Genomic DNA, 53,838 nt, shown 5'->3' with positions numbered 1-53,838 from the left:
CATTGAATTTTACATCGTATCCAATGTCGACCACCTTCATTAATACACTTTCTCTGGTTATATGGAAAGGGGTTTGAGGACCACATTGTTCAAATGCAACCCACTATTCGCAAAGAAGATGTGTGGATTAAACATGAAGCTGAATTCCTCGAGTGGTTTAGGTTGAAAGTGAGTATGATACGCATTTGACATCAACACGTTTTCTTACTTTGTTTCTATAACTTCACGACTAATATCAATTTCTTTATATAATTATGCCATATAGGCCTTAGGTTTTTTTTTTTTTTTTGGGGGGGGGGGATATAGGCCATTTCGTTATTTTTTGGGGAATATAGGCCTGAAATTGGTATTATATTGTTACATGTTGGCCTTATCTATTTTTTGAAGGAACATAGGCCATTACTTATTCATATAGACCTAACTTAGTTTTAAAGTTAAGCTTATAAAACTATTACTAACTAATTACTATTACTATTAACTTGAACATTATTATTGTATGTATTGTTCGAAGTTGGACTTTTTAATTATTAATATTATTATCTATATGAATTATGCATTTTAGTTTTATTTTATATTAATTTTGAAATTAAATCACATGATAACAGGTTATAGGTTCAGGTTAGGATGGCATCGATAATGCAAATTGTAATTATTTGAAATTGCATTATAATAATAAATTGCCCTGTTGCAATTCTATGAGGAATTGCGACCATTTATCTAACCTGTCGCAGATCCCATGTTTTTGTGACCGTCAGGGCCTGTCACAGATCACAGGAATTTGCGACCGTCTTAGGCGGTCGTAATTTACTGAAAATTGCGACCGTCAGAGCATGTCGCAGATCCCATGTTTTTGCGACCGTTAGGGCCTGTCGCAGATCACAGGAATTTGTGACCGTCACAGGCGATCGTAATTTACAGAAAATTGCGACCGTCAATGCCTGTCGCAGATCCCCGAGTTTTGCGATCGTCTTAGCCGGTCGTAATATTCAGCAATTGCGACCGCTTTGCCTGTCGTAAATAACAAATTACGCCAGTTTAAAAAACGATCGTTGAAAATACGAAAAACGGTCGCAATTTGATCTGCGACCGTCAAGTGGCCGCAATTTTTTTTTTGCGACCATTAAAATTACGACCGCGCAGTTGCGACCGGTGACGGTCGCAATTGTGAATAGCGACCGTTTTCCTAAAAAATTGCGACCGGTGCTGGCGGTCGCAATTCACTGGTTTTTTTTGTAGTGAACCGACAAAGTATAAAACATATTCCTACGTCTCAATATTCAGCTTAAACTTTTGGTTAGTTGGTTCTCTAACGTGGTATCAAGAGCCAACATGACACAATGGTCATGGGTTTGAATCTCATTCACCCTTTACTTTCAAGTGAAATAGACCCATCAGTTTAACCTTTTGGTTGATGTTTGTTGGGTTGGAAACAAATAGTTAGTAAAAAGACATTTTCTTTGACCATAGTGTGAAGGTGGGTGAAGGTAATGTGCCATGTAGGATTTTTTTTTTTGATGCAAAGCCAGGAGCAAGAAATTAGATTAAAATAAAGTCAAGAGAGTACAAAAGTTAGGGAGGTTTATCCTCCAATAATACATCATGAGCATAGTTTGGAGGGTCAACTAAGATTACAATCAAAATGCCCCTATCCGGGGACTTTCTACAGAATTTTGTTAGATGGTTAGCCACTTTGTTAGAACTCCTGCCTTCATGATATAGCTTTGCTGAACGAAGCCTCTCAAGTCGGTCCTTGCAAGATTTGAGAATGTACAAATTAGGATCCTTTGCTACCATTGCTCCAAGAATCTGTTCCACCACTTGTTTCGAATCTGATGAGATTTCTAGCCTGTGCCACCCTTTCTCAATTGAAATTTTTAGCCCAACTGAGATTGCTAACATCTCTCCCATCATGGCAGATTTGATTTGACACTTTTTCTAAAAACCCAGCACCCACGAACCTGAAAAATCACGAAACACACCTACTATACCAGCCATTCGCCTTCAGATGTGAAGGAGACATCATAATTAAGCTTAAAGTTGGGTTGCAAGGGAGGTAGCCAACAAGAGACAGAAGAAGGAGAGGTGGAAATACCCAAGGATATCCTTAAAGAGGTGTGAAATTCTCAAGCTAAAGCTTGGGCCTCTCTAAGGGCTTGATCTCGAGATTGATTTGATTGGTTAAAGATACAATCATTTCGATTGAGCCAGAGTTTCCAAAGAATGAAAGAGAAAGAATTTTGCCAAGGAAAGACAATATCATCAGTAGTCCGAGGTATACGGGTTAGGTTGGAGAAAAGCCAACCATGAAAAGGGAGGGAGAAGAAGGAGGGTGGCATTTGAAGCAATTCCCATATTCTTTTACCTTGGTTACAATCTTTGAGAATATGGATTGAATTCTCAGGCACATTGTGGCAGTGAGCACAAGCATCAGATGGTGCGATTAATCTTTTACAGAGGGTTACCTTATGAGGTAATCTGTTTAAAAAACAAAGCCAAATGAAAAATCTGATTTTAGGGGTTGTCTTAACATCCCAAATCCAATCTAAATTCCTGCACACTCCATTATCTTTTTTAAAAATATTCAAAGATTTTTTAAAATCGAACTTTCCTTTAGAAGTTAGAGTTGAAAAAATAAAGTCTTGACAATCATGGTTATAGTCAGGGATAGGGACACTTCTACAAGAATTGATAATCTCTTCGGGGAAAACAAAAGACAACTTGGAGAAATCCCAAACACCATTAGAGATGCAGTCCTCGAGCATAATATCTTCTTCCTCTCTTTGAAGGGGACCATGGATAAGGTTTCTAAGAGCACCTGCCCCCACCCAATTGTTAGACCAGGAAAAAATATCAACCCAATTACCCACACCCCATTGAATACAAGCCTTAAAGACATCCCAAACCTTCCCCATGTTTTTTCACAAATGAGAACCAAAAGACGAGAAAGCTCGAAAAAGGTTATTTGGCTTGGAGTACTTATCCTTAAGAATCTGAACAACTAGATTACCTTCTTGGTTCAACATCCTCCACCAAAGCTTCAGCAAATGGGCTTTATTTAAGGCTTTAAAGTGCCTAATACCCAACCCCCCATTCTCTCTAGGTCTAGCAATGTTATCCCAACCTACCAGATGAAGACCTTTTGAATTATCACCCTTCCCCCATAAAAACTTTTCCAAGGGGCTATTAAGATGATTCAACACAGACATGGGAAGGAGCATACATTGCATATAGTAATTGGGAAGAGTATAAAGAGTGGCAGATACTAGACATAACCTACCAGCCTTGGAGAGCATTGAAGATTTCCAAAGATCAAGTTTTTTAAGGATTTTTTCAGAAATGAACTTAACTTTATTCTTGGAAGGTCTACCGCTCGAAATTGGGAAATCTAGATAGGGACTAAGATCATCAGTCTCTCTAAACCCCATAGCATCACAAAAGAGATTCCTATCATTTTGAGAAGTATTCCTAGAAATCAAGACTCTACTCTTTTGAACACTAATAGATTGACCAGAGAAAGCACAAAAGGTATCAAGGGTGTCTTTTAGAGAGAGAATATTTTCAAGAGAGGTCTCCCCAAAGAGAAGGATATCATCTGCAAAAAGGAGGTGGGAAATGGGAACTTGCTTCCTCCCTACACAAAAAGGAGACCAAGTCTTTCTCTCCACCTCACCAAAAATTAACTGAGAAAGAATTTCCATACAAATGATGAACACATAGGGAGAGAGGGGGTCACCTTGACGAATACCCCTAGAGGGATTAAAATCCTCGGTAGGAATACCATTCATAAGAATAGAAGTAGTGACAGAAGAAACACAAGCTAAGACATGATAAGCTCAATTGAAAAGGGATCTAAACCAAAGAAGACTAAGGCATTTCTCAAGAAAATCCACTCAATCTTATCATAAGCTTTCTCCAAGTCAAGTTTAAGGATGAACCAACCCTTCTTCCCTTCCCTTTCTTTTCATGGAATGCAAAATTTCATTCACCACAATTACATTTGTCTCAGTTCCCCTCCTAGGGAGGAAGCTATTTTGGTTGGGGGAAATTCTATAGGGAAGGAAACCATGAAGTCTATTGGCAATGATCTTAGTCACAATCTTGTACAAAGTGTTACATTGACTGGTAGGTCTAAACTAAGTGATTGAGTAAGGGTCAGACACTTTAGGGATAATGTCTATCAGGGTTCCATTGATGTCAGCAGGGATAACTTTCTCTTCAAAAAAATTTCTAATAAAGGAAGTAAGATCTAAGCTAATGGTGTCCCAAAACTTTTTGTAGAAAAAAGGATGATACCCATCTGGCCCCGGGGCCTTGAAGGATCCCATTTTACAAATAACCCCCCAAATCTGATGAAGATCAGGGATATGGACAATGGATATTAGGGAAGAATGCTCAGGAAAAGGGAGGGGGAAGCATCCACCTCAGGGGGACTGACAAAAGAGGAAGAGAACAAATCAGAGAAATAGTTTTTTATATGGCTTCAAAGAAGGATAGGCTCAGAGATTTAGGCACCAACCTCCGCAAACAAAGAAATAATTCTATATCTATTTATCTTGATAAGGACTGATTTATGAAAATAAAAAGTATTCTTATCCCCTTCCACAATCCAATTATCTCTAGACTTCATCATCCAAAACAACTCTTCTTGTTGAAGAATCTCCAAGAGTTCATCTTGCAGATTCCTCTCCAAGTAAAAAAGATAACTTGAAAAACCATTTGATCCTTAGGATTTTTTTTAATACCCTCTAATCTCGCTATGAGGCGAGCCTTTTTCTTAAAAAGATTTCCAAACACATTTTTATCCCAAAACACACAAGCAGGGGTTAAGTCATTCAACTTGTAGAAATTTTTTTTTATTACTTTTACACCACTTAACCTCTGCATCCTTTGCAGAATTTTGAAGCATCTTGCATTTGAATGGCTGCAAGAAATTACCAATCCAAATTGCCGATGGAGAAGGTTTGGAGAGGTTAATTTGAATGAGAAGTCTTGCGAACCGAACTCTATCCCTATCTAACATCTTCACATCAATTTCAACCAGTTTCCCTAAAGCATTGCCAATGCCCATCAAAATTTCTTTTTCATAGAACTCAATTGGTAGCTCCGGCAATGTAACCCATAGCACATCAGAGTCAACTATCACGTGAGAGGGTCTAAAACTAGGTTCCCACAATTTCAGAAACAGAGGGAAACCCCTAATTTTCCAAGGACCACGCTCAAGATCAGAGTATCTTGGAGATCTTCCTGACATGAAAACTTCAGAATAAAAAAAAAACCTTTTCCCAGAAGATGAATCTCCCATCTCGAACAATGAATAAAGGCTTTCTTCTGGAGCTCTTTCAAGAAAGAGAAAGAGAACGATTTACCAATGACTTTCCCAATTAAAGAAAATTTCCAAGAAGAGCAGAGAGAGGCACACCGATCAACATCAAGCAGCAAGAAAACTTGGCTATCCGCAACAAAGTCAGGAGGGGGAGCGGAGGCGACAAGGGAGCGGAATGAGACAGGGGAAAAAACAAAGGCGGCGGAGGACGGAAGGAGAGAAGATAGAGCGGATTTAAAGAATTTGGGGTGCAATGACGGCGGCGGCGAGCTCCCGGAAGATTAATGCTGATAGGGACGACCGAATTACCTGCAGGATCGAGGGGGAGGGGGGAGACATTTTTTATCTTTCAAATACAAGACTGCTATGTAGGAATTTGATAAGCTATTGTGGCTTACTGGCTTTCACGTATGTGTAACTTTAATTCTTTTTACTCCAGAGTTAGTTCCTTATTAAAGAGGGCAAGGAAACTTTAATGCAAACTACTAATAATCATATAAAATTACTATGTGAAGTTAGTGGGGAACTCACTTTATTATTTTGAGGTCAAACGCCATCAACTACATATGCTTGGGAGTAGGGGGATTCCCTTACCTCCTCCTCTCTACTCTCAAGCATCAACCTGTATAGCTGGGCTGACTTTTTCTATAAAAAGTGCCGGCTCAGTAGGGTATTTCATTTTATCTAAAAATAATAATATATAAAAATACAAGTAACGTAGGAAATATAGTGTTTAATCTGATTTTAATTGGACAAGCTCACGACCAAAAGTAGAAATTAAATTCCTAGATTTAGGATCAAAGCGAATCTCCTTGGGTCCATTGTCCATTTTATTTGTTTAGATTAGATCAATTTTTAACTACTTAAATATGGATATACTATTTCATGTGTAAACTTTATTTTTCATTTTGTTCTTAGTGAAAAACAACTACTCTACTCCATATAAGATGATCCAAATTTTAGTTAGAGCAATTCACACGTCATAATAATGGTGTAATTCATGCCTCGTATTTTGTCTGTCGGAATCTTCTATTTTTATGCACGCCCTCAAAGGCTCAAGGACCTTTTTTATTTTTTATAATACTTTTATTTTTATTTTTTATGTTGCAGTCAAAGTATGAATTGATCAACAATCAATTTATATATTATTATTGTTGATGTCAAAAACTACTAAAATATCTTACTACCATAAACAACGAGAGGTTAAGACTCAAGAGTTCTACTTTAATTTGTATTTATATATGCCTTAATCATAAACATTGAAATATATATATTATGCTCATATAATTAAGTTATACAATTAAGAAGAGGAAATACTATTTATCAACTTTTAACTAGCCCACTTTATACGATTGGGAATTATTTCATCAGAAAGACTTGCTAAAATGGTCCAAATTTTAAAGGTAATTAGTCTATTGACCCGTTCGATACACGGGTTGTTCTTATGTTATTTTTCTTAAAAAGCGTCGGTTTTGTTGTGGAATTTAGTTAAGTATATATACATAGATATTGTGAGGTACGAAATGACAATATGACATATTGGTTTGAGTTATTTTTTTTAGGAGATGAATAGACTATTTTATATTTTTATTGTTAATGTAATGTGCACTAATTAATTTAACTTTAAGTTATTATATTGAAAATGAAATACTTAACTTTCTTACTTAAATTTTGTAAGTTTTGGAATGCATAAAGATTAAAGATTTGAACATTATCTATATATTTTGTTTTATATCAAAAAGAGAATATAAATATATGAGTGATTATGGTGACATGTGACTTAGTATAGATTTGTTGTTTGTGTTTTTAAATACTAAAGTATATATATAGATATCGATAGATAAAGATTTTATACATGTATTCATAGTAAGAATATTTTTAACAATAAAATTAAACAGAAGTAAAACATGGCAATATGGCACACCACCTGTTCATTTCAGCTTAATTTCAATTCAGTTCAGTTCCTAATTTCCTTCTCTCATACACAATTCAATTCACTTCAGCTCAGTTTAATTTAGTTAAAGTTCAACAAATCAGAACATGCCAAGTCATCAATTCATCATAGAGAATGCATCCGATAGAGGAGGCATTCCGTACTTGAATGATGTTCATCTTGGAAATTTGACAGACTCAAGTGTTAGTTAACCAATCCACAACTCTATTCCTTTCCCTATTTACACATGCGTTAAGGTTACATCACAATCATTACTTTTTTTTTTCTTTCATCATTCGGCACTTGTGCTATAATGCTGTTGTGCATAATGTGAATACAATTTCCCATATGGTTCTCAGTCCAAAATTGCAGCTTCATTATCTATTAGTGCTAGGAGCTTACGAGTCAATTGTTATTGAATTTTTAGTGCTCCACCAAATTTCAATTGTTATTGCATTAATTTTATTTATTTTTTTTAATTCTTTTTTAATGCTTATAAATGGTCCAAACTTTTATCTTCTCCTATATGGAGCTAATGGAGGTATGGATAGCTTGGACTTTTTCTTTTTTGTTTTCTTGATAAGAAGCATAGACTCATTTTCAGTATTCTATTGATGATGTTCACTCAATTACTGAATTACATGCCAATTTATATGTCTATGTGATATCACACATTTTTATCATAAATAAATTTTGTACCCTTGTAGTTATAAGTGTAAAAACTGATCTTACTCTAAACAAGTCTATCTAACCTGATCTAGTACTTGATATACATACATGCCTATATGGACAAAATAATTTAGCATGACTCATGTCAGAAATGCCAACTCGAATAACTCGACATGTGATCTGAATTGACACCTTTATATCATACTTCAAACTTTAGAATCACAAGCTATTTTGAAGTATCATATGTTGATTAATAAACAGCTTTAGTAGTGGAAGTATAACATAACATACATCATTTAAAACTTTTTTTTTTTTTAATTTTTGTGCTAAGTATTAATGTATGCTCCATATTAGGTTATTATGGAATAAAGCTTTATCTGCTAAAGCTCACTAATATTAGACAAATTTTATCAACCAAAAATGGAACTAAACAAAATATAAAATATAAAATACAAAATAAAAACAGTCGAGTCCAACAAATAGATGATGAATTTGAGGTAGCCGACTAGCCCGTATAACACTAGATTAGGCAGTCACTCTCATTATCGACTCAATCCAAGTGTTAGATTTTATATTTTAGTAGACTAACAAGTATGAGTTATATATTTGTGATGATGCGTGAACATCGTGGCACCATATATGTTGGGGTTGGTACATAATTTAATAGTTCCTTGCTTAATTGCAAAGAATTTCCTAAAAAGTCACCGTCCATAAAAAAAACTATAAAAGTATTCCATATCTCTCAATTTACTTCTATGATTTCTTTTACCGTTGTTTCAATTTTACCTTGTATTCTTTTTCTGACTTTTCCTTCATCTTAGTCACCGTTTATATAAAAAAAACTGTAAAAGTATTGCAATAGAAATGTGTTAGTATCAAGCAATTAGAAATGTGCTAATTTATGTGGAAGAAGTAATATTTATATAAGTAGTAGTGTGTGGCCCGGGCATTGCATTGTGTTACTACTTTAAAATAGAATGTTAATTAAAAAAGCGGCCGGATCTAAATGAAATAAACTTCCACTGTCTTGAAATTGTTGAACCTATTCTCTTTATTAATTTTTTATAGGCTACATATTTATTTTATTTAATCCATTGTTATGCTTACTTAAAGATATACTACTATTGGCTAAGATGGTAGTATTGTAATCAGCACATAAACAATTTTAGGGACGCTTTTTAATATATAAATTATAGTTTTAGGGTCTGTTCTCATACGTTGAATTCAGTTCTATTCACCTCAATTCAGTTCCTAATTTCCTTCTCTTATAAAATATTCATTTCAATTCAGTTTAGTTCAGCTCAGTTCTGCTGAGCTCAGCCAACGAGAACAAGCCCTAAATGTATATATTCTTTCCTAAAAAAAAAGAAAAAAAAATTGTTTATATTCTTGATCAATTATCCGATCCGTATATTAATTTTTTTTAATTGAAAGCTAGTTTCAAGCAATGTCTTAATAATACACTATAATTTTTGTAATAAAGTTACAAAAATATAAAGAGTGAATTTTTCTCAATAACACTAGATTCACTTACAAACCAGAATAGGACACATAAAGGTGGATGATTAAAAAGTGGAGTGGTTAATTGATGGTTTTGGTGATGATGGCAAAACTAACATACTTTTAGGACATGTATTATTAATTAGGACGTACATCACACATGATATTATGTAGCTTGTATATGACATAAGCACGCATGAAATATTACTTTGAATAATATAACAAAGATTAGGTGGACCTTCACATTTATACACTTCCTCAGTAACCTCCTATTCATCATTCTCATAATCAAATTAATTAAGCAAGATTATTGTGTAATTAGTACTCGTAATACTAATAATGGAAAACCAAGTTTGTATAGGAGATTCAAGAAGAGAGCTTCTTTCACCTTTGCCAGACGTAGAATCAGTGATTACAACTGAGTTCAACGATGATGAGTTTCCATCATGGAGACTAAGTATAAGCGAGTTTCAACTTCCCAAACAATCTCATCCTTCCTTTCATCCCTTACTATGTCTTAATCCTACTCGTTGTAAGTCTCTTTCCTTTTTAAATTTCACACGATTTGGTTTTATTAGCTTTTTGTACATGTGTTTTATAATTTCAATATGTATGTATAGGGATGACACTCGAACATAGTGAATTAGTTTATATGTATCTTGAATCTAATAAGTTCTAACTCGGATTCACTAATCATTTTATTGCACTCATTATGGTTCATTCCCTTTGTTTAACCTATTTTTGTAAATTGTGGCATATAAGCATGATCCACACCTTAACTATGTGCAGTGTTTCTCGCTTAATTACTTTCAGGCCTTGATTGACGCTTTGTACAATATTTCATGACCCTCAGTCCCTCACCTTAAGCTTTGTGCAAATAAATTCATACTCTTCGCTTGTGCCCATAAGATATCTTATCCAATTTCGTATCATTTTGACTTATTATCACTTTGAAGGATTTTATTATTCTCTTATTTCTAACTACACCCAATAAAAATAAGGAAAAGAAAACTATGCCGTTGTATTAGTATCAGTAAAGATTCATATATAGATCCATCAAGTAAAAAAAAAAAAAAAAAAAAAAACATAGATTGAGTAAACAATGGTATATATTGTTCTATTTGATAGGAAGTGTACTGTATTCTTATAAACTTATACTTACATATAGCCATCTATCAAAGATCTACACACCTATCAAATTTCTTACTCAATCCATTATTGAACTATACTCAAAGCTGGATGGTTTAAAAATAACCCTAGCAAAAATTAACCCGATTTCACTAGAAAACTAATTATATGATTTGCTAGAGTTGATCATTATTTCACAATTAAAAAAAAAAGGAAATAGACCTAATATGATCAAAATTAATTTAACATACCAAAATCAATATGACCCAATCAAATAATTAAGAATAATAATTAATAAACGAATTTAATCCTAAAGACCAATTCATTATCACTTCTATTTAGTTTTGTCAAAAAAAAAATATAAAGTCCACAAGTTATTGATGAATAGAAAACTACATTGGAACTTTCCTTGCCAACAGCAAGGATCATGCACATTACTACATTAGTAGTCATTGGTGCATTGTTGCTGCTATTGTTTATTTGCGTTATTAACTTATTATTCTTCACACTTCATTGGTGAATTAGTTTTTAAATTTGTTTCCAGCCAATGGCTAGCAAGTTAGCAAGAATTGCCATTACATAAATTGTGCCACAAACACCAAATTAAAAAAAAAATGCTAGAACAAGTAAATATTTCTTAAATTAGCACCAATTTACTCATACAAGCTCACAACGTACAAACATACGGATAAATCAATATTCTTAGTTAAATTTTAGGAAATTTTGTATTGATACAATTTGTAGGATCGAATTCTAGAACAAACAAAGAAGAATTTGGAAGAAAAATATTCAAGAGATTTGCAGAATTTAGAGAGAAAACTAGGAGATTTTGTGTTTGATTTTTGTAGAATGAATTCTTACAACTTATTACAGCAGCAAATCTATTTATATAGTTGTAATACAAGGAAGAGGAAAATATCTAGAAGCTACTAAACACAGCAGCTGAGAAGAACTTTGTTATAACAAACTTGCTGACTGTACCAATCAGTTATAACAGAATTTGGGCACTGCTAATGTACTCTGATGTGACTGACTGTAACATGGGGGTTGATGTGACTCACTGCAGCTTCCTTCAAGTCATTATCAGTATGTTTAACATCCCCCTCAAACTTGGGATGGTATCAATCATACCAAGTTTGGAAATAAGGAACTCATGCTATGCTGAAGGTAGTATTTTAGTAAACATATCAGCAAGTTGATGGCCTGTAGGTAAATAGCTCAACTGGATCAAACCTTCAAGGACCTTGTCTCTAGTGAAGTGACAGTCAATTTCTATATGTTTTGTCCTCTCATGAAAGACAGGGTTCTTAGCTATGTATATAGAACTCTGATTGTCACAATGAAGTGTGACAGGTTTAAGCTTATCTAAACCCAACTCCTCGAGCAGATTAACTAGCCAAGTAACCTCACTAGCTGTTGAAGCTAAAGCCCTATATTCAACTTCACTGGAAGATTTGGATACAGTTCCTTGCTTCTTAGACTTCCAGCTGATTAGAGAAGACCCTATCATCACATAACCAGATATAGATCTTCTGCTATCAAGACAAGAACCCCAATCAGAGTCAGAATAGGCTTGTAGAACAGGTTCAGCAGAACCTTTAAGTAGTTTTTCTTTACCAGCAGTACAAGCAACATATCTAAGAGCATGATAGAGAGCTTGCAAGTGAGAAGAGTCAGATGCTGCACTGTATAAGAAAGATCAGGTCTTGTATGAGTCAAAAATTAAGTTTGCCCACCATTCTTCTATAATACTCAGGTTCAGCTAACAAATCAGCATCTTCAGCTGTCAGCTTTAAATTTAGAGGCAAGGGTGTCACAACAGGCTTGAAATCACTGAAACCAGAATATTTGAGAAGTTCCTTAGTGAACTTTTTCTGAGTCATTGAGATTCCACAATCAAGATATCCAATCTTAATTCCCAAAAAATAGTGTAACTGCCCCAAATCCTTGATTGTGAAGGTCTTATGCAAATGATCCTTAAGAGACTGTATGTCATGAACATCATTACTAGTAATGATGATGTCATCCACATAGACAGCAGCCAAGACCAAAGAATCACCAGATTTTTTAAGGAACAGACTACTATCATACTGAGACTGTTGGTAACCAAGTGTTCTAAGCTCTGCAAGTAGCTTAGAAAACCAATGTCTAGAGGCTTGCTTGAGGTCATATAGAGATTTCTAGAGTAAACAAACCTTGTTTTCTGGATTAGGAATGCTTGCAGGAACTTGCATATAAACAATCTCATCCAAGTCGCCATGCAAGAAGGCATTGTTGACATCCAATTGAAATAAAGTCCAAGACTTAGAAGCTGCTAAGGAAAGTAAACACCTGACTGTAGCAAGCTTGATTACAGGTGAAAAAGTTTCCTGATAATCAATCCCATGCTTCTGATTATACCTTTTAGCTACTAATCTTGCCTTGAACCTCTCAACAGTCCCATCTGCTTTTAATTTGATCTTATATACCCATTTACACCCAATTGCTTTCTTTCCCTTTGGTAAGTCAACTAAAACCCAAGTCTGATTAGAATGCAGTGCTGCAATTTCGTCCTTGTCCATAGCCTTTACCCAAGAAGGATCACAAGAAGCCTCATTATAACAAGTTGGTTCAGCTATATTGTCCAAAGAACAAATGAAAGCTTTATGTTCAAATGGCAAATTCTCAAATATAACCATGTTGCACCAATGTTGAGATTCAAGAGCTGTGTGTTTCTGATTTGGTTTAGAATGTGGAACAAATTCTTTATGGTGTTTTGGTGGGTTGATAGGTCGAGTAGATCTCCTAAGAGTAGGATGATCATCAGATTCAGAAATATTCTGAACTGGTGCAGGAACAGGACATATAGTGTTTAGGCTCTTTTGTGGTGTTGAATTTTAAGTGTTTGGGATATTTTGTGGTGTTGGCTGACTGGCTGTAAAATATTGGGAATATCATCATCAAAGTGAGTTGGAACAGGTGATGATAAAGGTAAACAAATCTAAAAAGGGGGATTAGAGACAGTAGAATTTGGATCAGAAACAGTATAGGGAAAATTCTTTTCATAGAAAATTACATTCCTAGTAACATGAATTTTACCACTAGTAAGATCTAGAACCCTATAGCCTTTTTGTGATGCTGGATAACCTAGAAAAACACAGGGGTTTGCTCTTAAATCAAATTTGGATATGCCTTGTTTGATGGTAGACATATAACACAAGCAGCCAAACACTATATAAGGTGATCAATGACAGGTTTTTTATTGAAAAATTTCTCAAAAGGAGAAACATAACCAAGGCATTGTAAGGGCATTCTATTGATTAGGTGAGCTGCTATCAACACACACTCTCCCCAAAATCTTGCAGGAACCTTAGACTGAAAGTAGAGAGCCCTAGCTGTCTCTAAGAGATGTTTATGCTTCCTCTCAACTACCCCATTTTGTACGTTGAGGGGATTCTGTACAGCTAGACTGATGAAAAATGCCTTCCCTAGCATAGAATTTCTTCATTTCACCATCAAATAATTTTAGAGCATTATCAGTTCTGATATTCTTTATTTTGGCCCCAAATTGATTACCAATGAACATTGCAAAATCACATAAGACTTGGATAACATCTGATCTATTTTTAAGCAAGAAAATCCAAGTAAATCTTGTAAAATCATACACTATTGTCAGAAAAATATTACAACCATTATGAGTGGTTACCTTATTTGGTCCCCATGCATCTAAGTGTAGCAACTCAAAAGCCTTAGATGTTTTAATGGAACTATGACCAAAAGAAAATATGTGTTGCCTAGAAAAATGACAAATCTTAAAAGTACAAGATACTAAATAATCCTTAGTATCTAGATCAGGTATGACTTTATTCAAATGAGCTATTGGCATATGACCTCATCTTAGATGCCATAGCTTGACATTATTAATAGAGCTAGAATCTAGGGCTGATTCTTGAGGATAATGAACTGCAGCACAACTTGACTCTTGGCAATCTTGAAATAAAGACCTCTCCAAGCAATATAGACCATCTTTTAATCTACCAAGCAGCAGTGGCTTGGTCAGAGTAGGGCCTTGAATATAACATTCATCATGAGAAAAATAAGCCACACAATTCATATCTTTACACAATTTTGGAATTGAAATCATATTGAATTGAAAGCCTGACACATGCATCACATCTTGTAGCACAAGTTTATCACCAAACCTAATTGTTCCTTTGTTCTGAACACTCAGTTTTCTTCAATCAGGTATAGTAATATTACTAACAGAATTATTCAAGCTATGATAATTCTGAAACAAACTAAGATCATGACTCATATGATCAGTGGTACCACTATCAATAATCCAATGAGAATTCCTGAAGGATAAAAGACAGAAAGTGCCTGCTACCATTGTAGCTATCTTAGTTTTCTCATCATCATTCCTTTTGTCTAAAAGAGAGATGAGATGATTGTATTGCTCCATAGTGATGGTTGCAGTGCTACTTACTTCATCAGACTGCTGAGAATCATCATTAACATCTAGTTCACCATGGACTGCAGCTACAATACCTTTTCCTTACCAATTCTCCTTGATATGAGGTGGATAACCATTAATCTTCCAGCATCTCTCAATGGAATGACCTAAGATCTTGCAATGATCACAAAAATAAGGTGATGGCCTCCTTGAAGAATTGTTCCAAGGCTGAGAAACTTGCTGTGTTCCACCTCTTTGTAAATCAGCATTAATCATGCCAGTAGATCTGTTTCTCTGCTGATTATTAGATTCATAGAACCTTCTCTTGTGTGATGCTGCAAATGCTACTCCCTCTCCTGAGTGAGAAGAAATATATACCTATCTATGCCTCTCTTCTTGCATTAAAAATCTGTATGCATGAGAAATAGATGGCAGAGGAAAAATCATCAAAATTTTAGCTCTGACTTGACTAAACTCTTCTCTCAATTTCATTAGAAACTGTATAAGTCTCTTATCCTCTTGTGCCTTCAAAATTTTCTTAGTAATATGACATGTGCAGTTAGCACAAGTACAAACAGGCAAAGTATTCTGAGCATCATATTCATCCCAAAGCATCTTCATCTTAGTGAAAAATGTAGAGATATTCTCAGATTCTTGATGTATGTCTGCAAGCTGCTGTAGAATAGTATAACTATGTGTTCCAGAAGTCTGACCAAACTGTTCTTCCAAGTTTATCCATATTTCTCTAGCAGTGTCGAAGTACAAAACACTTCGAGCAATTGTGACATCAAGAACTTGGATAAACCAGGAAATAAGTGCACTATTACACCTATACCATGCTTTGTGCAGTGTATTGTCTGATGGATCGGGTTTCTCAAGTGAACCATCAATGAATCCAAGCTTATTCTTAGCTGATAATCCAATCATAACAGACCTCTTCGAATCATTATAACCACTACCATTGAATTTTTCAGAGTCTAGTTTATACTGTGAATCACTAGGATGCAGATAATAAGGTGAGGTAGGATCAAGTGAAGGATCAGAAACAGTTTGTGCAGCCATATTAACAATCAAGAATTGTGTAATCAAACAAAGAATCTCAGAATTGTAGTGCAGATCAACAATATCAACAACAAAAACAAGTAGCAAGAACAATCAATCACAAGTACTTGCAGATTTCACAGTTCTGATGAAAAATTATCAGAAAAATAGGCTTGAGATCGAAGAAAAACTTATAGAATTGCAGAATCAAACGTTTGCAGTACCAAAAATTTGGGAAACAGATCAATAATTCGAGCTCCTGTGCTCTGATACCACGATACAATTTGTAGGATCGAATTCTAGAACAAACAAAGAAGAATTTAGAAGAAAAATATTCAAGAGATTTGCATAATTTAGAGAGAAAACTAGGAGATTTTGTGTTTGATTTTTGTAGAATGAATTCTTACAACTTATTACAGCAGAAAATCTATTTATATAGTTGTAATACAAGGAAGAGGAAAATATCCAGAAGCTACTAAACACAGCAGCTGAGAAGAACTTTGTTATAACAAACTTGCTGACTGTACCAATCAGTATAACACAATTTGGGCAGTGCTAATGTACTCTGCTGTGACTGACTGTAACATGGGGCTTGCTGTGACTCACTGCAGCTTCCTTCAAGTCATTATCAGTATGTTTAACATGTATTTTACCACCCACAAATAACCCACTTATTGATATTACTACACACACACACACAGGAAAAAAAATACTACCATTACCCAAAAAATCTCTTGCTTAGATGTTAAGATGTAAAATACAAGGATCATGCACATTATCACAATAACAGAAAGTGCAAATGGTGGTTATTTTTTTAAAAAAAAAATTATTTATTTATTGTCTTTTTAAGTGGTATTTTAAAATACTTTTTTTTTTGGGTGGTAATATTAATAAGTGGGTGGTAAAATACAAAATGTCAGCTATCAAAAGAAAACAAAAAAATACAAAATATCATATTTTTTTTTATTAAGGAGTTTATAATAGTAAAAATTATTGTATTTAGATGGTTAATACTTGTATAATACTCCATCGGTGTAATGGATTGTTTCATGGGTTATTTTCTTAAATTAGCTTTGGCCAACATCAATTTTATAAAACTATACAGTACCTTTTTTTTCTTTATACGGAGTACTACATATATTTCTATTATATATAAAATAATAATTTTTTAACGCATGGTCTATACAATAATGCCAAAATAAGCAAAATTAATACTTTCTGCATTACTTTTGTAATTGCGGATTCCTAGTTAATTTTTTTGAGTGGAGAGAAAAATTAAATAGGGACCACGTGTGATAGGAGATATAGAGAAAATTTATTAACTAAAAGGGAAAGTGCGTGATTAATGCATTTAAATTAAAACTTTTATATTTGAAAAGTGATGCATCTAATAAAAAACGAAAGACTCTTGATATCATGTGCAAGCAAGGAAATTGTTGAATGGATTATAATGGTTGAACCTTAATGCAAGAGCCCAATACCATTTACGTAGAGAAGTATTATTTATCCTAATTCTATACTTGGTTATTCTACCAAACTTCCCTAGAAAACAGATTACTTACAAACATCTCTCTTAAGTCTTAAGGGATTAGGGATGTATATAGAAAAGTAGAATATATAAATGAATAAAACAAATACATGGGTGACAGATTACTAGGTAGTAAATCGCGTAAAACATCATCACTGCACCCACGTATTTGATTCAGGACGTTTTTCCAAAGTGAGCCAATTTTGGCAAATATTAACCAAAATAGTTGCGTGGCAAAAGTATTTACCAAACTAAGCTTCCAGGCTAAAACGCTGTCTCGGTCAGCGTTTTATGCCTGGTTTTTTTTTTTAAAAAAAAATCAACCTAAAAACGCTGTCTGGGACAGCGTCTTTGTTGTTGACCTTTTTTTTAAAAATTTTTGTAATTGCCTTTTATTTATAAAAATGTTTTTAAAAAACAAAAACAGTTATATGAAAGACGATGTCCCAGACAGCGCTTTATGTACAAACTTCCTTGTACCTAAAACGCTGTCTCAGACAGCGTCTTATTTTCAACCTAAAACGCTGTCTGGGACAACGTTTCTCTGCTGGTGTGCAAAACAGCAGCAGAATCAGCCTTTTTCCACTGATCTGCCACTTTCTTCTGCCCCCACCCACCACCCCCTACCATGATTCTTGCCACCACAATCCACCAACAACCCCCACCATCGACCACCATCTGCCACCACTTTTGACCTCCAACAACACTTCAACCAGCTCCACCACCAACCCCAACCATTCAACAACCGTTGATAACCACCCACCACAACCAACAACACTAAAACCACCATGAACAACCACATTAACCACCACGGGCCATCCTTTCTTCCCCATTTTCGACTATGGATTCCAAATGTCTACTGTTTAATGTACATTAGCCCTGAAGGATCTATTTTGACTGACATCCGATTTGGATAAATAAGCTAACAAAACTTTAAAACACAAACAGATTCATTCAACCAACATGTCTTATATTGATAATGCAATCGTTATATACAGCATTCCAGGAAAAAGGACAAAACAATGATACAATACGTTCACTACTCATCAATTTGGTGTAACCCTTCCCTAGCCTCACTGTCGTCCCTTCGTCTTGGACGACGCCGAGTGTAATGGTGAATGGTGGTGAATGGGTTCCGGCGCGGGGGGGGGGGGAGTGAGCTGGCTGGACGATGCGTCCTCCTGGGTTCTGAAGGGTGCAGAACTATGGAAGATGTACTCCTCTGCCTCTGTGTGCGACGTAGGATCACCTCCACTGCTACTCTGGCCGGGGTCAAACCGCGAATGGATGGAGTGACCATCATCACCGTCCCGCTGTTGGATGAGATGACCGTGACCATGTCTGCGTAAGGAAGTCGCGGACATATCTCGCATCCGCTGGACCTAGGCTCTGGTGGGTCCGTCTGTAGGGGCGAGGGACAGTGCATCATACATCGCCACCATATCCGCCGCCTGTAGTAATCATCGATCAGTCAAGTACATGATATTTAAAAAAGTTAAAAAATGAGGATGATAAGTATAGTAAAAGAAACTCACATATCCGCTAATGACGTCATGTGCCGGGTGGTAATGGGTGGACGGTGGTGTGTAGCTGGGGTTGATGAAACGGCGTGTGATAAGCCTGTACCACACCATGTACGGATCGTCATGATCCATAACGCCCTGCATGGGATAACCCTGAACGACATGACCCAACCGCTGCTCCCATAGCTGAAGATACTGCCAATGCTCCAGTGCCCAGTTTGTCTCCGTCTTTCCCCGACGGTCAATGTCGTGAAGGCGCACGTCAGTGTCACAGTTCTGGGGAATAGGCTGCTGCAGTCCAAACTGTCGCATGACGCGGTCAGGTAGGTGACTCTCCACAACCTCGAAACAGGTCAGGGGGACCCGGGCACGCCACTCTCCCTGATGCTCCAGTAGATGTGCAGGCATGACATCTACCAACTCCGGTACATACGGATCCCATGTGATCTGCAATAACACATCCTAAACAAGTTAGTCCACAATCAGTATACACAGTACCTAAATGATTACAAATGTCTTCAGAGTTTGTACCTGATCCTCAGTGAGTCGATCCAGGGCGTCTCGGTAGTATGGGAGACCCGTCGCCGTATGTGCCTGTGTGAGTCTGGGGACCATCCACCTGGGGCAACAAATTTGGTGAGTATGTTTACAAAATGAAATCGTATATGGGAAAAAAAAATGACAATTGTTACAAACCTGCAACCGTAAGCCTCATCAGCTGCAGGGCGAGGCGGAGCGATGTACGGCTCATACTGGTCATCCTGGTCCTGCTGCCCCGGACGATGTACAGCAGGCCTACCTGGTCTTCCTACGTGGATGTGCTCCCAAGCCCATAGCTTCAATAGCAAAACACAAAACTATGTTAAATATGACATTACTCATTGCATAATTCGCTTGTGATAATATACGTAGTATACCTGAAGCACAAACAGAGGTCCTCCAATCTCGAGCGCACCACTCCGTGAGGCTCTGCAAAGTTGGCGATACAACACCGCCAAAGAGGCACTACCCAGCTGTATCCACGGATATGCTCCCAGTAGTGGTCTAACAGCTGTAGGTAAATAAGCTGCAAGTGGCTCCCGCTCTTGTTGTCGGACAACACGCCGGATATGAGGAAGAACAAGTACGCTCGAGTGTATCTCTGTACTGTGGCGTCATCGGCGTCCGCAGGCAAGCCCTGGAAAGTATCTCGTAACCAGACCGTCCTCAAGGCGGAGCCCCTAACATCGTTGGGACCCGGCTGCACCCTGAGAACCCGCACAACCAATCCAACGGGATCGACTAGAAATGATCCCGTCACCACAGTCCCCTGTACTGGAAGGCGCGTCAGTATTGCCACGTCCCGCAATGTCACAGTCGCCTCCCCAACTGGTAGGTGGAAGGAGTGCGTCTCCTGCCTCCATCTCTCCACTAACGCCGTGACAAGGTGTCGGTCGATCTCCCTAAATCCCAAGCGATGTACACCGCCAAAGCCAGCGTACGTCACGTACTCAAGGCAGCGATCATGGACAACCCAGGGGGTCCTGTAGTGCCTGCACTGTAGTGGCTTCGCTACGTCACCCTGAAAACACAGGAGCATTTATAAGTAACAAAAGATAGTACATCAAAGAATCCAAAAACGTTAAAGATGAATCATTACCGTCAGGTTCCATACGTCGACGCTCCGATGGGTGTCCTGTAGTGTCAGGACAGAAGGGTCAACAGGTCCGGGTGTCCTATCCCGTACGTCCATGATATCTGTTCATTGAAAACGTTACACACCAAACACTAACACAATATATTGAATACTAATTTCGATTGAAAGGCATAAACAGGAAATCTCGAACATCCAACGTACAAAATAAAATTCATCGAATTGAACACAATAACACATAATGTAGAAAATTATAACTGTTTCATCAAAATAACACCACTACATACTACTATATCAAATAACACATATACACTTAGGTCCTATGTTGGTCTAGATCGACAAGTAGTGCGGTTGTGACCTTGCTCGTGACAACGACTGCATTTGGTTGGGGGCCGGTTGTTGTCATCCATCTCATTGCGTATGCGCTTCGACTTTGGACGACCTTTTCCACGTATCATTGTGCCGTCCGGAATGAGTTTAGGGCCTACGTACTGTGCCCACTGTGCCCAGGTTGTCTCGCCGGGGATCGGCCAGAATTGTGGTGCATAGGTGTTCATGTAGGCGGCCGACTGCAACAGAGGGTCCACCCAAGGCCGTTCTGATAGTGAGTATGTAGCACAGACTGCTAGCACATGAGAACATGGGAGGTGGAATATCTTCGGTTTGTTGCACGTACACGTTCTCAACTGCCAGTTCACCGTATGCTTGTGGCCTCCTTTATTACCAACTCTCTCTCCCCTCTCTGTTGTCACTTGGTAAATATGCAATCGCCGGTTATAGGCATCCACTCTATGATATCTGGCTTTAGCGGTGTTCTTCTCGAGGATGGCAGTGACCTTTGGGGGGTATGGAAGTCCTTGATCAGACCTAGCCTCAGAAGACTCCCTTCTCAAAGTGAAATACTTGTTAACTCTGTGGAAGCTTAACTCGACAAGGGACATAATCGGTAGAAACCGAGATCCTTTCAGCACATTGTTGAATGTCTCCGAGAAGTTTGTAGTACATATACCATACCTGCGACCACTGTCGTGAAACAGAGACCACATAGGGAACGGGACTTGAGCAATGTACTCAATGGCCTTGGGACAGGCCTCACCAATGAAACACAGATCAGCTTGAAGTTTTCTTTCTTGCCTTTGGTACGCAGCGGCCTTGAACATGTCTCTCATGTCGTTACTTCGCACGTGAGTCTTCAAGTTAGAGGCTATGTGGCGGACACAAAACCTGTGATACGCTCGGGGCTGGGTGAATCCAACATTAGGATCATTCATTGCTGCAATGATCCCAGGATGTCGATCAAAAATAACACAAAGGTCATCCCGTTGCGTGACACGATCTCGAATACAACCTAGGAACCAAGACCAGCTGGAAGTGTTTTCCCCTTCAACCACCGCAAATGCAATAGGAAATACTTGGAAGCTTGCATCAACACTCGTAGAAACCAACAGTGTTCCTTTATACTTCCCGTACAAGTGCGTCCCATCGATACAGATAACAGGCATACAATGTTTAATGCCATCGATACAAGGACCGAAGGCCCAAAACACTCGTTCAAACACTTCCATGTTGCTGTAGTATACACCATCCACTAAAGCTTTGTGTTTCCATACGACACATGTTCCCGGGTTCGACCGTAGGAGTGCTTGCATGAAGTGGGGAAGTCTGCCATATGAACTCTCCCAATCCCCAAATATCTCAGCTATAGCTTTCTCCTTGGCATACCACGTTCGTCGATACGGGACATCAAAATGAAATTGCTTCGAGATCAGTTCCTGTATGAATTCCACTTTCAACGAAGGATCTTTCCGCACAAAGGACTTCACATACTCGGCTATTACGGACGAATCCAAGTGTGGGTGATCATTAGATAGTACTTCACTGATACATGTCTCCCGATGCAGGCCTTTGTACGTGACTATGGTAAAACCACGTGAGTGCTCACTCGATTTGGTACCCCGTAGCATCCAACCACATTTCTTCTTGCATCGCAGATGTAGGACACCATCATTCGAGGTCACTGTGGTGTAGAATTGATTCCTCTGAATAGAATACATCTTCACCATTTCTTGAAGCAGTTTCTTGCTCTCAAAATATATTCCCTTCTCAAATTCTCCCCCGGGAACAAAAGAGGTGTGGCTACCCGATTCGGACCAATACTAATCAACTTCATAGTTCTCGGGTACCTCACTGAACCAAGATATGGGAGTTCTAACCAACGGCTGACCATCTTCCACCTGTGTAGGTTCATCATCCCCCTCTCCGTTCTCGTCCTCATCATCCATTTCCGCATACACATCATACACCGACAATTCATTATTCACAACATCATCAAAATCATTTGGATCTTCTCGAAACGGTGAACCATCATCACCTTGCATAGGAGAGTAGCTATGCAATTGCATCGGCGAAGATGCCACGGTGTTCGATGACGACGGAGCAGGCTGGCCGAACACTGTCACGCGTCCCCCCGCATGTACTGGTGAAGCTATATGAGAACTAAAAGGCAAGTGAAATTGGTCGTCCTGCATCATTCGAGTGAAAGAACCCATCCCATATGCATTCGATGGAATGTGGTTTGCGGGCTCTTGGAAGGACGCGGTGTTGTAATCAGAGACATATGTAGCTAGGGGTGTACATAAACTGGCCCGGACCTAAAAACCGACCTGAACCGGACCTGTTGGGACCGGACCTAATCCGGACCTGCAGATTCAGGTCCGGTCCCGGTCCTTGAAATTCTAGGATTCCAGGTTTCAGGTCCGGTCCGGGTAAAACCCGGAAATTTCAGGTCCGGACCTGAAACCGGTAAAACTATTTTTTTTTATTTAATAAGTCTAAATAGGTCCATAACAGGTCTAAACAGGTCCAATCAGGTCTAAACAGGTCCAAGCAGGTCCATAACAGGTCCAAACAGGTCCATAACAGGTCCAAACAGGTCTAAACAGGTCAGCACTTTCATCTTATTTTAAAAAAATCAAAAAAAAAATAATCAGGTCTATTCAGGTCCAAACCCGGACCGGACCTGATTTATCAGGTCTGGACCGGAACCGGACCTGTTGATTCAGATCCGGTCTCCGGCCCTTAAAAAATCAAGGATTCAGGTCCCGGTCCATTCAGGTCCGGGTCAGGTCCGGTCCGGTTTTGGACCGGTGTACAGCCCTATATGTAGCTTGCTGTTCTGCCCGAGTACTTTGTTGGGTACATATAGGCACTGTTTCTACATATATCTCATTGGGAAAACCCTTCATTCCTACCATGCTCCTCAAACCTTTCAAATGTCTGTTCGTAGAGACAGGTAACACTTGCACCCCATGACCAGTATCACACCTCATTGTAAGGTTCAGTTCAACAGCCATAGGGTTTGAACCAATACAACTGTGAACCTCATTCATCAGATAAGTCACAATCATGTTCGGTTCAAGTGTTATAAGGTCCATATTCCCTCCACTGTACTCCACATTTGATCCATTACACAAAATTTCACCTCCCCATCGACATAACAACGCTACATTTTGTCCAGCCATATTCTACATAACAACCAAAACACATTTTACGTAAAGCCGTTAAATCATCCCTAAATCACCACAATCAAACAAAAAAATTTTACATACTCTACAAATTAACTACTAAGAACCCCTAAATCACCATTATTACACAACAATGTAGGTAATTACAATTGTTCAAAACCTAATAATTATCAACCATTGTCAACAATTTTCAACAAAACCAACAACAACAATTCAACATTATCCAAACTATTATCAACACTAACAATATCAACACTACCATTATCAACACTAACAATTCAACAATTACCAACACTAATAATTCAACATTACCAACACTAACAATTCAACATTTTTAACACTAACAACTCAACCTCATCAACATTTTAACCCAATTCCAAAAAAATTAGAAATCACCAACATAAACCCTAGAATTTAAAACACAAAGAAAGTTGAATGAATACCTATTTCAGGGTGAGGGGAGTGTATAGTGGGCTACACGGAGGGCGACGGTGGAGGTGACGGCGGGCGACGGTGGAGGTGGCGGCGCCGGCGGCGGTCTACACGGAGGAGCACAAGTATGAGAGAGAGGGGGATTAAGTTAGAGTTTGGGAAAGAAGGGGTTTGAGAATGAAGGAGGAGGAAATGAAATGAAATACGCTGTTTGATGGAAAAAAAAAAACGACAGAAACGCTGTCTTAGACAGCGTTTCATTAATAACCTTAAACGCTGTCTGAGACAGCGTTTATAGTTCCAGAGTTAAACGCTGTCTGGGACAACGTCTTTGGTATAACTGTTTTTGTTTTTTAAAAACATTTTTATAAATAAAAGGCAATTACAAAAATTTTAAAAAAAAGGTCAACAACAAAGACGCTGTCCCAGACAGCGTTTTTAGGTTGATTTTTTTTTAAAAAAAACCCAGGCATAAAACGCTGACCGAGACAGCGTTTTAGCCTGGAAGCTTAGTTTGGTAAATACTTTTGCCACACAACCATTTTGGTTAATATTTGCCAAAATTGGCTCATTTTGGAAAAACGTCCTTTGATTCAATCCTTTAAGTCATCACATGATGAAATACATTTTTAGATATTTCTCGAGTCCTCACATATTGATTCAAATCAAGGGATAAGGTATCTATCAATCAATACGAGTGGAATTACTCAATATCCACAAGAAAGAATCCAACCCTAGAATACGATGCATTCGCAAGTCAATTTATGAAAGAGGGAGAATAAAAATATTGTTACCTTATAATTAGGAGGCATAGAATTCACAACTTTATTTGCGGACGAAGCTTCGTTGTTACATGTAACTATCGTTGATATATGAATATCTTTCACTCAACGCATACACAATACACTAACCAAAAAGTAAAGATGTTAAGTTTCCTAATTTACCTATTTTAATCACTTTACTATCGTATCGTATGAGAAAAAGTTTGTGCGACGACTCTTAATAACAATAATAATAATAACATGGCGGAGGCCGAGTTAGACGACGTAGAGTCATGGCGACTAAACCTCAACTCTTTCCGACTGCCGGAAAATCGTCCTCCTTCCATCTCTCGTTTTGGCCGCCTTTTCCGTACACGCAGTGAGCCAACCCTTTTTTTTTCTTCGTTTATTTACAAGTTACTCCGTATTATAATTTGCATGCTATTTATTTTTATTATTTTTAAATTGTTAGGAAGATTACAAATATATATGTCATTGCATAATTTCTTTTTAGCTAGGTATAATGTGATTGTATATGTGTGGATTTTTTTCATGTAAAGTTGTTGTACAAACCCAAGATGCTTTATAGGGGTTTGTTAATTTTAGTAATTTTGCTGTTCATCTTTCATTTGTTTAATTCTCACTGTTCAAGAGATGTGTATATGTGCAACTTGTTACGATCATATGTACCTTTATGACTTTGAATAATTCTTTGTAGTCGTAATTAAATTAATTGTGGTATATGTTGTTTCAAACTCTTATTATTATTTATGACTTTATTTGTTTAGAATTAATTATCACATAACTAATACTTCGTAATATTGAAAGTTGTATTGGTGTGGAAGTAATCACTACTAAGAGGTCTTATTTGTGAGTCGAAAATGGCTTGATTGGATTGTGCCCCCATTTTCTAAGCTGTACAACGTAACATAATTAAATGGAGAGGAATTCGTTCCCAAATACTTGATACACTTGTGTTAGTGTTCCCGAATACTATTCCACTTCTGTTTGTGATTAATGCTCATTATAGGAAGATTTTTCGGTACATGTAAAATGAATAGGTTAATGTGTAATCGAGTTAATGAGAATATTTATAGTTAATTAGGGGGAGAAAGATTAATTTAAAAATTAGCTCAAGTGGATGCGTGAGAGAGCAACAATAATAAATTATTGTAAGTAGAGTTAGGCCTTGCTTAGTTTAACTTATTTTTACTTATTTCAGAAAAAAAATATGTTCAAATCCGATCAGAAAATAAGTTCAATTCAGATCAGATCAGAAAATATAAGTTTAGATCATGTCATCGTTTTATGTGCAATTTTTTATCGCTAAATATCTTTAATTTTGTAATGAAAAAATTATGAAATTTACATATTAATAAAAATATACATTATTACGAATCTAACTCTTTTTTTCTTCCTAGTTTATGTGAAAAGGCTATTTGCTCGTTTGTCTTCTGCATATACATTTGCATTTAGTGAAATGTGATCCAACCATCTGCATATATTATTTGCATTTAGGTTTCATGACCACATAGGACACTTAGCTGTTGTGTGAGACGGTGTAGAATCAGCTGTTCATACTTTTCTTGTGAGCGCTGATCGATGCTTCATAACATTCAGTATCAGCAACTTAAATACATATTAGCTTCGTTGAATGGATTTGACACTATTGACAGCACGAAGTTAGCAAAGGGAACTATATATGAGGCCAATTTCATGGATTTGTGACTTGTTCCAATTTCAGGGAGACAAGGAAAAGTTGCGGATTATTACAAAAAACAGGAAAGACTGTTAGAAGGCTTCAACGAAATGGAAACCATCAATGAAACAGGTTTTTTTCCTGGAAGTTTGACTGAGGTCAGTTGCAGTTTTCCTTACTTTGCACAAAGATTTATATAGCTTGTTTTTTGGTCCTGAGTTTATTGGAGATTTTGGTCAAGGTAAAAGACAAGGATCCTACATTATATTACAAAGGTAGGAAAAATTCAACAGAAACTGCCTTTGGTACTTGATGTAGCAGGTTGGTTGAAGAGGGTTGTCTTATAGAAAATTTATCGCATTTGCACATAACAAAGGCATACTAAGGAAGCAAAGTGCTTATTTGATATGATCATATGAATGAGTATTGGACCATAAGTTTAACTTCGTAATGTTTAGTGGACTATGAAATGAATGAACTTGTATATTACTGTGAGATTTGGATCCATACTGATTCCTATGTTCTGTTTTTCTTACTTAAATATGCTTCATAGTCTTTTTGAGAAGTAATTTTATACTTTGAATTTTTATTCTCCAGGATGAGATGAAGCAGCTTGCAAAAAGTGAGCGACTGGCAATTAATATATCGAATGCAGCCAATGTTGTTCTTTTCCTAGCTAAGATATATACATCCATAGAAAGCAGATCATTGGCAGTCATTGCATCAACATTGGATTCACTTCTTGATCTTTTGTCTGGATTTATATTGTGGTTTACTTCCCATGCCATGAGAAAACCAAATCAATATTACTATCCGATTGGGAAGAAAAGGATGCAACCAGTGGTATGTCCTTACTTCATATGCATACTTAAAACAATAATGATTTTATATCCACTTTGATAAGGATCTTTCCTGCAGCATCCTACAGCGCGACTCCTTTGTATAATATGCGTACTATATCAGCTTTGAATCACTTTATCAATATTTTTTAAAGCTTAGCTTTTAGTGTGACATCAGAGTAACTCTTGAAGAACATTTGGTGCTACAATTATGTAACCTACTTAGTGTGTCGATCTGTTTCTGGATAAAATTTAGATATATTTCAAATTGGACCGGCTCCTATTTGCATTTAATAAGTCTGATTTCGTCTCTTGTGGATGATTCAGGGAATTATAGTTTTTGCATCGGTTATGGCTACATTAGGACTACAAATACTGCTGGAGTCTGCTCGTGACCTCATTACTAAGGTATGTTGATTTTATCTATTGTCTGATGTACAAACTTGCTTATAGTGATGATTAAGTACTCTATTCACAAGATTTGAAAAGAATGAATTGCTTAAATCAACTTTCTACTCTAGGGTGTTTGAAAAACCTTACTGAATGAAATCCAGGCAAATGTAACCAGCAATTGTTCTGAAAGTGGCAGAACAATTTTGGTCATTTAAGTACGAAGTAAGAATATTAAGCCTGGATTCCTGGAATGCCTGACTAGATTTTGGGCTTATAATGCCTGATCAATCACACTTGTCTGCACACCTGTGATATCATATACCCTGTGTGGCTGCGCCCCTGCCTATCCTCTGAGTAGGTCTGTGTCTTTACCTTCACTTAGATACGATATGTACTTTCTCCGTTTCTTGTTAGTGTTACATACAATAATAATAATAGTGGTTGGGAAGGTGTAGGGATAAGTATGGAGAAAAACTAGAGGAAAAGGTCACTAATAAAATGTTGTTTAGCACTTAATATGGGACATCCCAACGAGGTATGGTATCTCAAACACTTTGTATCATGAAAAACTGCATCTGCTTTGCATCTGGCCACATTAAATATGAAGTAAATGGGTACAAAATTGAGCATTTGAGAGTATTTAGATCGAATTTTTAGATTTAGTGCAATTATAAGAGCTATTCTTATGTATTGAGCAATTGAGATGCTTATGTTTGCTACTCCTGCAGACGGGGCCTAAAATGAATCACACACAAGAAATGTGGATGATCGGGATTATGGTCTCAGTAACAGTAGTGAAGTTTTGTCTTATGGTCTACTGCCGTAGATTTAAAAATGAGATTGTTCGTGCCTATGCTCAAGATCATTTCTTCGATGTTGTTACAAACTCTATTGGTCTGGCGACTGCAGTTCTTGCTGTTCGATTCTTTTGGTGGATTGATCCTACCGGTGCCATAATTGTAAGTTCACCACACTTACCAATTTAAGTTTTCTTACAACTCTTCAATTAATTGCTCCAAAATGGTCGTAGTAAGAGCTAGAATTATCTAACCTGGCTGTCTGGCACGACAACACGACCAAAAATCAGTACTTAACACAGTAACACGTGCATTTTGTATGTAATGCAATTTTATTATATGAACACAACAAGAAATAAAACAGGAGTACAACCATATGATCCACCTAACCAGATTGCCAACTGAGAAAAATTGAGTAAATTTTCAATATTCTACTGAAAAACATTACTATCTCTTGGAACTTTGCTGTAGATTGCTTTGTACACTATCGGTACATGGGCAAGAACTGTCATTGAGAACGTCTGGTCACTGATCGGAAGGACTGCACCACCAGAGTTCTTAGCCAAGTTAACATATCTTATATGGAATCATAATGAGGAGATAAAGCACATTGACACCGTACGAGCATACACTTTTGGTACACACTACTTTGCAGAGGTTGACATTGTGCTGCCGGAAGATATGCTTCTGAACCAAGCACATAACATCGGTGAGACACTCCAAGAGAAACTCGAGCAGCTACCTGATGTAGAACGAGCATTTGTGCACATCGATTTTGAGTTCACTCACCGACCAGAGCACAAAGCAAAAGTTTGAGGATCCTAGAAACAGACTCAAAGTTTAGGAATTTCATCAAGTATTATCAGATGAATTTTTCCATGTTTATAGCCTATTATGTGTACGGTTTTATATAATAATATTATTTGCTGGAAAATTCCTTGCCCCAGGGATCATCTGCGCATCTAGTTATCCTGATTTCCTGATATCTGATAATTGCTTCCTTTGGAAGCAAAAGCAAAATGTGAGATTTTATGATTGTTTTTTACACTTCGTATATTCCGGTATTCTCAATATACTCCCTCCGTATTTTATTAAAAAATATAGTCTTATAAGTACTTATTGAAATAATTTCAATAGATAGTTATTTGTATTGTATTTATTCAATTGTTATTTTTTTTAAGCAGACCTTGAAACTTTGATGTATTGTCTTTTGTGTATTTATAGTATAAGAAGGGTTGCTAAGATTATTATAAACCAAGTATTTTGAACTTAAAACTTGTTATTATCTACTACCTCCGGATCTTATTATATGCAACTTTGAGGTATTATTTGTGAGATATAAAAAATTCCAAAGTTGCATTTGATACGATCCGGAGGTAGTATATTATTTGTATCAGTAGTCTTCAACCGGGCTGTAAAACTCTTAAAACATGTGTGTATTACGGTTGACAAAAAAATATTAAGGTACTACTTCGTATTTCAAAAATTAACTTAAAAGCAAGGTATTCTGACCATCTTGCCCTGCTATTATAATGAATGTTATATGTAAGTAAAATACTGAAGAAAAATAATAATTATGACAAATTGTGTAAGGAAAGAAATTACAAAGATGTAGACCGCAATTAGGTGTTTAGGTCATCATATCTCAAAGTTTGCTGGTTTTGTTGTGAAAAAGGCTCCCCATGGAATTTGCTTTATCCCTGAGAACGAACTTCTGTGTCTTTCCAGTAGAGGTTTTCGGTAGATCCTCAAAAACAACAGAACGAGGAGCCATATAATGTGGCAAGTGATCTCTACAGAACTTAATTATATCTGCAGCAGTAACATTACCACACCCATCCTTCAGTTTCACAAATGCGCAGGGTGTCTCTCCCCAATGATCATCAGGACGTCCTACCACAGCAGCTTCTAGGACAGCCGGATGACTAAACAGTACAGATTCTACCTCAATTGTGCTAATATTCTCACCGCCAGAAATTATAATATCTTTTGATCGGTCCTTTAACTCAATATAACCATCAGGGTACTTAACACCCAAGTCTCCACTATGAAACCATCCATCCTTCAAAGCCTCCTGGGAAGCCTTCTGGTCTCTCAAATATCCATTCATGACAGTATTTCCTCTAATCATAACCTCGCCCAGTGTCTTTGCATCAGCAGGAACACTTTTCATAGTAACGGGATCTTTTACATCAACTTCCTCAAGCCCAGTAGTAAGCACTCCTTGCCGGGCCTTTAATTTTGCTCTATCATTTGGAGGTAAGCAATCCCACTCAGGCTTCCAAACACAAACTGTAGCAGGGCCGTAAGTTTCTGTCAGCCCATATCCATGTATTACAGTAAACCCAAGTTCTTCCATTTTGAAAATTACCTGTGGAGGAGGTGGGGCACCACCTGTCACCATTACCACCTTGTTTGGAAGAGGTTTCTTATCATCATCAGGAGAATTTATGATCATGTTTAAAACTGTTGGTGCACCGCTCATGTGGGTAACTTTATGCTTAGCAATACTACTGAATATATCCTTTGCAATAACATTGCGTAGGCAGACGTTTGTCCCACCCTGAGCTGCTACACCCCATGTAAAGCACCAACCATTGCAATGAAACATAGGAACAGTCCACAGATATACAGGTCTTGTAAGCATTTCATTTATTAGAACTGTAGCAATAGAGTTCAGGTATGCACCTCTGTGGCTGTAAACTACACCTTTAGGGCTCGAAGTCGTCCCCGAAGTATAATTTAATGCAATAGGGTCACATTCATCTTTTGGCCTTCGGATCTCAAATTCAGTTTTACCTGTTGCTAAAATATTTTCATATTCCAATGTTCCAGAAGGGGACATGACATTTCCAACTGGCATCAACTGTTCATCAATAACTATGACAATTTGAGGAAGCCTTGAGCTTGAATTTGACAAAATATCCAATGCACCTTGTACAACATTAAAAAATTGGGAATCTACAAAGATGACTTTTGCTTTTGAATGTTTTAGCAAAACAGACAACATTCCAGAGTCATGACGGGTATTAAAGGCACAAAGGATTGCCCCAGCCATTGGAACCGCAAAATGCAACTCATACATTGCTGGAATGTTAGGGATCAAAGCAGCAACCTGACATTGGAAAGTCGATGAATATGAAAAGCATAATAGTTAGAGAAAGTGATCATCTTATTCTGGTTTTCAGGGGAACAGTGTTGCTTAGAAAAGCAAGGTGAAATAGAGATAGATAGCCAGATCCACGAAAGAGGCACAGAAAAAATAAATAAATGTAATAATGCCAGGGGCTGAGCTTATGGGAGCACAATCCATAAGAACTAATATATTGCATTGATTTGCTTTCACATATATATCATACAATAGCAAGTTTGCACATCAAAACCAAAGGTCATTTACATTTGCATTTCATAGATGCCTCGTTGCAGTCTACTCTATGTAACAAGCTGATAGCATACAGGTGAGGTCAGAAAAACAAGCTAGAGTAACATATGTATTACCAGCATGACGAACCCACTCACACAGATCACCTGCTATTGACTATACTAATGCCAAAGTCATCTTACTAAGGTCTGCAGGGTGACCAGATGTTAAACATAGCAATGAAAGAACGAATAGTCCTTCAAATCAGATTTTTATTTAAAAAATGACGCATTCCAGGACAAAGTCTTGCTTGTATAAATAGTCCTTTAAATCTTTATCTCAATGAGCACTCCCCTATTTTACAAATAAATAATAATGGAAGAAGGAGATGTACGATCAGAAATCTCTTGTAAACCTCACTTTCAGACGACTTATTGGAATTGATTACAAAATTGGATAAATGGAAAAAGCTAAACCATCCACAGCCACCTCTTGTACTCTATCTCTTTTTGTCCTTGGTTACCCATAACCTCCCCAAACAAACCATAAGAGACCCTGAAAAATTCTTCCACAATCACCATTATTCTGCTATTACTATAGCTTTTAATTGCCTTTGTACCACCTAATTTATTCCGTTAGGACTTAGGAGGGTGCCAAACTTTATATATCACTACTATCAACACAGCTGAGAAAAAACTAAACAAAGTGAAAAGCACTAGGAATTACGAATCCAATTGAAAGCAATTCTGCAGAAGTTGATTAAGGCTTAAAACATAGGTCTGTTGAAATCCTACCATCTCTCACCCCTCACATCTTACTATCTTAACAGATCAAACAAAATGCAAACACTGATCCTAAGTTGTTCAGCAATAATAGTCCACTAAGCGGTCCTGACTAAATAACAACCAATACAGTATACACTGAAAGGACTAAGCACAAGTCAATTATAGCTTCAATACAGAAATCACTCTACAAGTATCAATTATTGTCCAATGAGAAAATTATTATATTGTTATTATTGTAATTCGTGTGGCTCATAACCATAACAATATTGTCATTAGTCTAAGATTCAAACTAGTACATACCCTTCATGTTATTCACAATGGGAGGCAAAAAAAAAAAAAAAAAAAATGCTAATCAGCTTATTCTACGGGTTTAATATATTCGGATCAAGTCAAGAAACAAAGTCCTTGAAGCAAACCAATATAGTAATCCCAAGTGGTAAAGTAGATACTAATTGCTAAGTATAAGTTAATCACTCTCACTCAAAAGTTTCTTATCCAATACAGTATGGTGATGATGAATTTGTGGGCCAAATTACAGGCAACTTTAAGAATTTTGCTTGATTACATCATAATTGAGATAAAGAGTTTATACTATCGATTGAATCCAAACCAACAAGGCTAAACTAGGATTACGAGTTGTTCGAAATTCAGATTGGATCATATTATTTCAGTTTGTAGGTAGAATAAAATAAATTCCAAACCAAAAGCCGATATACACCCCCACTTTATCCTGCTTCTTGATACACGTTTGATCAGCAATAAAACACCAAATTAAGGGTCCCTCACTTTTGATACTCAACAACAATAAAACAGTATATTATGCAAATAACACCCAAATAAATAACATCGTACCATAAAAAAAATAAAGAAATATTGGAATCAAATTCAACAATAAAAAAATCCCAGAAAATAAAGAACAAACAAAATCATCAAAAATCAAATTTTTATTAAAAAAAAAAAAAAAGAAAACTTACAACATCGCCGTAAGAAATGCCGAGTTGGGTAAGAGCAGAAGCGAGTTTAGTGCAGCGAATGAGAGTCTCTCTCCATGTAAACTTGACATTTCCATAAATAACAGAGAATTCATCTCTGTAAACAATTGCTGCTCTTTCCAGAAAGCTTATTGGAGATAATGGTACATAATTTGCAGAACATCGAATTAATCCCTCCATTTTTTTATGAAATAAAATATTAATCCAAGCTTATATTATAATGGGTATTGAATAAATTATTGGAATTTGTTGTTACCTAGATAAAATGAAGAATTGATATGAGACAGGTTAAATTTGGGTTAAATTGGATATGAACAGCCGTCTGGGGTTTTAGCCTGTTAATTGGATAAGTATAGAATACATGCAATTTTAAGAAAACCCTTTTTTTTTTTTTTTTTTTTAGACAAAGTATTTTAATTTGTTGATTTTCATTGTTGTTTCTGAGTCCATTTCTATTTTCGTCCGTTTTATTTTTCTTTTTAAAAAAATTATCTAATTGTAAAAGTTTACTACATACAAATATACAATGTAAGATTGTTCGGGTTTTTTATAAAATCAAATTATTGTCCGAAATGGAAAATCAAATTATTGTAATTATTATAGTCTTAAAAAAAATATTGTAATTGTTATAAAACAGAGGTAGTATAAGAGTAATTTGTATAATATTCATTTCTTATAGATAACCTCATTTTTTTTATAATAGTAATCCATGTTGTCCTTAAAAATTTAAAATAATCCAAATTCATTATACGAGTAATATCAAGTAATTTTAAAAAAACCACATTTATTCGTTCGAGTAGCCCTATTGACCTATTGTTTTGTGTTAGGTCTTTTAACTAATAAAAGAAAAACTTCACTACAATAATAATCACATTGGGGTTTATTAACCCTAAACTTCTATAGTAGTACAGTAGTACTACTTGGTGAAGTAACACATTGTTAATAAGATCCATGACTAAGGTTAAACTACACAATTAACAATTCACTGATTGGGTTAAACTACACATTGGGGTTTATTAATTAGAGACATGGACTAACCACAAACCACCACAAACGAACACCATGAGCCACCTAGGGTGGCTGGCTGTGCGGAAGGCCGGGGAAAGATAGAGGGGAGGGCCATGAGATGAGAGAGAGAAAAGGAAGTTTAGGGTTTTGGAAAAACTAGTTGCCTTGTTTTACAATTCACTGATTGTTAATTGTGCAGTTTAACCTTAGTCATGGATCTTATTTATAGATCATATATCTAAATAAGAGTCATGTCAAGCCCAAATACTTAGTACTAATCAAACTACTCTTGCCCAATTCTCTACATGGTATGTCATAATCTCATGAGGCCCATTAATAGGCTTCTTACTTGTTATACCCTTGTTGTGTGACCTCATAGGATCCATTCGATTTTGATTTGGACTATTTGACTAGCCCAAATATCATTTATCACATCTAGCAACAGACAATGACAAATATATATATATATATATATATATATATATATATATATATATATATAATAGTGATCCTTGATATATCTAATAATTGCACTTATCGAAGATATAATTCCTTCATTTTGTGTAGCCTTGTATTATTGGTAAAGAAACAGTGTCTCTAGAGGAGGTTAGATATGCTCTCCATACTAGAGAGTTGCACAATAAGGCATCTGGTACAGGTACAAATGACCAGGCTACTAGATTAGTAGCCAGTGAAGGTAATGGACAGGAATTTCGAGGAGAAAATCCAGAAAATCGTATTCCTTGGGTCCTAATGATGTCTGTAATTACTGCAAGGAAAAGGGGAAGTGGAAATCTGAATGTCCCAAGAAGATGAGACAACCAGATAATTCTGAATTTGTAGATATTGCACATGGAGACACCTGTTCAAAAGAGGATTATGTCTTGATTGTTGATGAACGTGCACATCAATCTGATGTGAGCACTACTAAAAAAGAAGGTTTTTGCGACCGTCTCGAACGGTCGTTGAAAATAGCAAAAACGGTCGCTGAAAATAATTGCGATCGTCAACGGTCGTAACGTGGGTGTTGTTATTAACTTGGTCGCAAAAAAAAATTACGACCGCTTGACGGTCACAAAGCTTTCTTTATTTTCAATGACCGACAATAAAACGGTCGCAAATATTATGAATTGCGACCGTTATCAAATCGGTTGCAAATATGCACATTTGCGACTTTTAAAAAAAATATCAAATTAAACGCAGCAACCAATTCCCACTGACCCCCCCCCCACCAACCTGCTGCATTCTTTCATAGCCAAAACCCCCTAACCCACCACCACCGTCCTCCCTAAACAACCACTACCCACCATCACACCCACCACCACCGTCTTTTCTAAACAACCAACACCCACCATCACCGCTATCTTTAACCCAAAAAAACCCACAAAAAATAAATCAACCAACCATATAAATTTATCAAAAAAAAAATCACAAAACTACCCACTAAAATCAAACTTGAATCAAACCAAAAATTGAAATTATCAAAAATGAAACACAAATTCAAATTGAAGTCACACAAAAAATTAACATATATCAAAACGAATATTAAACCCAAAATTAACAAAAAAAAAATCAAAACAAAAATGAAACCTAGAAAGAACAAAAACAAAAAATAAAATCAACAATCAAACATGAAATTCGAATAAAAAAAATCAACCAAATTACCCAAAATCAAACCCAAATAAACCGACCAAAAACAAACCAACCAAATTACCCAAAATCAACCAAAACAAAATGAAAATCAACCTAAAATGAGACCAAAAATCAACCAAAACGAGAAAACATAACTCAAACCTGATTTGACTTCAAACTTGACCTCAAATTTGGTTTAATAAGGTCAAATTCGACCATGAAAAGTCTAGATCTATAGTTTTCATGGTCGAATTTGACCTTAAAAACCATGAACTAGTTAACACCACCACCAAAGCATCTTGAGGGAAACGTTTTCGAACTCAACAACACCATCAAAGCATCTTGAGGGAGACGTTTAATGTCGAATTTGAACGCCATAATCCGAGGAAAAAAAAAAGAAAGAGGAAGGAGGAGGGGCAGTGAATATGGTGGCGGATCGGAGGAAAGAATTGTAGACACCGGTATAGATGGAGGATGAGGAAAGAGGAAGGAAAAGGGAGGAGAGAGAAGAAAGAAAAAGGAAGGAGAAGGGAGGAGAGAAGGAAAGAGAAGAGAGAAGGCCGAGAAAGAGGAGTGAGCGGCGTGAGGGTTAGGGTTAGGGTGAATTAGGTTCTTTTTATACAAGATTTTTTTTATAATAAAAAAGCCTTTTGCGACCGTCTAAGAGACATTTACGACCGTCTAAGAGACGGTCACAGATTATGACACTTACGACCGTCTAAGAGACGGTCGCAGATTATGACATTTACGATTGTCTTTTACGGTCGCAGATTATGACATTTACGACCGTCTCTTTGACGGTCGCAGATTATGACATTTACGACCGTCTCTGGCGGTCACAAATTATGGCATTTACGACTGTCTCTTTGACGGTCGCAGATTATGACATTTACGACCGTCTTTGACAGTCGCAAACGATTTATTTTAATTTAGAATTATTTTTAATTGTTCAAACATCCTAGCGACCGTCTAAAAGGCTAAAAACGGTTGCAAATTTGCGACCGTTGTCAAAGCAGTCGTAATATTGCGACTGCATAAAAAACGGTCGCAAATTTCATATTTTGCGACCGTTTTTAAGACGGTCGTAGAAAAACGGTTGCAATTTAGCCGAATTTTAGTAGTGGAGGTGTAGACACCCATTTGTGTCTCCCAAAACCAAACCCAGTGATGAGTACCTTTCGCGTCGAATCATAATCGAATAAAGTGAAAGTGTGGAAAGTCTAGTGTTGCGGATAAGTTTTAATTTCTTTTCTCTTCTCTCTGTTTTTGAAAACTTATTTTAAGAAAACAGCCAATCTAGTTTGGTTGGTCCATGATATGGGTCCAATAGTAGTGTAGTTGGATGGGGCTTGACAAGAGCTTTCCAACGATATATTATAAGCCCAATTCCGATGAATATTGAGGAAATTATGGCCAATTTACTAAAATGGGCCTGGTTTGAGCCTTATGTACGGCCCAATGATCTAGGGGAGGGCCTAATATGATTTATCATTCCTAATGCAATTAGGAATGGTTTTAGTCTTCTAGATTCTTCTAGAAAGTTCTTTTCATTCCTAATTCAATTAGCATTGATAAATTGACTTTTGTTGACTTTTCAGAGTTTTAATCAAAATCAAATAGCATTTTCGAGGAAGTTATATGATTTTATCCTCCAGTACGGCAAACTTATCTGATTTTCGAAAACGCGTTAAAAACAGGCTTGACGCCTGACTCTAGGGTTTGCGCCAGCTCTGTTTTTTGTGCGTCAGACTCTGTTTTGTTTATTTTATCTTTTTGGCTGATTTTCTCTATAAATAACGTATTAAAAACTCCGTTTTCATTCACCAATTCTCACGAATATTCACCTACAATCAGTTTTCATTCATCATCAATTCTCTCTAATTCTCTTCTATAATCATCTCTTTCTTTCTTTCTCAAACTTTGCTTTTAAATACAAAATTCCGCATTCACAAGATCTAGAAACACCTAGCCAAGTTCGAAGTTGCCTTCGCCCTAGACGTGAAAGGTTTTAATTTCTGAGGGTTTGGTCCCAAATCTCTTTTTCAATTATTTAATTTAATTGTTTGTTTATTATTTTCCTTGAAATTACTAACGTGTGTATTTTGTTATTCGAAAGAGGTATGAGGCATCAAAGTAAGTGCTTTAATGGTTTTAATTGATATTATGATGTAGAAATCATGTTTAAATTGTTATTATGATATTCCTAGTATCATGTTTAGGGAAAAGGTTATTATATCAAATATGCTTATTATGATTCCTACGATGCTTCCTATGTTCTTCCTAATATTTATGATTGTTAGTATCATATTAGGGTTAAAGATTTAATTTTTATTGCTTAGTGACATGCTAGGGTTTGTTATTAATCTTGTTAGTATCATGCCTAGGATCTTGCTATTTTTATTATGCTTTAACATGATTTATGATTATTTTTATAATTGTTTTGATTATGATTATATTTTTATTATTTCTATAATTATTATTATTATGGTTAATATGATTGTTATTATGATGATTACTTCATTGTTATAATTTTATGATCATGATTATACTTATTATTTTATTATTATTATGTTGCTTGATATTTATTTGTTATTGCTTGATCACACCTTTTATGCATGTTTAAAGGGAATTTGTACTTGTAATCATGCTTAATAAGATAATTAATAATCTTGTTTGGGGTTAATTTGATTATAATTTCAAGTGAACGCCAATAATAGTTTATTTGTGCATTAAAATTCAACCAACATAGATAAACAGGTTTAGGGTTAATCCTATTGATTGCATGTTGATTAGAAAGCGCACATGAATACGATCAGAATAAAGTAGAGGCCTATTATTAGGGCAGGTTCAATCTCTTTTAGGTTGGGTTTGTACCTTCATCCCCGAACCCTTATTTGGTTCTAGACCTTATGGAGTTTACGATCTCTTGGATCGTTAAGGGGTGTAACCTTCACCCTGTGAACGGTTTACAAGTTCCTAAAACTTGTTGGCGACTCTTTTGCTCTATCCTCTTCCCTTTTGGACGCCACCGTACTTTAGTGTATGATCACAGTGGGGTTCAAGTTAGGGGATTAACGCTTGAAATTTATTTCCTACAGTTTTTGGCGACTTCACTGGGGAGGATTTCTATTTTAATTCCTGAATTTGTTTCGGCAATGATTTAGAATGAGTGGATGAGACTCGAAGCGTTCTAAGTATTTCATGTGCGTAATTTTGATTAACATTATTGTCATATGCATAAAAAAGATCTCATTGGAAAGACCATCCGTAATGAGTTAAAAACATAGGATTTTACACGTAGGAAATTTGAGAAATATCTTTCACAACTAGGACCGAAATAACACCGCGCAAAACTGGAAAATTTTATCGAGCACAGAAAGCTGCTGAGGCATGTGGGAAGTAGCGTCAGGGGCCAGAGCTTGGCGCTAGCATTTTAGTCGTAGCGCCAGACGCCAGTATTGGCGCCAGGCGCTACAATTAAAAGTTGGCGCCAATCTCTGATTGCTGGCGCCAATTTCCCTCAATACCGAGCAAGAAATATGCGTTCTAATTTCGACCGGTTTTTCGTATTGTTTGCTCGATCCTACTTCCTGATTGAATTTTTTCTCACTTTTCTGAAACCCATATGTGTTCTACATATGGACATAACCCTTTGGGAATTCATGCTCCATCTACCCGATTGAACGCTCCGTGCAACAAAGGGTACATCCGAGAATGTTGAATTCACCAAACCATGGAAGCGAGTTTTTTTTTTCTAAAGCTCGCAGTGTCCCATCCACTCGCGCCAACCCTTCACGGTTAGGCTTCCGCGCGGTGCATCCGGACAATTAACCATGGACCCTCTATTGACTAAACCATATCCCGAACTTTAGAGAACTAGAGCCATGGTTAGGTTGCGAACTCATTGCATCATATTGTGCCTACTTGACTAATTGTGCATTATTTGTTGTGCATATATTCTATGTTTTCTTAACTGTTTGTTTGACTTGTGTTAAGACTAAATAAACTGATTAATGACTAAAGGACTTTTTTTAATTAATTAATTAATTAATTAATTTAAGCCAATAAATATACCTAAAATCGAGTCATAGTTCCTTTAAGTCAACCCGGATTTTTATTCCCGTATACTGCACAAGCGTCAACTTGTTTTGGTCATAGATGGAGTTCTAGAAAGAACTAAGAGTCCTACAACCTACGGATCTGTAGCCCCGAGTTTTATCTTTAAGTTGGCGTTGGTTTCATCCAAATCAAAGTCACAGATACAAAGTTATGACTAAAATACCACAGTCTGTCAAGTTTAATGCATGTACGTGAAGTCTTAACTTAGTCTTTGCTTGAGTCTAGTCACATAGTCTAGCCACATGATCATGACACGAGTCTTAACATGTCACCTACACTCACTAGTCTTAGCACACACTTTGTACAAACTCTTTTCACACCATGACCATGTCTTAGGTTCATGCATGAGTCGGTGTTTTCCGTCATTTGAGTTAGGGGGGTACATTCTATTCCTAATTTTTCATATCCCTCCATCTACATCATTTTTCTTCACATTCCATTCCATATTTCTTCACTTCCTCCATCCATTACATGTTGAATAAAGTTTGAGTCAAATAATTAACAATGAATATCCCCAAATTCCTTTTCCATAGTACTTGGTCGAGGAGAGAAGGGCGATTAATCAAGGACACCTCTTTATTCAAGTATCACTTTTTGATAAACCGATTTGTCAAAAGAGGAAGGCTAAAAAGATAATGGCAAGTCAAGAAGAAGTCAATGAGCTTAGGAACCAATTGATTACCGTGACTGAGACACTGAAGTTACTCACACTCAAGATCGATGATCCCGTGAAGCAACAACAGATGGACCTCATGCAAGAAAGTTTGAGCAAGCTATCTAGTGACTATAAATTTCAGGGCATGAGTTCACAAAGGGTCTCGCTAGACAAGGAACTTCTTCCACATAAGTTCAACGCCACTGACATCCCTAAATTCAAGGCAACATATAACCCTTACTTCCATCTAAGAGCTTTTGAAACCATAATGAACATTAAGGGTATCGATAAGAAGGTTTTTCCTTCTCTGTTCCCACTATCTCTTGAAACCGTTGTCAACAATGGTTCTTTTCCCTCGATAAAGAGAAGACCTCTTCTTGGGAGTCAATAACAAACACTTTCATTGATAGATATAAGTGCAACATTCAAGATGAAACAGACTGTAGACAACTCGGGATGTTAAAACAAAAAGAAAACGAAGGGTTCACGTCTTTCTTCAATAAATGGAGAGAAACTTTTGCTAATATGGTCAAGGCTCCTACCGAAAAAGAATCTGTAAGGATGTTTATCAAGAATCTCCAAGGGAAGTATTCAAGGCACTTAAAGTACCAACACAATTTAAATACTTTCAAGGCTGTGTATAACATAGGCATTGACATTGAAAATGACCTTTTGAAAGATAATGGTGCGAGAGGAAAGAAGAACGACCATCCTTCTTCTTCCTCTCCCATTAATGAAGTACATGCCACAAACGCCTCTAAACCACGAATCCAAAGATCAAAAAGGGTGTTCACTCCACTTGGTATGAGTTATGAAACAGCTTTCGAGAAGTTACACCACAAAGGACTAGTCATTCCCATAGAGCCAATCATAGATCCAGTTCCAAAAGCCAGGCCACCTAAGTGGGACCCTAATAAGCACTGCAAATATCACCAAGGAAAGGGTCACGACACTGAGGAGTGTTGGAAACTCAAAGAAGCTATTCAAGATCTGATTGATAACAATGAAACTTCCGAGATTCTAGCCATCGAAGATGACCAAGCATCCTTCGATCCATCACTTCTTATCACACCTATAGGAGAGCCCATGATCAAGACAGCTTATATAACCTCTCTCGATGAAGTGGCCATAATTGAGGAGGATGAAAGTATTTTCTCAAATAATACCAAGGAAGACTCGTCAAGTCTAAAAGAGGACGTTCAAAAACTGCAAGATGTCATTGCCATGCTCTTGAATGTGGTAGAAGGACTAGCAAATCGGGTAATGGTCATCGAACAAAATTCTCGCCAAGGGTTTAATGAAGAACTCAATGCACCTAAGCCACAGGCAAAACGGACCATTGAAGAATTGATGTGTCTATTTTATATAGTATTTTACCCCCGTCCCTTGGTCATAATTGGTAGTGTTTTTGGTTCTTTAGAGCCATTTTTATTACTAATTGGTGTTTTCTAGTGTCTTCGTAGATTTGGTGACTTTTGCAGGGATTTATGCTTTTGGAGTATTTTCCCTAGATATTTTGGAACAGTCACGAGCATTGGAGAAGCACGACCAGATATTATAGCCTAGGGCCGGTTAGAGCCATCGAACCGGTGATTAAGGGCTCGGTATAGGTGATACCGGGGAATTTGGACCGAGTATTCGAGACCCAAAGAGGAAACCCAGATTGGTTCGAAGAATTGGAGCCCAATCGAAGTCCAAATAGTGGCCCAAATGAGCCGCCCGACCAAAGAGGCTGGTGCCCGGAGGCGCGCCCGGCCGGGCGGGAGAAGCTTAGGCTGGCGCCCGGTGACGCACCCGGCCGGGCGCGAGATTAGTAGTAATGAGCAAAGAAGGCGCGCCCGATCGGGCGGTGCCTCGCCCGATCGGGCGCGTGTTATTTTTAGGAGACGCTTAACGTCGTTTTAATTTGTTTTAGTTTAGGATTTTTGTACGGAGTATAAATACTCCTCCGTAATACAATTTTAGGATCTCTTCTTCTTCTCCTCTTTACTTTCTTTACTCTTTTAATTATTCTCTTAGAATTCTCTCTCTAAACTTTTGTTCTTAATTCTACTTTTAATTCCAGATTTATTCTTGGTAACGATTCCTCTTCTCTTAATCTTAGTTATTTATTCTATTCCTTTAATCATGTCTTGCTTTATTACTTTGATTAGTTTAGATTTAATTATGTGTGAGTAGTTTAATTTCTAGGGTTTATGGGGATCTAATAAATAATATGAAGGGGTAATTTATTGTTGTTAATTATCAATGCTAGATTAATTTCCTATTGATTGATTTAATGCTCTGTGACTAGATTAGGCCTATCTTTTATGCATGAGTTTGACAATATTAATTCAAGATGCGAGAGATGAGAATTGATGTTTAGGTCTAGTTTCAATAGACAGGTTAATTTATAAATGGTTAAGTCGAGATTCGAGAGATGAGATTTAATACCGATAAATTAATTGTGTGATTGTAATACGTAGCGAAAGCCCTTTACAATCTGGTTAATTGATGCATTGATTATTGTTTATTATTAATTGTTGGTATTGCATGATAATTTCTTATTGAATTGTTTTAACGTTTTACAATTGCGGCTTGTAAAAGTATAGCAATATTGAATTGATGAATCGAGCAGATGTTAATTTGATATTAAAGGCTATTTTCAATAAGAACTTAGATCTAGTAAATTGCGAGAGCCTGTTAGATCTATGTTGATTAATAAATTGCGAGAGCCTGTTAATCATGTTATTTATGCAATGTCAATGATTGATTACTATGTTTTACCCTGGAGTATTATTTATTGGTGAACCTATGCCCTAGATCCTTTTATATATTGCTTTTTCCCTTATTCCTTTTCCTTGTAGTTTAGTTTCATACTCAAATATAAATATTGGTTACTTAGATAATTTAGATTATAATAATTAATTAGGAGTAAAAAAGACTTGTTTCCCTGTGGAGATCGACCCTACTTCCCTATCTACTTTAGTTAGACGACTTAGGTATTTACTTTTGATTAGGGGATAAGACTTTACCCTGTCAAAATTTGGCGTCGTTGCCGGGGAAACGGTTTTATTTTTATTTCTGATTTTTTGTAGTCTAGATTATTTCTCTTTTGTCTCAGAGAACGTTAGTTCTCTGAGACAAATCTTATATTTGCTTCTAGTTTTTGTTTATGCCCAGGTGTTCCAGATCAGGTTATATCCCATTCGATCCTGAGATCGAACGTTCCTTCCATAGACAGAAAAATCTCTACAAGCAAATCCTGGCGGATTCTGGTGATAATAACAATAATCACCGCGATCCTCCAACTGATTCAAGCGATTTAGAGGCATCATCAGACGCAGAATCAGAGATGACGGCTCCAAAGAAGCTTAGTGATTATTCACAACCAAAGCTTACGGATTTTCCACATCTCACCCCTACTCCGGCTCTTGATGGGGTTCAATTTGAAATTAAACCTCAATTTATAACGATGATAGAGAGGAAGCAATTCAGTGGAGCCAAGGGTGAAGACCCGAATCTTCACATTGCCGACTATTGTCAATATTGCAACACCATCAGGCAAGCCGGGGTCACTCAAGACCAAATCAGGGAGATTCTCTTTCCCTTCTCTCTAACTGGAAGAGCTAAATTGTGGTTTAATGGCTTAAATAGAACTACACATGGTATAACTGACTGGAAAACTCTTGTTTTGAATTTCTATAACAAGAATTATGCTGCTGAAAGGAATGGTGTCCTTCAAACAAGTGTACTATTCCGTTAGTGGGTTCAGAATTATTAGAAAGCTAATATATTCAGTGAGGTCAAGTGATCGGAATGCCTGGGTGAAGGCCGCTTTCGATCAGTAATATTAATGAATAATTAATATTACAGCTTAATCTTGACTGAACCCTTCGGGTCACGCCCAAGCATTCAACAAAACTAACCGACGAATTAATTCGGAAGGAATTAATGAGTCGACCGAGTAATATTTATTTAGACGTCGGAAATTCGAGCTTAGAGCGTCAAAACCGAGCGTTGGAAGTCGAGTCAAAAAATAGTGAAAGACGAGACGAGAAATAGTAATAAATCAACAAAAGCCAAAATACCCCTAGCATCGGAATGCCCAAGCAAACCGAGTGCTAAGGGCGTATGGCCTAGCATGCGCACCAAGCCGAGCCTAGGCTGGCTGGTGCGTGCTAGCGCACCCATGCTGGCATCGCAAGGCTAGGCGCTGCCTAGTGCGTGCTAGCATCCTAGGAACAGCCTTGTGCGCGCAATGGCTAGCAAGCCATGCCGCAACAAGCTGCAACAGCTAGCACGCTAGGCGCGCCAGCTCGCCACAGCTAGCAGCAGCATGGCTAGGCCCTTGCTTGCTGCCTAGCAGCGCTGGCCAAGGCACAAGGCCAGCAGCAGCCCGCACAAGCATGCTGGGCTTGCTGGCCAGCAGCGCCTGGCAGCCCGCATGCGAGTACTGGGCTTGCTGGGCGTGGCTACCACGGACTGCAACACATGGCAGCCCACCTTGGCTGCCTTGGTGCCCAAGGGTGGGTGCCATGTGGCTAGTGGTCCTTGAGTGTGTGTGGAGTGAGGTGGCCGGTTATGGGAGAGGGAGTGGGGAGCAAGTTTGGTCCCCCCCTTCTCCAAGTGGTCCTCACCTAACCACTCACATAAGCTTGCCACTTGTTGATTTATTACTTGCTTGATTATTAATTTTATTTTAGCTTTAAAATAAAATGGAAAAATCATACTATACCACATTGATGGGAGAGTAAATGATACTCCCATCATTTCCTATAAATACCCAAGTATGGGCATTGGGAATGATGCTTGAGTAAGAGTTGAAAAAGGCATCACAATTAGTGAAAACCTTTGAACTCAATATAATTACTCGGGTTTTATTGGTCGGGTCTTGCTAACCCCAAGACATTGGACCTAGTCGGTTTTGTTGGTGCGACTGGACTTCGTTGGAGGTCTCCGTGTGAGCGGAACTTGAAGCTTTCAAGTAAGAGCTCATTTTGGAGCGAAGCACGCGTCAAAGGTAATTAGCTTATCTTAATCTTGTGATTAATATAATTATATTTATGGTTTTATTTATTGCGAGTGCGGTCTTGTTTTTGGGTTTGTTTTCGCGGTGAGTCGGACTCACCTAACCCCAACAGCGGTATCAGAGCCTCACTCGTTTATTTTCAAAATCATAATATTTTCAAGGTGTTTTTATGGCTTAATTTTTCTGGTTTTAAGTTGCTAATTAGATTAGTAACTCGTTTTTCCAATTTTTACCTCGTATTAGAGCTGTCTTCAGCTCCCGAACCCAGATTTCGACCCATAAATAGTGAATTTTGGGTGGAAAAGGCGTTCTGGAAATGGTTTTACCCTTCTCGGACTCGATTTTTAGCCAAAAAATGACCAGAAATGCATTTTTCGAGGGATTTTTTATTTTGACGAAAAATTTTAAGTCTTTCTAACCTTGAAAATTGATTGCATATTTATAGTGGTTATGTATTTGGTTCTTTCCTTTATTTATATGCAATTTTAGACCACTTTAAGCATGATTACTTGGTAGTAATTAGTGCTTGAAAGTTTGGTTTTATTTTTTCACATAATTGCAAATTAATTGCATTAAGTGTGAAATTGTTGTTCTTTGTTGTTTCCAAGTACTAAAGATTCAATCTTTATTTATGATAAGTGATTGAAACTTTGAGTAACTAAATTCCATGAATTTTGGTTAAACTTTGTTGATTTAATCATTTTTTAGTTGATTGGAATCATAAAGTTTAAAACTTGTGATTGAAATTGGTTTATCTTCATATTGGAAGATATAATTTTTCATGAGGTCAGAAGTATTAAAGTTGGAGTCTTTATTGTACTTATGTTCATTTTTTCCAACTCCCTTTTATTTTGTCAAAATCTCAAGATTAATTTAAAGTGATTAAATTAATAGTGAGAATTGCCCTAATTATTTCATTACACCAAGTTAAACCAATTCTATTAAAGAATGGTTCTTGGAAATAAATTTGGTTAATTGCTTTTGGATGAATTATTTAAGTTGGACTTGTAATTTTTCATTTTTCCTCAAAATTGATTCTAAAATTAATTTAGAATTGATTTATAATGTCACACACAAAATCGATAATTTTCGAAACATTAGCACGCAACACGAGGCCTAAGAGCCCCGAGCTAGCTCTCGGCCAGCTGGGCTGCTCACGCAACCCATATGTGGCTGCCGAGGCTGCTGGGCACTTCGTTCTTAGGTGCTTGGTGTTGTGCGTGTGTGTGTGCGAGGAAGGGCGTGGGCTGCTGCTCGCTGCCAGCAGCATAGTGCGCCAGCCAGCAGCAAGCAGCAGCATGGCGCAGCAGCAGCATAATGTTGTGCGCGCTGTGCGTGCTGCTACGCTTGGCTGGGCTGGGCGTAGCGCATGCGAGCACAAGCAGCCCACATGCATGCTTGGTGTTGCGGGGGTGCGCATGGGCATACTCCGTGCTTGTTGTACGGTACGTACAATCCCATAATTGGCACAATAACCCCGGGTTATTAAGGCGATGCTATTTTAAAGTTAATTTTAGCGTTGCTTAATACGTAAATAAGGGTATTTTTTTTTGGACTCCAAGTCTTAGTGCTAGGCACTTAGACATTTTGGAATTCATAATTTTGCTTAAATTATCGTTTTAATTATTTTAATTATTTTGTTTATTTAATTAAATTTTTTGGAGGCTAGGCCTCGGGTTTTGAGCGACATTTGCAAAATTAATTTTGGCAAATATTTGGGTTCACCGACTTAATTAATTGGATTAGTTAAGTTGGATGTGGAATTTAGTGGGAGCGTCTCTAAGTTATTACCATAACCGGTTAAAACAACTTTGACTAGTTTAATTAGGCGTGTTAATTGGATTAACCACCTAGATTAGTTACTAGTTCTCGCGCGTTTTATGCATTGTTACTTGTTTATCGTTGTAAAATGCATGGGCCATTCACAGATAGTGAATGGATGAATGGAATGTAAAATTCTCTCACAGGTTTTATGAAATGGCAACTAGTGGGGCCCGATTAGGATAGAAAATACGGACTGTGATCCGTGATGTATTTTTGTAAATCTAAATACGGTCTGCGAACCGTTGAGTATTTTTGTACCTTAATATTTAGATTAGTCCTAATCGTAGATACTAGCAATTGTAATATTTTGGTCAAGTCTTGAAGACGGGGTTCTTAGAAGACAAAGCTATGAAGTTGCAAATGAAGACCTTTTGAAGACTTGAAGATCTCAAGGGGTCATGCTAGTTGCCAAATGCATCTCTATTTATGTTTTCGATATATATTTATGTTTATATATATATATGAATTATATGTTAGATGCATGTTTAGGATTTCGAATGTTGAGATGATTAATTAAGTTTACTTAAATCAACCAACATAGAAACCCTAGGTCCCTAAAATATTGAGTAAAACTTGCCATTCCAAAACACACTTACCAACCGAACGAGGGTAGTGGTGGGCTACGCCAAAGTGAGGCATCACTACTTCTCCAAGGAACGTAAGGCATACCGGGTATGCAAGGTGGTTTTGGTTATACTCAACGATATGAGTGATGGAGTCCTAACATGTCGTGGAAAAGTGAATAAATTGTTTAGAGAGCATTGGATGCGACGATTAATTCAACCAAGAGTGGCTTGGAGCCATTAAAAAACCGTTGCTTACCTTAGGAGATTGAGTGTTAAGACAAGCCAAAGCATGCTTAACCACTCTTTGTTTCTTTGGATCTTGGAATCGACTTATTCTCACCTAAAATGGGGACAATCTTTAATGTGTGAATAAGACGTCTTAAATAAGTTTGATTAAAATGCATGAATTCAATCTTATTTAAGTATAATGAATGGTTTTTTATTTCAAATTATTTCAATTGTAGAATCATGTCTTCAACTAATGTCAATGACCTTATGCTCCCGGAATTGCCCGAAAAGTTGCCAATTTCTCTGAACTTGGTAAACTTTAAGGGATGGCAAGAGGAACTCCGAAAGACCCTCCGAAATTGCTACCTAGAGCACATTCTGGACACTCAAATCCCGAGTTTCTACTCAAAGGGGATTATGAGTGATGAGGCACATGAGGTATGGAGTGTGGATTGTAAAAGAGTTTCCAGACTCATGGCAAACTCCATCCCGGTACAATGGAAGGGGAAGTTCTCCAACTATTTTCCGGACATGATGCTCAAAGCTCTAGAAGATGTAGTCAATTTAAGAGTCACCAAAAGTACCAGAGGCAACTATGATGGACTTGTGGAAGATGTGACTAGGTCACTCTCGAACATGAGGATCAAGCCACCGTAAGATGGGTGTCTCACGAAAGAGAGACAAGAAGTATGGGCTAAGGTCTATAATGCAAGACTTAGAACCGGGATGCCACTTCAAGCTCATGTGCTCAACATGACAAGGATATTCACCCATCTGGAGCTAATTGGCAAACCAGTGGACGATGAGAAAGCGTCTCTCATGCTACTAAGCTCACTCCATTCGGGGTATGTTGCATTAAAGATGCGACTTACGGCCAAGCGGAACAAACTGTCCTTGATGGAAGTTGTTCAAGAGCTCCAGAAAACCTATTCTTGCAAGAAGGCTAAGGTTGCTCTGAGACCAAAGAAGAAGGAGTTCAAGAACAAAGCTAAGATGCGCTGCTTCTATTGTAGTAGACCCGGACACTACAAAAGAGAATGTAGCATGTATCTAGAAGATGAGGCGAAAAGAAAAGTAACCTCAATCTCAGGTATCATCTTTACACTTGAACATAAGCCATTTATAAGGTATTAGATACCGAAAAATTGGCTCACTATATGCTCCTGTTTCAGGAACAAAGTGAGCGGTGCTTTTCAAGTGGATATGAGTACACAAGTGGAAGAAGAAGATAATCTTTCAAATAAAGCTTGTAATCTCATATTTTGTCTAGATTTAAAACTTGTTTAGTTTTATCTAACATATTTTGATCTTGTGGCGTTGGACGTCATTTTGAACTTGATCACAAGACATATCATCTTGTTTATATTTATGGAATGACACGTTTGTGTCTTTGGAAAAATTGTTTATAATGATACCAAAAGAGCTAAGACCATAGATTCAAATCAGACTTACTTGTGGCATTGTCGTCTTGGCCATATCAACATCAAACGCATCAAGAAACTTCTACAAGAAGGTGTTCTTGACTCTTTCGATTTAGAATCGTTTAAGAATTGCGAGGGATGTCTATTAGGCAAGATGATTAAACAACCATTCTCCAAGTTGGGATAAAGGGAAGTGACTTATTGGGTCTTATACATACCGATGTATGTGGACCAATGAGCTCAACCACAAGAAATGGACATCGATATTTCATCACTTTCACAGACGACTATAGTAGATATGGCTATGTCTACCTCATGCCGCATAAATCTGAATCATTTGAAAAGTTCAAAGAATTTCAGAGTGAAGTTGAAAATCAGCTTGGCAAGAAAATCAAAGCCCTTCGATCGGATCGAGGTGGTGAATACTTGAGCCAAGAATTCGATGACCATCAGAAAGAAAAGGGTATACTTTCAGAATTAACACCTCCAGGAACTCCACAATGGAACGGAGTATCCGAAAGGAGAAATCGAACCTTGTTAGACATGGTACGATCAACAATGGGTCTTAGTGATTTTCCTATCTCTTTCAGGGGACACGCACTTCTAACCGCGACACTAACACTGAACCGTGCTCCCTCAAAAGCTGTAGAAAAGACTCCATATGAATTATGGACGAAGAAACCTCCTAGGTTATCTTTTCTAAAGACATGGGGATGCGAAGCATATGTCAAGAAATTGATTTCTGACAAACTTCATCCCAAATCTGACAAGGTTTACTTTGTGGGCTACCCAAAAGAAACCAAAGGGTATTACTTCTACAATAAATCGGAGAACAAAGTGTTTGTTGCTCGCGATGGTGTCTTTTTGGAGAAGGAGCACCTTTCCAAAATGACAAGTGGGAGGAAAATCGAACTCGACGAAGTTCGTGAGGATGAGCAACAAAATCATAATGACAGTCAAAGTGCTCAAACAGCATCTGTTGACGCAGGTCAAAATGATCAAAATGTGCAAAGTCGAATCGACAATGCAAATGCTCAATCCATTACCCTACGTAGGTCTCAGAGGCCGAGATCTCAACCTGATAGATATCTTGGTTTAGTATTAATCGAGAATCAGGACATCCTGATTATGGATGGAGATGAACCGGCAACCTACAAGCAAGTGATGGTAAGCACCGACTCTGCTAAATGGCAAGAGGCCATGAGATCTGAAATGGATTCCATGTTTGAAAATCAAGTCTGGGACTTGGTTGACATACCCGAAGGTTATACACCTATTGGATGTAAGTGGATTTTCAAGTTGAAAACCGACAAAGATGGAAATGTATTCATTTACAAAGCTAGATTGGTAGCAAAAGGTTACAAACAAGTTCATGGTATTAATTACGATGAAACCTTTTCACCAGTCGCAATGCTTAAATCCGTTCGGATCCTCCTAGCAATTGTTGCATATTACAATTATGAAATATGGCAGATGGATGTCAAAACCGCCTTCCTTAATGGTTATTTGGAAGAAACTGTGTATATGACACAACCTGAAGGTTTTGTCGACCAAAACAATCCTAGGAAAGTTTGTAAGCTTAAGAAGTCCATTTATGGACTAAAGCAAGCAAGTAGAAGTTGGAATCTGCGATTCGATGAAGCCATCAGTAAGTTTGGTTTTATCAAGAATCCAGATGAATCTTGTGTTTACAAGAAGGTTAGTGGGAGTGACATCGCCTTCCTAGTCTTATATGTCGATGACATATTGCTCATTGGAAACAGCATTCCGTTGTTAGAGTCTGTAAAGGCCTGGCTTGGAAAGTGCTTCTCAATGAAAGACTTGGGAGAGGCTCAGTACATACTAGGCATCAAGATCTATAGGGATAGATCGAAAAGGATGATTGGATTGAGTCAGAGTACTTATATTAATAAGGTACTTGCTCGATTTGGCATGGAGGAGGCCAAGAGAGGTCACCTGCCAATGTCACATGGCATAACCCTAAGCAAGAAGCAGTGTCCACAGACACTTGATGAGCGGGTAAGAATGAATCAGATTCCACATGCTTCGCTTATTGGATCGATCATGTATGCCATGATATGTACTAGGCCAGATGTATCGTATGCTTTAAGTGCTACGAGCCGTTACCAATCAGACCCAGGAGAGGCGCATTGGACTGCGGCCAAAAATATCCTAAAGAACCTGAAAAGGAACAAGGATAAATTCCTGGTGTATGGTGGTGCAGAGGATTTAGTTGTGGAAGGTTATACCGACGCAAGCTTCCAGACAGACAGAGACGATTTCAAATCGCAATCTGGATATGTGTTCTGTCTAAATGGAGGGGTGTTTAGTTGGAAGAGCGAAAAGCAGAGTACAACTGCAGATTCTACAACTGAAGCCGAATACTTAGTAGCTGCTAAAGCAGCTAAGGAGGCTGTTTGGATTCGTAAGTTCGTTGGTGAACTTGATGTTGTACCCTCTATAAAGGGTCCAATAGCCCTCTATTGTGACAACAATGGAGCTATTGCTCAGGCCAGAGAGCCTAGGGAACATCAGAAGGTCAAACATGTCAAGCCGCGATTTCACATGATTCGAGAATGGAAATCAGAGGGTGAAATCAGAATTTGCAAAGTTGGAACGGATGACAATGTAGCCGATCCACTTACTAAACCTTTGCCTCAAGTGAAGCACAACAAGCACGTTGAGGCAATGGGAATCAAGCATGTAGGAGACTGGCTTTGATTTCCTTGTTTAGTGTTTTAGTTAATTTTGAGAAAAATTAATGTAAGACGCTAAGGAAAACCATTCAAGTTTTGGAGTAATATAAAATTTCATGCAATATTTTATTACTCCGATTATGATATTTAATTGTGGTTTAGGATTAAATAATGAGTCCATTCGATTCTGAGAATATTCAAAATAGGGTATCAAGACCAGTCTTGGTAAGGAAACACCTATTAAGTGAACATTGAATATTATAATCGAATATTATCCCTAATCAAGGTCATTTAAACGATGGACGATTAATGACCGATTGAGATTAGTGTGTAGTTTGATTTATAGCAACGTTTCATGTGCTACAAGGACATGATTGTCATAAAT

General features: G+C 37.3%; 3 protein-coding genes across 6 annotated transcripts; 1 reads left to right on the top strand and 2 right to left on the bottom strand.

Moving 5' to 3' along the window:
* The first annotated feature begins 9,668 nt into the window (after positions 1 to 9,668).
* LOC110699033 (metal tolerance protein 10-like) lies at positions 9,669 to 30,209 on the top strand. 2 transcript variants are annotated; one of them, XM_021876521.1, is made up of 6 exons: positions 9,669 to 9,957; positions 27,172 to 27,284; positions 27,724 to 27,969; positions 28,293 to 28,373; positions 29,087 to 29,317; positions 29,627 to 30,209. In XM_021876521.1, exons 1-6 carry the CDS (start codon positions 9,765 to 9,767, stop codon positions 29,969 to 29,971), a joined length of 1,209 nt encoding a protein of 402 aa, XP_021732213.1. In that variant the 5' UTR covers positions 9,669 to 9,764; the 3' UTR covers positions 29,972 to 30,209. The 2 variants fall into 2 exon arrangements, with proteins under 2 accessions (XP_021732213.1, XP_021732214.1); XM_021876522.1 differs by lacking the exon at positions 9,669 to 9,957 and adding an exon at positions 25,211 to 25,806.
* LOC110699030 lies at positions 17,935 to 24,997 on the bottom strand. Of its 3 annotated transcripts, none has more exons than XM_021876516.1 (3): positions 19,774 to 24,997; positions 19,090 to 19,696; positions 17,935 to 19,005 (listed from the first exon to the last, which is right to left on the bottom strand). In XM_021876516.1, exon 1 carries the CDS (start codon positions 22,771 to 22,773, stop codon positions 21,031 to 21,033), a length of 1,743 nt encoding a protein of 580 aa, XP_021732208.1. In that variant the 5' UTR covers positions 22,774 to 24,997; the 3' UTR covers positions 17,935 to 19,005; positions 19,090 to 19,696; positions 19,774 to 21,030. The 3 variants fall into 3 exon arrangements, with proteins under 3 accessions (XP_021732208.1, XP_021732207.1, XP_021732205.1); XM_021876515.1 differs by having other exon boundaries at positions 17,935 to 19,696; positions 19,774 to 20,638; positions 20,717 to 24,997; XM_021876513.1 differs by having other exon boundaries at positions 17,935 to 19,696.
* A 391-nt stretch (positions 30,210 to 30,600) lies between the features above and the next one.
* Positions 30,601 to 34,755, bottom strand: LOC110699029 (probable acyl-activating enzyme 1, peroxisomal). Its single transcript, XM_021876512.1, has 2 exons — positions 34,276 to 34,755; positions 30,601 to 32,270 (listed from the first exon to the last, which is right to left on the bottom strand). Exons 1-2 carry the CDS (start codon positions 34,471 to 34,473, stop codon positions 30,801 to 30,803), a joined length of 1,668 nt encoding a protein of 555 aa, XP_021732204.1. The 5' UTR covers positions 34,474 to 34,755; the 3' UTR covers positions 30,601 to 30,800.
* Between the last annotated feature and the right edge of the window lie 19,083 nt (positions 34,756 to 53,838).

This window comes from Chenopodium quinoa, unplaced genomic scaffold, assembly GCF_001683475.1.
Source record: "Chenopodium quinoa cultivar QQ74 unplaced genomic scaffold, ASM168347v1, whole genome shotgun sequence".
Lineage (NCBI taxonomy): Eukaryota > Viridiplantae > Streptophyta > Magnoliopsida > Caryophyllales > Amaranthaceae > Chenopodium > Chenopodium quinoa.
This window is presented reverse-complemented; position numbering and strand designations above follow the sequence as displayed.

Coding starts and splice junctions, on each gene's coding strand:
- LOC110699033 (XM_021876521.1), top strand. CDS start 9,765: ATGGAAAACCAAGTTTGTATAGGAGATTCAAGAAGAGAGCTTCTTTCA. Junction 27,970..28,292: donor AGAAAAGGATGCAACCAGTG/GTATGTCCTTAC, acceptor TGGATGATTCAG/GGAATTATAGTTTTTGCATC. Junction 28,374..29,086: donor CTCGTGACCTCATTACTAAG/GTATGTTGATTT, acceptor CTACTCCTGCAG/ACGGGGCCTAAAATGAATCA.
- LOC110699030 (XM_021876513.1), bottom strand. CDS start 22,773: ATGGTGAAGATGTATTCTATTCAGAGGAATCAATTCTACACCACAGTG.
- LOC110699029 (XM_021876512.1), bottom strand. CDS start 34,473: ATGGAGGGATTAATTCGATGTTCTGCAAATTATGTACCATTATCTCCA. Junction 32,271..34,275: donor GCATTTCTTACGGCGATGTT/GTAAGTTTTCTT, acceptor TTCCAATGTCAG/GTTGCTGCTTTGATCCCTAA.